The sequence below is a fragment of the Filicampus tigris genome, chromosome 20 (assembly GCF_054856515.1).
Source record: "Filicampus tigris isolate MCC_2025a chromosome 20, RoL_Ftig_1.0, whole genome shotgun sequence".
Lineage (NCBI taxonomy): Eukaryota > Metazoa > Chordata > Actinopteri > Syngnathiformes > Syngnathidae > Filicampus > Filicampus tigris.
In genome coordinates, this window is record NC_141236.1 from 4136879 (window position 1) to 4208967 (window position 72089).

At 39.3% G+C, this 72089-nt stretch overlaps 1 protein-coding gene and 1 long non-coding RNA gene across 3 annotated transcripts; one reads left to right on the forward strand and one right to left on the reverse strand.

Moving 5' to 3' along the window:
• Positions 1 to 3063: 3063 nt before the first annotated feature.
• Positions 3064 to 6377, reverse strand: LOC147127920 (serine/threonine-protein kinase Nek2-like). Its single transcript, XM_086019735.1, has 6 exons — positions 6282 to 6377; positions 5206 to 5423; positions 4738 to 4918; positions 4555 to 4637; positions 4348 to 4471; positions 3064 to 4026 (listed from the first exon to the last, which is right to left on the reverse strand). The coding sequence occupies exons 1-6, from the start codon at positions 6375 to 6377 to the stop codon at positions 3748 to 3750; spliced, it is 981 nt and encodes a 326-aa protein (XP_085875861.1). The 3' UTR covers positions 3064 to 3747.
• A 35944-nt stretch (positions 6378 to 42321) lies between these two features.
• Positions 42322 to 50437, forward strand: LOC147127921 (uncharacterized). Of its 2 annotated transcripts, none has more exons than XR_015083769.1 (3): positions 42322 to 42412; positions 50028 to 50176; positions 50256 to 50437. It is a non-coding gene; the product is annotated as an uncharacterized LOC147127921 (long non-coding RNA). The 2 variants fall into 2 exon arrangements; XR_015083768.1 differs by lacking the exon at positions 42322 to 42412 and adding an exon at positions 43465 to 43536 and having other exon boundaries at positions 50001 to 50176.
• Positions 50438 to 72089: the final 21652 nt, after the last annotated feature.

Here is a 72089-nt window from a genome sequence, read left to right on the forward strand (position 1 = left end):
CTCTCTCACACACCCTTTCCAGCTTCATCCTCTCTTCCTATCCACGCTTCCTCCCGAGGACTCATTCTTCCCACTTTATTTCCCGTGAGCCTCGGCTAATTGTGTGATTGCAATCGCTCTACAATGCTGCCATGGTGACAGGTCAAGTGCACTTTTGCTCTGGATGCAAGTTTTAACAACATGCTGGATGTCATATACAGAGGAGGGAATAGTCCCCATGTGTTGTCCTTGTTCTGTTTTGAAAGTGTGTTCTATACAACAGCACATTGTATAAAATCAAATAGCACACTGTTGTAAAGGTTGGACTCTATGCACGCAAGTCTTCCACATTCAGTGTTAGGTGGAACTTCTGGTTGGCTTGTAAACGCATCGTGACAGGATCAACTTTGAATATATCTATTACATAAATCCCAGGTGTCAAACTCAAGGCCCGGGGGCCAGAGCTGGCCCGCCACATCATTTTATGTGGCCCGCGAAAGCAAATCAAGCATGTCATAATGTTTGCTAAAATCTGTACCTAAATTTAAAATTGTCATATGTAATAAATAATTACACTGAGATATTGCTAGCACATTATTGTTACCAAACTCCATATTGCAGCAACTTAAACAAGAGTGATTCTGATATCAAAAATAGTTATCCACCAATTTTTTGTGCACTGCTTATGTAATAATATGAGGCGCTGATTAAACATTTATACGTATATTTTCACGGTCATGGCGGCCCTCCAAGGGAAACTGTAACCACAGTTTGGCCCGTGACAAAAATTGTTTGACACCCATGACATAAATCCTGGTTATTGTACATTTAACTCATTCACTGCCATTGACGAATTTACTTGTCTTTTCACAGTCCAGCCATTCAAACCCAGGAATGCATGTATATTTTTTTCAATTTTTTTCAAATGTTTTGGTAAAAGATGGTCTGAAAATGTCTGGCGGTGAATGAGTTAGTGAAAGAGGTTATTTTTCAGTCAGATGGCGTCTGAGTGGCTTGTAACATATTGGCAGTGGAAACTGTTCTGCCCTTTGACCTTTCCACCTGAAAGGCCTAATGTGTTGCCATCCATAAGGCCCATTAGCAAGTGTGTGAATGAGAGAGGGGAGGGGCCGTGGTGACAGAAGGGAAATGAGTCCAACCAAGTTCTGCCAAGTTTTTTTCTTGGAGTTTTCTCTGTGTCTCCATGGGATGCGCAATGAGTGAAAATGCAGTCAGACATATTGTGTAAATTATAAAAAGTTGTTGGCTGATCTGCTACTAAGGTTTTTTTCAGCAGGAGCCACTGACTGCTAGGATTGCCGTTCTTAGTTGATTATATTCCTGGTGTCTAGGTGAGCTAGCTAGCATTATTTCAGAAAATTTGATTAAAAAAAAATAGCATTTGACATTGCTGTACAAAATATGCACAAATATACTCCCCAAGCTCCCAGATTCAGAATGGCACTGCCCTGTTTGTCAGCCTCCGTGAACCAGGAAGTAGCCTGTTCACCAATGGGCAGATGGACAAAAAACCCTACAAATGTCACTCTAAGATTTATTTATTTTTGTTCACAAAGATGTCTGCACTCAGTACTGTATTTCAATTTGTCAACACACTCCATAAAAGATGTCTGTTTTTGTCCAAAATCAATTTTGTTTTGTTTGTTTTAGGTTTTATGAATGTTGTCTGGCTTTGTGTAGTTTATTGCACCTCTGTTAGCAATAGAAGATGCCCTTGTTTGTGTTAAACCAGGAAGTCAGTACAACCTGTTTTGTAAGTCATGGAAGAAAAAAATATGTGTTGATAATGATGCAACATCTCTATTTAAAGAAGGTCAATTCTGCAGCATTTTGCATTTTAATCCATTTTATGCTACCTTCTGCTCAATTTTCCCATTCTGGCAGCTTGAGTGAATTAAGGTGAATGAAAGAAGGCAAACAACCTGAAAAAGCCAATGTCATTTCACATAATAGTAACAGTGGCTAATTACAATTCAGAATGGCTTTTCAGACATTTGCCATCAGAAGGCAAATCAAGGCAATGTCACAAACATATTTCCAAAAGCTAGTACCGGTAGTCTGTGGTGACCCTGCCATAAATGTCACTAAATTCCAGCCAACTGAATTAAAAAGCCAGAAAAATACTTTTATTGACCGTAACTCGAGTAGCATCTCTCGTCCTCTCCCTTTCAGTCTTCGACTTTCAATATTTTCCTCAATCATATACACGCACCGTCTCTGCTTTCCGATTCTTTTCATTTCCTTCCTTGTCATTTAGCTTGCCTCCCCTTTGCTGCCCGACGAGGCTCTATGTCACACTTTGCTTGCCTTTTCTTTTACTACATTCAACTTTCATTTCCTTTCAGTGGTTCCTTTCTTGTTTGATGTTTATCACAGAAATATTTACGATAGCGACATTTGTCCTTTAGTAAAATCTAAAGCAGTTTGACTTCTGCTGGATGAGAGAAGCAAAGTGTTTTTTTGTAAATTAGATTTTTATTTATTTTTATTATTGCTCTCAATGATATACTTGGCAGTTTTTTATAAAGCCACTTCAATGTTGGGTTTGCAACTCTATGTCTAAATTCGTGGAGCTTTCAATACAAGGTCAACATTGGTACCATGGTTTGTTGTGAATAGTGATTGCCCACTTTTCGCTGAGGCTTTACTTTGTAACTTTTACATTAAATTACTTTTAAGAAGACTTTATAATTATTCTGTATTTCTCTTTTCCCTTTTGCACTTATCTACTGTCTAATTGAAACTACTGCAAGTTGTCCTTGTGTGATTCTGCTCTGTCTTGATTGGCTCGCTTGGATGGATTAAGGGAATAAAACAAATTTCACAAATGCACACATGCAGGGACAACATTAGGGATGTAGTGATTGGCATTCTTTTAATGTCATTGCTTCAAATATATACAGCATAAGTACATAATATGTATGTGTCAGAAGAGACAAAATGTTAAGATTATCAATTTACTATAGTTCCCTTCTATACCTCAACAGTCAGGTTGTTCTTCATGCTTAAGTGTGAACAAAATACACTGATGAAAACATATCATTCTTATTTTTTAAGGGAAGATTGAAATGGTCCCTGTTACAACCTTGACCAAAAAAAATCTAACTCATTATTTCAACAAATGAAACTAACACCAAGAAATAACAAAAGAACAAATGGCAACATTTACTACTTTCTCCCTTTTTAAACCCAATTTCAATATCCATCCAGAGATTTTCAATACCAGGTCGCATGTGAGCTGCCGCCTGTAGTAGTTGACTTAAGAGGTGCAGTACACCCTGGACTGGTCGGCTGTTATTCGCAGGGCGCATAGAGACAAACGGCAAATGAACCTAACATGCGTGTTTGTAGAATGTGCACATGGGAGAACATGCAAATTTCACACATGAAGGTCAGAGCAGAGATTTATGCACATTGTATCTCTTGTGACATTTTTTTTTTTTTTTACTATTTTGCGCCCACATACACTCTTCACACAAAAATTTAGGGATGCTGGGCTTTTAAGGTGAAAATTCATCATAACCTTAAAATGCACTATAACCTTTACAGGTCAACCTAATTTGATCATATCTCAACTTTTGATTGCATTTGTCCGACTGTTAAATACTTATTCCACAATGCACTGTCCTCTAAAAAGGACCTGTACGGCAGAGAAAATGGTTCTTAAAAGAGCAGCATAAAAAATATCATCTGTATGTAAATATAACATTTAAACGCTATATAAACACTTTAATTCAGTTCCAGCTGTCAAAACCGGAGGCCACAGGCACACCAGTCTTTGTCCACTTGGCTCGCATGCCGACTGTCTGCCGGGAGCCTCCGAGCAATGTTGCCAAGCATCACGAGCTGTGGATGACCGGGTGCGAGGTTTTCCTTATTTTTGCAAGAAGAGCGCACCTTCTTATTCCTCTCAGCTTGCTCTAAACGCCTCTGGAGCCACAGCTGCCCCTTCGTCACTTCCTCCCCGACTGCTACAGCCAGCAGGTTGCTTTGGAGGATGGATTCCATAGATGGTCTCAGGTAGTCCTGGTCACAGGTCAAGGAGTTTTACTACTTTTAATGTCAACCTGTTTAGTTCACATTCTATCTATCTATCTATCTATCTATCTATCTATCTATCTATCTATCTATCTATCTATCTATCTATCTATCTATCTATCTATCTATCTATCTATCTATCTATCTATCTATCTAGATAACTAGATAGCTAGCTAGCTAGCCAGCTATTGCTCACAGAGGTGCAATAAAGCTAGTTAGCTAGCTAGTTATAACATGGGGACCTCTCTTTTTCTCTTTGAATATTACATCTGATGTAGTACAGTAATAAAAGAAAAATACATGACTAACCGTCAAGTTGAGCATGTTGTTGAGCAGCATCCTCAGTTCCTTAGAGTACTGTTCAGGGATTCTAATCAAAGTCCCTGCTGGCATCTTATCTGCAAGCACTTTTTGTGGGGTAGGAAAGTAACGGCTGTAAAGGGGAAATCAGGCCAACATTAGACACTTTTTACTAAACAAACTATGGAGTAGGTAATTAGAGTTGGAAAAATTTACCATAGTGTACAGAGCTCGTACAGTAAACAGCCCAGTGACCAGATATCACATTTGTTATTGTAGGACATTTGGTTCCTCTGTTCCTGAAAAACAAATGTGACGGAGAAAACCAATTCTTCGTCGAAACGCTTTAGAAGTTGCTCTATCCACGCAGCCACTCACAAAAATATTCAATCTACTCACTGTGGGCGTGTAAGAGGGCTTTCCAAGTTTTACATTCTGTTTGCTGTCCAGGAAGACGTTGTCTGATTTCAAGTTGTCATGAAGGAAGGTGGGCCTGCCATTACGCTTCCTGTGAAACTTCTTTAGTGCTGATGTGAGCTGGGCAATGACTCGCAGGATGAATTGTTCATCCAAATGACGCCTCGCATGCAAAAACACATGAGAAAATCTATCGAATACAATATTCAAATGTTCCTAATAGGGCCCGATCGACATGGATTTTGAGGCAATTGCCTAATCTGGCAGAAAATTTGGCAGAAAAAAAAAAAATCAGATAACCGATTACTCGGCAAATTATTTTTAGAACTATGTAATGAATAATAATGGTGCCTTCTAGTGCCACGTGACAACGTATTCTTAACTCTGAATCATCAAAAAACGTGGATTGTAAATAAAGCCTAAAGCAAGTCTAAATGAATTGAAAATCACCTTTCCCTTAAGGCAGTGGCAACGAGGCTGGCCAGGTTGCCACCGGTGCAGTCCTCCATCACAATGTACAGCTTGGTGTTGGCGCTGTCAACGATGCAGTCGTAACATCTCACAATGTTAGGGTGCTTCAGCTTCTTTAGGAAGTTCACTTTTGAGATCAGTGTTTGAATCTCGCTCTCGGGCAAAGTGTCATAACACATCTCTTTCCATACCAGAACCTTTACACAAAAGGTTTGGTTAAGGCACAGAAACACATTTGTAATCTACATAATAAAAGCAAAGAACAATTCTATTTGGTGACTTTTAATGTATTTTTAATCTAGCAAAAAGACACTTTTTTTTTGTTGCTCGGGTTTTTATGCATAGTACACAGTGGTGTGAAAGAAAGTACAAATAATTTATTACTGTTCTTAAGAGTTTTTTTTAGGTTTACTGGAGTATTTATTTCTCTGTTGACTTTTTTCTTTCACTCCTTACATTTTTTTGCCTTTATTTGAGCATCATGTTTAAAACAAAATTCACATGTTTCAAAATAAAATTTCAATTGAAACTCAAAGGAGTAGGTTGAAGTTAAAAGAACTTATAAATATCCTACCCCTCATTCACCAAATAAAATACAATGCTGTGTTGCATATACCAACAAAGGTTTACAATAATAATTAAAAAAATAATACAATTTATTAATTAATGATGTAACAGAAGGCAACTGCAAAAACAGGTTGTATAATTATTGATATAACAAAATACAATTGAAAAACTGATTGCGACATTTTTTTTTTTTTTCATTCATGGTCATATAAATGATATTGATGATGGAGTAAGGTAAAGTGTAAAAACAGGTTGAAAACATGTATCAGTATTTTCTTTGTCAAAATGGGCTTGTTATTTTTTTGGGCTTGTTATTTTTTGTACATTTTATTGTACACTTCTTTCATTCTTTCTTTCTGTCTTTCTACATAACGATGAAAATATTTGTATAGGCGACGACTGTTTACTTTTATTTGAACCGGATTGATCGATTAAACTCCAACTTTGCTCAGTGCACTTATGAAATAAAACACAACATAGTGACTCACTTTTCCATCAGATTTCCGTTGTACCTTCTGGTATCTTCCATGGGAACCCATTCCAATTGTGTAAAGCACATCGTATCCGGCACGTCTGGAGACCATATTGATGCTATTTGCTAAGATTAGCAACTCCGCTAGTCAAGATTTTCATTACAACGTAGATTCTTCTTCAAAGTTTGTTGGCTCTTTCAATTAATAAAGAATTTAATTTATAATGAAAATTTTCTGCACCAGCGTAACTCTGCTTTTCTTTGCCAGTGTTACTATTTGTACTGATGGCAACTGATAGACAGCCATGTTTTATATGATGCACCAACTCTCGATTGTGATTGCTTGGATGTTTCCATAACACTACTCTTGAATAGTCCTAATTAGACGGCGGGATTTAGAGGGCGGGGCATCAGTAAAAATGACAATGATCAAATGGACCAAGATAATCATATCATTTCTACCATCTGATCATGACTATATGAATTTTGAAAAAATGTGCTGGTGCTTCCACCAGATTCAGATTTTGAAAAATTAATGAAACTCACTACACACCCCTTTAAACATCGATAACTTCTACTTTTCTTTATCTTATTTGCTACTTGGCAAGTTCTGCTGGTCATGTATTAACACAACAATCGTTATGATTAGATTAAGCACCATTTAAGTAACTTGAATTAATGGCCAATTCACATACACGCCCATCACACCTTTTAAAGTTGGGCCCTTTGTTATAAAGTAATTGAATTAAGATTTGCCAGTATTCCAAAACAATTACACATCCGTTGAGTCGTTTTCAACTTGATTCAAAATATAAGATGCTACTTTTCAAACATTATAGTTTGCCATCATATAGAACCTTCCTTTGCCATAATGAGAGGTTTTGCAAGATTTGTATTGGGAAATCAACCCAAACATTTTTTTCAAGAATATTTTCCCAGCAGGCCCACTAGTTGAAACACGGCATTCTGATTAATATTGCGTTTGTGGAATATTTGTTAAGCAGCAAAATCCACCCCTTTTTAGCCATCTCAGGGGGCAGCGGCATATACCACTACACCTTCAGAATCCTCTGAGTGTATCACTGAAATAAAAAATCAATTTTACTCCATAATAAGGATTTTGCGGTAAAATGCTTAGAATTTATTAATTTTGTATGTTTTCATCCCCATTCAGTCCCTAAAGAATACAGAATATCTTCTTTGCGAAGTAAAAGTGCACAATCCCCCCCAAAATAATCCATACAACCCTGGCAAGACAAATGGCTCTTTGTAACATTTAATTACTGGAATTTGCTGAGTAGAAAAGTTTAGTAATAGCAGCCCGTCAGAGAAATACATAAGCATTTATCCCGAAAGGGAAAAAGGCCCGCGGTTGTTTGCTCTGTAATTAAGGACACCACATCTCCTGGAGCAACGCTGCTCTCTCTCTCTCTCTCCCCTCTTCCACTCCTCTTGTCGGCAGCACTGCTTGCTCTAATCTGTGGCCTTAATGAACACATGCACATACATGAGTACACACACTCACGCACATATACACATACACACGCACTGTATTTTCTCTGTGAAATCCCTTTAGCTGGAAAGCATGACGTCTTAGTAATTCAGGCCTTCACCACGCACTGCGGTGGCTAAATATAGAAGTCATCATAGTTGGCTTTCAGGCCTCCTCATCTATTTCCCCCTTCTTCCTTTTCTTCTCCTTCTTCTGTATTAACCGCATCAGTGGTTTTCTTTTCCTAAAGTGCTTTCAATGCCGGACAGCCCGTTCTGCCCTTGAAAAGGTTATACGCACGTTTCATTGTTCCCCATTTTGTCTCTCGCCTCCCGAGAGGATAGCCGGGAGAGAAACTGAACAAGATTTGGTTCCTCCTGATTGAGAATGATTAAAAGCAGCGGGTTGTCACGCCCCGCTGGTGCTGATGACACCACAAAATCGCGCCATCTTAAAGGCAGGCGGAAGAGGAAGAAAACAGTAGGAGATACGACTCCAAAAGGACCTAATTGATAGCGAGATGGGCCTGAAATCCCCTCGCGTCTTGCTGTCTGCCCTCGCCACATCATGCGCCTCGTTATACATTGAGTGACCTCATTATTTTTACGAGAAACAAGCCTTTCCCTGTATGACCCTCAGTCTTGATATGTAAGCCCCCCCCCGAATCCCATTAAAATGATGCTGTGCTTGAAGACCACTAAGAGACTGACAGCGCACCACTTGATTCACGGTTGTTAAAGCACCAACTGTTGTAGTGTACTGACTCTCAGCTGCTTGGAGTGATGTTGTTGGAGTTAATGTCATATTATGAGGTCTCTCTTTTGCCATCTGGGGAACACAGGTTTTGGAAGGTTTAAGATGCACCACTGCCTAGGCACATACAGTGTAGCACTCTTTGTAGCAGAGGAGTCAGGAGTAATGTAGGAACCTTGACCCTGACTAATGTCCCAAAACTGTGATTAATTGTCACCAAAATTTATGTAGATAACACTATTCATGCTCACTTCAACCTGTGAAAATATCAGAACGATCGCCCCAATATTTTCGATTTTATGGACAATAAGCTTTTTCACCCCAGAGAGGCACTCACTACAGGAGCTTATGTTACGTAAAGGGGAAATCAACTCAAACATTATTTTATCAAGAATATGTTCTATGCAAGCCCACCAGTTGAAACAAGGCGTTCAGATAAATATTGCCTTTGTGGAATACGAGTTAATCCACCCGTTTTTAGCCATCTCCGGGAGCATCCATTTTGTTACTTCTGTCGACTGAAAATGACATCACAGCTGCTCAGGGCTCAGGTAACGACCAATCACGGCTCGGCTTCAGAAACCAGGCCAGCTGTGATTTGTCGTTACCTGAGCAGTTGTGATGTCATTTTCAGTAGACAGAAGTGACAAAATATCCTTGAGAAAAATATGCTTGGGTTGACTTCCTCTTTAAAGACGCAAATGCTTCAATCGATGATGAAAATGAAAAATATTGGGGTGAACGTTGTGATACAAATGGGATAAGTTAATGTGGGCATAAGTAGAGATGTCCAAATACATTTTAGTGACGACTAATTGCAGTTTTGTGACATTAAGCGACATCAGACTTTTTATATGGTCATGTTGACATTTAATGATAATATTTATCTTATTACTTTCTGTCAAGAAGTTGACGTGTAGCTACCGTGCTGTACTGTACTATGCATTCTGCAAGTGTTAGCTATCTGCTCCATCTGTTAACATTTAAAATGCTACCTTGCTGCAGGCACCGAGATGCACAGAAATGTCACTGACAAGCCGGGGATCTTGCATATATTTCACTAAATTGTTCAGAACCACGTTTTCTACATATCATTTACTATATTAGACAGAAAAGTACGAAAAAAAAAGCAAGCATTTGCATTTTGGACATACACGGGCTAACCTCAGGCACATACAAAGAACTGCCACGGTGACGCTCGCAAATGTGACATCGTACCACGAATAAAAGTCAGCCGCTCAAAGGCTGCATGCTTAGGGTTTTGGTGACCACACACACGCACGCACGCGCATGTGTGCGCCTATGGGCCATTTGTTGTTTGAACAGCATGTACACATCAAATCCTACCTTCCTTCCTCCTAGCAGCCTCTCTGCAAGCATATATCACAGGGCTGACTGACAAAGCAGGGGGACGAGTTGCTCCCTCAGCTGTGGAGGTCCGGTCTGATGACTAATGTTTATGTGCCACCGGTGCCTTAATTTACACTCCGCCTTGGAGCATCTGTGCTGGGAAACTAAATGATGAATAGCACAAATATTTGGTGGAAAATCAAGTCGAGTATATCAAATAGGTCAAGTAGATAAATATTGTATTACCTGTATTAAGTGGAGACTTGCCATTTCCCAACTGTCGTTCTATGAGGGATTTACTTCCATTATTTTCTGTCATGTGAACACCTGATGCCTGTATGCGTTGCAAAAGATGCTTTTTAACCCTGCACAACAACACAATAAAATCTCCAACATCCCTATGGAAGAAATTTCACTTCTGGAGGATACCAACAGCACTTCATTATCACGTCAAAAATGACAGTAATTGGTTTCAAAAAGCTTATTATTTGCTTGTCATAATGTAATACTGTAATATTTATGCATTAAGGGTTAGATTCAGCAACAGGAGGATTTTCTTTCTGAAACATCATACTGTTGCTGTAAATTACGACACATTGGAAAATCCATATTGTGCAAGTTTTTTATAAGTCAAACTTAAAAATGAAAATATCTTAAAAGCCTGATGTGCTACAAAAAAGACATTTATTTAAATGAGAGTCAAAAATACATCTAAGGACACATAAAGCCATCTCTGATTACAATTTACTGTTAACCAGTGTAATTATTGCTTTCTATAGATTTTTTAGTTCTTATTCAGCATGTTTAGGTGTACAGTGGAAGCGATACAATCAAACCGCCCCAAACGTGGCAGATTTTGGATGTCTGTATTCGTGACATCAATCAAGACTTCAGCAAATCTAGTCAGTAAGCTTATCCAGCATCAAAGGATTATCTACTCAAACGCGTTTTGCTTTTCCTTTTGTTTTTTTGTGATGCCATCACAAGGAGGTGTTGAATGTGATGATAACCAAAGAATCAGAAATGGAACTTATTGTAACATTAAAGGGGCTGTCTGCACAGTGCATTACGGACGTCAACCGGCATCAAAGTTCAACTTTGTTGTTTTCATTGTAACTGCATGGTACATTGTTTTGGTTAATAAAGGGACCTCCTTGTCAACCCAAACATTTTTTTTCTTCAAGAAAAAACTTCCACTTAATGACGACATTGGAATAAAAGTATATTGAACAGAAATGTTGAACACAGGAGTAACACGGTCACATTGTTTTTGCTGGTGGCCAATGTTTATGCCTCTGTGTTTTTACTATGTAAGAGAAGGTGTTATCTATCTTTCCTATCGATGGTTAGTCCCAGTTTGATCTGTTTTGCTATTCCTAGACTTGAGCCAACTTGCCCCAGTGCCCCCTAGGGGCGTGATTTACATGCACAAATCGTGGCCATGGTCCTGCTCAGATCTGGTATGATGAATGCGCGTACGTGTGTGTGCATGCCAATGCGCCGTGTACTTGACCCTCTAGCTTAGTGTGCAAATAGTGTGGAGCCGTGTATGTTTTCTGCACAAATCCTTAGCACCAGTGTCTCTGCTGACATGCACGTCTAGCCTCTCTCTCAACTGTTGTCACGATATATCGCAATAGAAGGTTTAGAACATAAGACAAAGTCAAAACATATTTTATGTGATGATAAAGCAAAATAAAATTGATGCATCTGAGCCAGCTATTGCCTATCACCATCTTGCACAAAGGGACTGGCCAGAAAGACGGCTTAAGCTTTTTGGCATCGCATTAGCTTCAACTATTCAGAGTGATTTTTTTTTTTGTGTCAAATTTGGGAAAGAGCACAGTCAGCCAGGAGTATTGCTCTTCCTAGCAGAAGAATGATGTAATGATTTGCATACTACTTGGAAATGTTCCCACTGGTGCATGATGGAAGATGTCATGAGAAAGTTTCCAGGATCTCTTGCATGGAAGGCTCGTGGGACCCCCGACTGCTTAATGAGACCACATGTATGCCACGCTGGCTTTTATTGGTGAACATCTCTATTTGTTAATTCATTTGTTTGAATTAAATTGATTACCTCATTTCTTCAGGTATTCCCGCTTCCTCCCACATTGCAATAACATTCATGTTTGGTTCATTGAAGAATCTAAAATTGGGATCTGTCCACCTCCCACTTAATCTTCATTGCCAAACAATTGTCAGAATAAATTAACCACTGGTAATTTAATCGTTCCTTTTTCTTTTTTACCGTGCACATTCCCAAACAATGAAAATGCATTTTTACTTACATTTGCTGATTACTAACTTAGGATAAATAAATCTCCTGATTAATTTAGTTGAAAAATAAGTATGACACACTGATGGCAACTGACACCCCACCTTACATCGGCAAAATAACTTTGCACAGCGCAGTTGATGTATAGTGAAAGTAGCACAATTCCAGAAACTGAAAAGTCTAGTTTTTGCCGACATACAATAGAACCCAATTGCTATCAATCTCATTGAATCAGCATTCTTTTAATTTGCTACAAAACTCACCGTTCAAATCAGGAAAGACCAACTAATGAAAAGCAGACTGCGATGGTGCACTGGTGAATACACTCACAGTCAATTCAGTCTAATGACTAACAGGAATCGAGTTCAATTACCCAAATATTGCATTCCTTTCATCACTAATGGGAGTAAAAAATAAGCACATGCCCTCATTACACCTATCGAGTAATCTCTTTACATTACAACCTGACACAAACACCTATGCATCTTGTTGGTTCAGATATCCAGCCCTGAAATCAACCACTCATCATGGAGTGCTTCCTGTTCAGGGAACGAGGGATACATTGATCGTCATCTGCCGACATAAAAGTGTTTATTGAACACATCAACCCCACATTGTCACACACGTTGACAGAGAGGACTGACACACCAATGGAATTGAATCCGCCACATACCTTTTCCCAAGATTTACCTCGAGTCGGATTTGATGAAGTGTCCATAGGATGCTGTTACTCACTTTCCTTGAAGTTCCCAGACAAAAACAGGAAGCTGTGACTAGAATGTGCACTCGACAAGGTTCAAAAGACAGCGATTTTTGCATTCATGTCTCCTCTAGAAGCATGTTTATGTGCAATCCAGGTGCGTGGCTTCTTTTTCTCAGATGTGGGACTATTTTCTTGCGCAATCTTCCCTTAAAAATGAAGTAAACTCTAACATATTTTTTTAGAGAATATGTTCTATCCAAACATTGTTGAAACAAGGCCTTTTAATGAATATTGCCTTTGTGGAATAAGAGTTAATCCACCCGTTTTTAGCCATCGCTGAGGGCGGCCATTTTGTCACTTTTGTCGACTGAAAATGACATCACAACTGCCTAGGGCTCATGCTGACCTGTTTTCTGAAGCGGAGCCGTGATTGGTCTTTACCTGAGCCCTGAGCAGTTGCGATGTCATTTTCAGTCGAAAGAAGTGACAAAATGGCCGCCCCCTGCTATGACTAAAAAGGGGTGGATTTTGCTACTTAACTCATATTCCACAAACACAATATTAATCACAATGCCACATTAACTAGAGGGCCTGCTGGGAACATATTCTTGAAAACAATATGTTTGGGTTGATTTCCACTTTAAAAGTGAAATTGCTTCTCTGGCTTCACCACACATTACACAAACATGCACATTAGTTTAATTGAAGAGACTAAATTACCCATTAACATGAATCTGAGTGCGTATGCTTGTTTGTCTATATGCACCCTTTTAATTGGCAAACTAGTCCAGAGTGTACCCAGCCACTCGCCTTAAATCAGCTGGGACCTCAGCTCAACCTTGACCCGAATGAGGATAATATGTATCCTAAATGGATGGATGGAACAAGAGCTGATAGTCTAAATGACACTATGAAAGACAATTTTCAGTATCTCTCCAAGCATTTTTTCCCTTTTCCAGTGTGGTGTGAGAATTCATCAAGTGTGCTATGGGAAATATGTAATTTCACTCAATTGGTCTGGAAATGACTATTTATACACTTCTAATATGGGTATGTTTGCTCATCTATCTTTGCCGGCGACCTAAAGTGACAGGCGGAACCGCTTTTGCGCTAGATGGCAGAAGGTACAATTAACCTGTGGATCCACCTGTTGCTATTGATAAAACGGAATCATAGCTTTGAGTTCAACTCCCAGATTTCACACTGTCAGAAGATTTTGGAGTAAATTGAGACGAATTATTTCAGTTTATATCTACTTTTTGTGATTCATTTCCTATTAAACTTGTGTTATGAATTTGCATTAGAATAATCGTTACGGTTTACAGCCAAAACCGACAACCGACCAGTCCGGGAACATTTTTGACACACCCTGCACACAAGCAATGCAAACTGTACTTCCTATAAATTGAAGTTATTAGCGTGGCATCATATAAAACAACATGTTGGTGGTGTGCCCGCAAGCAAATATGTGACTTATGTTTTCATGTTACCCGTCCCCAGTGGAGCACTGACTTATAAGTGCTCTCAATAAAAGGGCTGATGTGAAGCCATTTTGGTAGCCGCGAGGCAAACACGGAAGGGGTAAATTCATATAACACAGAGATTAATTTGTCCCCCTGTTGGATGGAAATACAGACCTGTCTGAATGAGGCTTATACAGACTGGGCCGCAAATCATCAAATCCTCATTACAATTTAATTTCCATATTAGCTTTGCATAAAATATATTCGCTCTGAGAGTGCGGTCGGCTTTCAATTACCACCGCAAAGAACTGTTTAAAATGTTCTGACAGCTTGAAGCGGACAACCTGTGATGACAAGAGAGCCGCCATCAATTTTCAAATGCTATATTCCTTGGAAGTTGTGCGGTGCTTTGTGACAATGTGCAGCGCCCAGGCCTCACAAGTGAAAGACTGTTGTTCCTTCCTGTGGAGTGGGTACTTGAAAGCTGTCAGTCAAGCCTGCCTTGTGAGAACGCACATCACAGCCTCCTGTCACAAAACCTCTCACGCGCTTGGAGCTGTGACATTTTCTACAGCTATAATCATTCACAATGCGACGGGGAAATTACCATCTTTTCACGCCAGAGCAATCAGTTACTTCACCTGTGCTCACCAAAAGTGACAAAAAACAAAACACATTTTCGTGGCTCGAGAAAAACTGCAGAAAACCCGACGGTGACAGCATAAGACAACGGAGATGTCTGCAATAAAGTGTCTAATTCATTGCTAAAATTATAGCACTCACTTCTAAGTTGCATTATTGCGGTTATTATTGGGTTTAGTGGGTTTAGTTTTTGTCCTTCTAAGGGGCGTGGCCATTTTGACACTTGCTTAATGACCAATCATGGCTCAGCTTCGTTACCTGAGCCCCGAGCAACTGTGATGTCATTTTCAGCCGACAGAAAGTGACAAAATGGCCGCCTCCAGAGATGGACAAAAACGGGTGGATTTTACTACTTAACTGAGCCGTGATTGGTCGTTGTGAGCAGTTGTGATGTCATTTTCAGTCGACAGAAGACAAAATGGCCGCCCCCAGAGATGGCTAAAAACGAGTGGATTAACTCATATTCCACAAATGGCCTATTTATACTCACGGGGCTGCATAGAACATATTATTGTAAAGATTTTTTTCGGGTCGATTTCAATTTTTTTAAAGTTTGTTTTGCTGAATCCAGCATGCAGATGCACCCCTAGTCAGACTTAAACAATCATATTCCATTGTGATGGTCAGACCAAGCAAGTTATGAAGCTCCATGTTTGCAGCAATATAAGGCAACCTCCTACTGGTTTATTATAGTATAGAAGTGCATCATGGGGGATTGTGGGTGTAGGTGTCGAGATGGATCGCAATGAGAGTATGGAGGGACGGTGGGAGGAGGGATGTTTTCTGTCATTTCCTTTGTAATGTGACCACAGCCAGGAGACTGAGTGTAGGGCGAGGCGAGACCAGGCGAACGAACACTTGTAAAGTGAAAGTGGCACACTGCTGGGCCCCTGGGATGACCCTGTAAACACTGCTCACTCAGTGCTTTGATTACAGAGGCAGCCAGCTATACAGAGCGGGAGGAGAGAGGAAGGAGAAGGGTAAATGAAAACAAGCAAACATGGAAAGGGAAAGAGAGAGGAGGTCGGGGTCATAAGCGGGATAAATCATCGCCACAGACGGCAGATGAGAGAGTAAATGTGGTGAGAACATAAACATCGTGAGAGAATGAAAATGTGAACAGAAATCAAACTGCGATAAGTTACATTTTTTATTTTTGACAGATTTGGGGTCCCCCCCCCACACACACATTGAAAGTCCCTTACAGAAAATATCCAAGCTGTCAAGCGCCACACAGCAGTTCAGTGGAGGCATGGATTTGTCCTCTAGTCAATAGAGTGCCTCCACTTAAAAGGGTAAGTCAATGCAAACATTTTTTTTTCAAGAATATGTTCTATGCAAGCCCACTATTTGAAACACGGCCTTCTGATAAATATTGTGTTTGTGGAATATGTGTTAATCCACTCGTTTTTAGCCATCTCTGGGGGCGGTTATTTTGTCTTCTGTCGACTGAAAATGACATCACAACTGCTCACAACGACCAATCACGGCTCAGATTCAGAAAACTGGTCAGTCGCGATTGGTTGTTGTGAGCAGTTGTGATGTCATTTTCAGTCAACAGAAGACAAAATGGCCGCCCCCAGAGATGGCTAAAAATGAGTGCATTTTGCTGCTTATCTTATCTTAACTTAACTTAACTTCCACAAACACAAAATTAATTAGAATGCTGTGTTTTAACTAGTGGGCCTGCTGTGAACATATTCTTGAAAAAAACATGTTTGGGTTGACTTCCGCTTTAAGTGAATTTTCCAATTTGGCATTTCACTTTATCACTTTGTATTACTAACCTTTGAAACATGATTTATTTTTTCTTATGACAACTACTTATTTATGTATTTATTTAGTTATTTATTAATTCATCCATTCATTTATTGATTTACTTTTAAACAAATGAGTGCTTTTTTGGATTGGCTCAAATTAAAATTTTGCATTCTAGTGGCAGGACTTGGGCCAAAAATGATCTTTAAATTATGACATTTCACTTTTCACATTATGACATTTATCATCATACTATAGATTATTGTCATTCAAAAGGCAGTTTTAGGAGAACTTCAGGCGACAGTACACCTCATTGCATTATTATATGATAACTGTAAATACTTATCCATCCATCCATTAGTGCTGAACAATCACTTAAATTCATATTGATGTTCTATTGGTTTGTTAAACTTTGAAAGCAGGGTTATTTGTACTGTATTTACAATTGTAAAGTGTATTTCACAGGAGGGAACGCGTGGTAGCAAAACACTCAAATTGACCTTATTTCCACATTAAAAAGCTGCATCTGATAGCGTGCCAGGAACAGTTACATGCATTCTCTGTGCATTAACATACATTATTGTGATCATATCAACAATGGAATTGAAGTGAATCTCTGGAACAAGCGTCAGCGATTCGAAGGCCAAACACATTCACAGCTTGTCAGAATAAAAACAGACAGTGAGATGAATTAATGAGAATCATTTTTCTCCCCCTCTTTCTTTGCTCTCATGGGACTATCTTCCTGATAGCCACCTGTGATCACAAGTGCAAGCCAGATCACTTTAATATTGAATTACTTTTCAGAATGTCTCATGTCATTCCTCTGGAGTGGCATCTTGTGTGTTTCCTTTGCTAAAACATCCCCATATAAATAGGGAGCAGCTAAGATTTTTTTTAACATTCCGTACATATTTTTTCTTGTTGAGACAACAGAATTAATGATGAATTATTACTGCTTTTTTTTTTTTTTTTTAATTCACCAGAGCAACATGTACTGCATCTGATGTAAGGTTACAGTTAGGGTTATGCAGCAAATGCAAATGCAAAAGCAGCAGCTTCACTGGTTTAAATCACTGAGGACATTGTATGATTTCCTGATCTAAAAACAGCACCCAGTTATTGATAAACGGAAAGGTTCTACAGATTGTAAAAGTAGGATTTTTCATACGGTGTGACAATATACATTAGTGAGAAAGTGATAATTGGCAGTTGCATCAAGCTATGGTTAGCAGACACTCAGCAATCCTAATACTGTTTGTCACTTCCTGTTTGGATGTAGACAGCGGATATTTTAAATGCATCATAAGAAGTAAAAAAAAAATCATCATCGAGTTCAACACTCTGCAACCTCAACCCCACGCAGACACGCACACCTTTTCCCATTGCCTTCCTCGGCTCATACACCATGAGATGATTCTACTGGACTGACAGTGTGGATGATTGGTCCTGTCAGCTCGCCTTTAAGTGGGCACTGTCACGCTGTAGCTGCTGCTGCTGCTGCCGTCGTCCACTCTTCACTGCAGCACTCCTACTGTCAGCACCTGCCCACTTCTATGCACACTCTGGCTTTTTAAACTTTCCTCTCCTACTCCCTTGGATGTCTTCATTAGGCCATACTGCAGACTTTCTAATAGCACTGCAAGATTTTGGTTTTCAGATTGTTTTGATGTAGCCAAGAAAATACAAAAGACTAGATGCGCAGATACTAATCGTATCATGCAATAAGAGACAGTAATGGTCATATCTACACCAGGAAGGCAGAGAGACAGAGAATGGGACAAACTGGTTCAGCAGGAGACATGTCTGCAATTATAACAGGAAAGATAGATGCATGCAGGGGAAAAAAAAGCCCACAGTGAGCACTCTTACTGGAAATTTTTCTAAGTGATTGTGGTTGGCCTTGATCGTCATTGTAGACGAATAGTCACATGGCGACTCAATTTGGTCCATACAAAATATTCACATTATAACAAGAAAAATGGAGTCACGTCCGAAACATAGACCCCCCCCTCCCCAACAAACTGCTTAGCAACGGTGATGGCAGTTTGTCAAAGCACTCCTTAAAGCCTTGATAAGCACATTTTTAAAGTGGACAGAGGAGGGATCCATGGCTACTCATCCTTATCATGGCCAGTTTTGTCAATTTGTCAGTTTATTGATTGGACAGGGCAGGAGAAGCTCTAGGAGAATAGAGATCAAACTGTCACATCGCATAACGGGCGTATGAGTGTGGATGAGCACTTTGTTCGTTAACCCTCTCATTCATCCATATGGAACTGAATATTAATTAAAAACAGAAGCTACCTTCCACAGTAGCAATAATTTTACATTCAAGCTTCACTATTATAATGTGTTGTTGTGCTTGTACCAACTTTACTGCACAGACTCGACAATGTTTAACACAATGGGTATTTTTGTATAGGCGCATGTTCACTCGGCGTAGAAAAAACAGCATATCTTCATTTTCCTGCTGGGGAAAGTGTCGTTTACCATGTTTGGGAGACCACGCTTGCACATCACTGGGCATTACACACCAACAGCGCACCTGACAATTTGGTGACAGAAAGACTTTAGACCAGGTGAAACCAGGTCTAGGTTGTAGCTAAGGTGGCGCATGATCAGGGGTGGAAGGTAGTCTCCAAGAGGCCACGTTACAGCGGCAACTTTACATCATCCGCAAGTGGAGATCTTGCAGTTCCTTTTAAGCACACTTTGCGCGTGCCGATGTCTGCCATGTAGATCGCACACCTCCCCTATGCTGAATATAAAGGGAATCAGCCTCGATTGTCAGGAAATCAAGTCGTCTGTGTTCACTCCCACAATGGCGCAAATGGCCATTTCTACCTGCGGCCATTTACGAAAATACCAAAATAAGACTCCACCTATGCGTACGGTTACACTGTACTTTGTGCTGGACAAGCTGGTACAAGTGGCTTGAAGGCAAATTCCACCTACAGACTCTGAGCAAAATCAATGAGTAAAAAAATATAACATATTCTCACATTCACCTTTAGAACATGTTTACAGTATTTAACATATGTACATTATACACAGTCGTTGGGAATGTCCCACTGATCTCCAAATTAGGGGCAAAACAAAAAGCTGTTTTTCATGAATAAATAAATAAATAAATAAATAAACAAATAAAGTCATTCCTAATGCTTCTTTCACAGAAAAAGATATTTGTCTTTCATGCATACAGCATTATTTACTTGGCCTAGTCAGTGTTGTAAACTAACAATGCATAATTAAACTATAAATCTATATTAAATCACAGTGGCTTAACATTTCTTATGTAGTACAATTAATGAATACATTTTCACTGCTTTACAGTGGTTCATATAGTGAATTCCACCAAAACACTGTACGGGGAGACCTGCAGCAAAAAACAAAACAGGACAATAAACAAATCTTTTCCCCCATTTTCCTCCGTATTAATCATATATACTAGTGTATGTGTTTGCGGTGGAAAGGTCTTAGTGTGTGTATTTGTATTGCTGATTGAAACGGTCATGCACGGCACCTTCGAACCCGTTACACACAACAGTTGTTGACTGCATGTATTGCATAATTGTGTGTGTGTGTGTGTGTGTGTATTTACAGGCACTTGAAGCAGAGATGCTTTCCATTATTAATTATTTAAAATGGGATTGTTTGCGCTGCGTGATAGACCACCTATTGCCATCATGTCTGAAGCTGCTTCTTCGATTGTTGATGGGGAGAAACCACTGTACTCTCAGCATTTCAGTCATGTTGGCTTCTCTTGGAATTATCTTGTTTGGTTTGTCGAATGTCTCAGCTCCTCCGCCAGCTGTCTCCTTGTGTAGCTTCCACCCCCCCACACACACACACATTTTTCACTGCTTGCACTGAAGCATCACTTGTAATGTGTACTGAATAATTCCCTGAGGTTTGGCGAGGTATGACTGAATATGAAATCCGGGGTTGTACAAAGGTATCCATATGCCCGACGGCTGCTGAAAAGTCAACTGTGATATCAAGTTTGGTTACAGTATGTAGATGTTGGAATCTTCTGGAACATCGCACTGGATGCCCCAATACTGTACAGTGGAAACCCTGGGGTCGAATAGAATTTTGTTCAAATTTCAAAACTATTTTTCAAATGGGAAACAAACTGCCACCTTAAAGCTTTTACTGTACAAGCCATGATTTAAATGACCCTTTATCTTCAGTATTTAGTATTACAAATGTTAAGATTCTCAAAATATCTGAAATAACAAAGATCCAAAATAATGTTCAAGAAAAACTTTGATTGACTTGACTAGTCAACAAACAAACAGCAGCTGGGTATGACAGGGACAAAAGGACAATAAAAGAAAGCAGGGAACTAAATGCAGACAAATTGATGAGACAACGAGGAGCACCTGGACAAGACGCAAAGGGTTGGAGGGAGCTGATTGGTTAACACCACGGCTGGACAAACACAGGTGGACCCAATAACCTAATGAGACAGACAATAGACAAAGGAACACAAGGAAAAATGAAACAAAATTCTGTACCGAAACCAAAATGAGAACAATATAAGTCCTCATACTAACTTGAACGATGCAGTGGTAACTCAAGCAAGTTGGCTTTTGGGATTTCCTGAAAAATTGTGATTATCTGCCTTACAACAATTATATTAACAATCATTCACATTCACGCCTTTGTGAAATGTTAGAGGCTTCAATTAACCTAACAGGCATAATTTTGGAATGTATAAGGAGGAAGCTGGTGTACCTGGAGAAACTCATATAAGCACGGGGCGATCCGAACCAGAACCTCTACTCTGGTAAGCAGATGGGTAAATCGCTGTTTCACCGTGCTGCCCAAAACATCCATCCATCGCCACAAGGGTCGTGGCCGTGCTGGAGTCTATCCCAGTACACCCTGAACTGGTTACTGGCCAATCGCAGGGCAAACAGAAACAAACAAACATTCACACTCACAATCACACCTAAGGGCAATTTAGAGTATCCAACCAACCTACCATGCATGTTTTTGGAATGTGGGAGGAAACCGGAGTACCCGGAGAAAACCCACACAGACACGGGGACAACATGCAAACTCCACACAGGATTCGAACCCACGACCTCAGCCCTGTAAGGCGGACATGCTAACCAATTGACTGCCCAAAACAATAAAAGTTAATAAAACTTATTTTTAAAAAAAACTCACTAGATTCAGCATTGTATTCTGGTTTCTAGGGATTTTTGGAAAGAAGAAATATTTTGTACTTGTCATCAAGCAGTTTTCTGAAGTACGACTTCCACAAAATTTCTCCTACCACTTTGTGGCCATAAAACGATTTTAGAGCCTATTGATGTGCCTTTGGTCCATTTTCAGATTTCATTTTCAATCATCGTCCCACTCCTTTTGTATCCACAAGTGCCTTTCACTCTTTAACCTTGGCTAAGTCATTATGGATTTAAATATGAACTACTGCCCACCTACAGTATGGGAGAGATATGGCTGCTTAACGTGTGGCTCTAATAACAATAACTACAAATGTCAATCCCATCAGAATTGTGTAAAACGTGTATGAATCATGAGGCTGTCACTGCAAGCTTATATGAATTAAAGTGTCAAGTTGGATAACACATCACAAAATATCTTGGCAAGCCCCATATACCCTGTCAATATCCCACCCTAGATGCTTTGAGTAACATAGCAAGGCTATTTAAAGCAGACTCAAGACTTGTCACCTTAATCAAGCTAAGAAGACGAATGTGAAAACTGTGAAGGGATGTGACGCTTCAAGTTTCCAAGTTGCAGCCACAAACTTGAAGAATTTAGAGCATTTCTGTAAATAGGAGTAGGTCTCAATCTTACTGAGCTGTGTGCGAACCTAGTGACCAACTACAAAAAAAAAAATCATATTGCTATTGTATTGTACATTATTTGCACAATACCTTGATGATTTGTCTTGAGTTGCATGGGCTAATAAAACTAGCATCATGTTTACAGTAGTTATTACCCTTCAAGCATTAGTTATTTCAACACAAAAATTGGAGCAACACATGATACACAATGTAACATTATTCACAGGCATGTATGTATTACATCTGTGTTACAGATATTTATAATAACACTGTATCCATAACATTGGGATACATCCAATATATTTAAGGTCTTCTCATCAGATCCCGCTATACACTGATGCCATGATGTAAACCATCATATTGTCATCTGCAGTGCCGTGTTGTCTGAACTCAGCACGTGGAGTGAGACGATCAGTGCTAAACAAAGAAACGCAAGCGGCGACAATCCAGTGCTGACATTTTAGCTGTGGAGTGGTGCCCTTTAAAGAAAGTCAATTTAACATGAAGACACACAGGTCAGTGTGTTTAGGAGAGCTTTCATCACCACTCGTTTGCTTTCACATATATCACATCACTGGCTCATCATATCCTGAGAGGGAAATTCACCAGCAGAAAATGTCAGAATGCCTACAACAGGCAACCCTATAAAGCAAACCTGTCCGACAATTATCTGGTCATAGGTATAGTTAGGTTACTAGGAAAAAGAACCTCCTTAAATTGCTGTCCATCTCAGACGTCAACCACCCACTAAATGACACAGTAATTAGCAAACAGTGGCAGGCTGCTGACTCTAATTTTGCTCTAATGACTGTGCTTACTATCTGGTTGCTTTCTGTGAACTATCACCAAGTAAAGTACTAACCTATCTAGGAGTAAATAAGTACACAATACCAACTCCTGGTGATCTTTCATGTGCCGCAACGCAGTGGCTGGGACTCAGTGGTCTAGTGTAGTGGTTCTCAAAATATTTACACCAAGTACCCCCCCCCCCAAAACAACAAAACTAGGTTTGAGGTTGCCACGCATAAAATGTTCATAACATATTCTGAGTTGCACACAGCATTCACCCCAGCATTGCTGACATTGTTTGCTCTTTGATGAGAAATGTTGAAGCCAGGCTGGCTTTTGTGATGCACCGCACAGAATCACTATAGAGTTTTGTATTTGCCTGCAAAATGCTTTTTGATCTGTTTCTTTACTTTTTGGTTTCGCAGACGTCAGAGTTGTCTATAAATGTACAAATAGTGGTGAGCAGTATTTAATTTTAGCTACTCTTGTTCTTAGCATCACCTAAATAGGCTACTGTACAGTGCTGTATTTGTAAAAGACAAATAATACTGTATCAGTCTCAAACGCATTGTTTTTTCTATAAGAAAAGTATAAACTTATCACACTCGATTGGCCAAAAGTTGTTCTTACGAAAAGCACATTTAAATTAAGACAAAGGTTGTTTTGCATAATGAAATTAATCCAACGCCCCAGAGAATGGTAGCCTTAGCTAGTGAATGGATTCCATGTCTACAATAGCATCATAACGGGCAAAACACTCCAGCCTCGGGTTTGTATACTATACATGGAAATAAATAGTGCCCAATGGAATTCCAAGCCACACACACACACCCTTGTGCTCTGCTCAGTTCTGTCAAAGTGATCAGTCCCTTTTGGATACCTCAAAGGGCTTTTACACTGACTCACTTTATCACCTGTCTTTGCATCTCTTCCCCCGTTTTTGGGCTCCCCTTCTATTTCTGCTTTTCCACCCCCCGGAGATAGCAGCTTGGCTTTTGACAGTCATTGATAGTGCTTTCAATGCTCCGACAAGCCATAATGTTAATTTAGGAGTAAGGAGATGGATGGCATCTTCTGGTAAATGCCCTTATTTCCCCAACCACTGTTCTGTCGATGAATCATTTTTAACTTTTTCAATTTCAAACAATATAATCCAACAAAATTGAGTGATTTTTTTCGAGAGGCCCCAACGAAGATCAACAAAACAATGACACAATGAAACTACCCTTGAATGGAAAAAAAAAGGAAAAACCATTGTTGAAAATTCATTGTTTACATTTTAAATTAGTAATAAAAAAAACACCATTTGTCAATTAAAAAAAAAATATCTGAGCCCAAAAAGGAAATGTGGAAAATGATTTCTTTGTGTTTTTTTTTTTTTTTCTGAACTCATTGCAATCTAGAAAAGGGGTCCATACGTCTTTGGCATGGCTGCTCAGTACAATGTGGCTAAGTGGAGAATCATAAGAATAATATAATAAATAGAGTGAAGTAAAATTATTATTAATTTTTGGTTCCCACGATACATTGATGGACATTAAAGGGTGCATTTCCATCCTGTCGAGCGTCAAATTACTGACAATAATTGTGGTGATGGTGGCAAAAGGCAAGCTCAAATGCCAGAAAGCGGTTGAAGTGAAGCAGGGGAGCAGGCGTAACCTTAAAAAATATATATTAATGAAAAAAGGCAAACAATGTTCATGGAAAATATCAAAATCCCACCTAATACTTTTTTGTACCACCACAAACACAATAATTTCAAAAATCTAAAGTCAAAGTAACAAAAAAATGGGAAAAACACGTGCACACGCTCATCATTACAGAAAACATGACATGTCAAAAGCTATATAACATAAAATAGCAACAAAGTGACACACTGAAAGAAACCCAGGAACTAAATACTAACAAACTGAGGAGACAACGAGACACAGCTGGACAAGACGTGAGTGGCTGAAGGGAGCTGATTGGTTGACACAAGGAACAGGTGCAGATGAGAATCATATGAGCAGACAAGACATGGACATGGGACACATGAAAACAAGACATAACATGAAACAAAGTGAAACACACAGGCCACAACGAGTCAATAAATGGCAATGTTACCATAGGCTTGTACAACATCGACAGCCTTTGAAAAAAACTAGCATGGATGCTTCTATAGCATCAGAACAGTCCGACCTTTCTTCAAAAATAATGACCAATAAAAATGGCTTTGCTTTTCTTGACTGATAGGACGCTTTTACCCTTCCGCTGCCTGTTCCCCCAAATCTGTAAAAATATCTCCGATGTGGATTTGTAAACAGATATTTTTTTTATAAAAAAAAAAAAAAAAAACTGTTGTGTGGGAATCATCTTAAATACCGATAACAGCTCCATGTTCCAAGTCCAGTTCATCTTCCTTCAGTGAGAGAGAAAAAAAAAAAAAATGCTGAACGTACACACTGTAAAGTCTTCTGGATGCTTTATTGGTTAAGGTCATTTTAATGCCACTTTCCACTAAGTTGCACCATATCTCTCCACATACTCTGCTTGTGCCTTCATGCAGGATGACAATCTGTCTGAGTAAATGAAAGAAATGCTTGCACATAATGAGGATTTCCGTGCACGTAAATGAGACACGGATATGAGTGATGGAGCGTTACAATGATAGTCTCTGTCGTTCTTGGACGTGCTACAACGTCATATCAATGTGGTGCTGAATGGTACATTACTCATCCTTGGGGACCAGTCCCATTTGTGTATGCAAGTCCAGTATGAATGTATGCGCAGACAGAGATAAAAAAAATGATTGTCTTTTGTGGCTCAGAGCTTTTTACTGAGTCAGGTTATACCTCAAAGGATCTCATCACACCCACCACTTTGGTGATTGATATTCTCATTATTTCTTTTACCTGTTAAAGTGTGTATTCTTAGATGGGGGGGGGGGGTAAAAAAGAATAAAAGTGTGATGGCAGACACTCATTTTTTTAGGGATTAAAATTGTAATAGCAGTGATGACTTGATTAAAAAAACTTTCGTTGGTTTTGGAAAGTACAGTTTGCTTTTGTCCTCCCCATTTGTAGAACCCCTACTGAAGTTATTACAGGTAATTCAGTCACAGTTACTGAACAATATGACTGAGATGTGCTTGAAAATGGCAATTAACCCCGAACTGCTTCAGTAAAGCCACTCAGTGGTCACAGTGGGTTCAAACTGCTACTGTATTCTCCTGCGTTGAACCCATGCTGTGAGTGGGAATTGTTGAGATTTTTGTAGTTGCTGTTGGATCTCGCTGTTAGAGAATTGGCCTTTGATTAAATGGTTTCCAGTTGTGAAATAAGTGGCGAGGACCAACCGTTCCCTCAACAACTGCTCTTGAGTTGTCCTTCCCAGCTTGTAAACAGTGTTTGTTCTATCAAGCATTGCAAGAAGACCATGGCAATTTTGAAATACATCATACTTGAGAAGTTCTTTTATATCATAATAATGCTCGAAATTTCCCCCCAAAATTGCTAATGGTTTCAACATGATTGTGATTTGCTGTTGACTTGTAATCCTTCTCTCCAGCTCACAATCCACTTTTCGGCATCCTTCCATTGTGGGACCAACTGCAGTGGAACGTGACACAAACATGCATATAACACACTGCCGTCCCTTAATGGGTCGTGATGGGTTGACAAAGAATTGTGAATTCCATGTGACTATGGCAATGAAATTTGAATCATTAAAGAAAAAGTCAACCCAAACATATGTTTTCAAGAATATGTTCCATGCAAGCCCACTAGTTGAGGCATTCTGATAAATATTGCGTTTGTGGAATAAGAGTTAATCCACTCGTTTTTAGCCATCTCTGGGGGTGGCCATTTTGTCACTTATGTCAACTGAAAATGACATCACAACTGCTCACAGCTCAGGTAACGACCAATCACAGCGGACCTGTTTTCTGAAGCCGAGTTGTGATTGGTGGTTACCTGAGCCATGAGTAGTTGTGATGTCATTTTCAGTCGACAGAAATGACAAAATGGCCACCTTCTGAGATGGCTAAAAGCGGGTGGATTTTGCTGCTTAACTCATATTCCAGAAACGCAATCAGAATCCTTAATCAGAATGCCATGTATCAACTAGTGGGCCTGCTGGGAACATATTCTTGAAAAAAATATGTTTCGGGTTAATAAGGGAAGTGTTTAGCTTGGAGGATATGAAGCTCGAAGCTCTCATATCTCTCTTGAGATTCGCAATCCTTAAAAAATATCATGTGTACTGTCAGTCAATAAACTATACATTGATTAAAACACTGCAATGTAAATATAAAAAACAAACAAACACAAGTTGACATAAACAATAAGCTAGCATCCACATGATGGCGTCAAGCATCTGAGTTCCAGTGGACAAAAAATACAAAGCCAACAGGAAGTGGACAGAGAAAGGAAACATATTGGTTCAGTCAACCAGATCAACTGTTTTACATTTAGAGAGAACCCCATGAAAGTCCCATTTCACATTCATGGAGGTGGATCCTTTTGCAGGGAGTGGAAATTGTCCCAAAAAAACCCAGCGCATTTAGCATACTGATATAGTCCGTGTTACGGATTTGCAAGCATACCGTGCAGATTGCATATTGGAATGCCAATTGAATGGTTTATTAAAAAAAAAAAAAGAAGTATTCACCAAGGTAGCAAGTGAGGATTTTATTTCAATTAAAATTTACATTTGTTTTCGTGTCAAAATGTGCATTTTTTTGGGCGGGAGAAACATTGCAAAATTCACATTTATTTGGATCATTTGTTTTACTGCAGAACACTACCACTGACGACATGCCCATCTGGCAATAGGAAAAATGATTATTTTCAGTCATACAAATTTAGCAAGAAATACAATTATCAGACTAATGGCACAGATGTTGCAAGGAATAATTCAACCGAAGGGAATGACGTCAAGCCTCTTACTGAAATAAAAGCGAGGGTCTGGCTATCTTCTGATCACTTCCCCCCTCTTATAACTGGCACATTTGTTCCCTTTAACACCGAGGTGGCAAACATCTGCTTGAAAGCTAAATTGTCACGATGAGCAATAAGAGGGGCCTGACACTCTTTTTTTTCCAGTTTCATTTGGTGACATCTGTGCCTTTGCTGTGCCTCTTAATGGGCTCCATTTGTGCATTTCCAGGTGAACACGATGAGAGTGTGTGATTGCACAAAAATGAGCCAGAAGAGAAAACTCCGGTGAGTGTTAGAACAAGGGAAGGAGATGAAGAGGAGAAATCAGAGGGGTGCGACATCTTATTTAAGCTGTAGTAAAATCTTTCAGCCTCACTAGTTGGTGGTGATAGGCGGGCTCCCCCACAGAGAAGGGAAGCAGCGCAGCGAGATCAAATGGCTCTTTCCTAACCTCCTGATCACATTACTGCTAATTACTTCCCATCATGTACAATAAAATAAAGAAATAAATAAAAGAAATCAGCGTGTATTTCCACTCAACCGTGATACTGCAGAGTGCAGTGTGGATGCCGGCATTAGCCAATCTGTACCATACAAATGAGATCCTGCAAATTATGCTGGAAAAAGAAATATGTATACGCTACTTGCAGAATGGGCTTGAGACGCCATTCAACTATGCTTTTTACATTTTTGAAATCCACTTGATGTATTTATTAGGCCTGATCCATACTGCTAATTAAACCCCCCCGTGTGCGGCTGAGTATTAAATTGCCCAGATGTTCGCGACATGTTTTCCGAAACAAGTCGTAAGCAAGTCTCTTTTAAAACGTCCCTGCCTCTGGGAGCCCTTTCACTATCATGTGATGACTTACGCAAATGGATCAAAGCAATCATGAGCTCTAGTTTTGAGTGGAATTTATGCATATGTTGGTGCAGACGTAAGTGGAAATTAAGGAGGCCCAAATTGGAGTATGCATGTCCTTATTACGCTTCTCAGAAAACTCGCTCTTATTTTGCCATTTGCAGCTGCAGCAAAGGTTTTATGCTATACAGGAGAGAGAAAATGCAAAGTTGAGTACTTTTTGAAAGCATCTTCATCAAAAAAAAAAAAAAAAAAAAAAAACACGCAAAAAAGTCAAGCTAATGAGCACATGCGGGCTCCTGCCTGTTTCAAGGAATTAAAATGATTAAAGGAAAAAACACAGCTGTATATGTAACCAAAATTGTCTGTTTGGCATTTTTGTTTCTTTTTTTTTTCCAATTTGACATTCATGGTTACCCATTACCACTACAGATCTCAAAGAGCCTAAAAACAGCCCACAAAGAGCCACACAACAAATAATCACAGTATAATCGATCCACCCATCCATTTTCTGAACCACTTATTGCGGGCATGCTGGAGCCTATCCTAGCGGGTGGTAGGCGGTGCACACCCCGAACTCACCGGCAAATCACAACACACTACCATAGCAACGGTAATTTACACTGCCATGCCAAAATTGTGGGTTCCATCTGTACAATCTACCCATTTCTAATGCATACTCTAATGTATATATTATATATATATATATTATATATATATATATTATATATATATATTATATATATATATATATTATATATATATATATATATATATATATATATATATATATATATATATATATACAGTATATATTTATATATATACTCCTGGGATTGAATGGCTGGGCTGTGAAAAGACAAGTAAATATGTCAATGGCAGTGAATGAGTTAAATACCACTGCAAAATATTCATCCATCCATTTATTTTTGCTTACAATAGAATAACAGAAACTATAACACTATAACATAGACAGATTTTGGTTATTTTAATTGTTGCTCACCTCCTGGGCTAATGTAAAGGTGGTGGCTTGACTATCCCCTTTAAAATGATCACATATGGAGAAGAACAAAAGTACCATCATAAAGGTAATGTTTTAAACATTTCTTTTCTTCAATAGGCAAAATAGCTTATGTGTGAAATCTGCTGCGTAAGAGTGAAATGAAGCCAAGTAATGGGCAACACAGCCAAAAACATCATTCATTCAGATTCATACAAACCTATGAATGAAATAGCAGAAATGAGTATTTATTTATTAACCGAATCTAAATTATGAAATGTCCTCCAGCTATTATTAATTTAATGTTTTTCCCCTCTGATTTTCATGCACCTTTTATGTCTCCAAAATAATGGACTGTATGTACACTCACGCAGTTTGGGAATAAGATAGGAACGTTGCGACCATTCCGACCACTGACTTGTGCATAATGGGAGCTGGGACATGCCCCGGTCCTGCAAGGAATCCATCTCGAAATAAAGCTCATGGATAGATGGAGCCAGATTGTTATGGTCCCGTTGGCATAGATGGAAATGCATTCTGGCAAATCCAATATGTATTGCACAAAAGCAATGGGCTAGCGTTCACACAGCAATGGGATTAAAAGATGGATGGCCTGTCACTGGAAACAAAATAATGCACGCTAAGAATTATTCCTCGCTGATTAAGTGTTTATGGTATTTCTATTCTACAGTTTTCAAGTTAGAAAACAGCAAGCATATATACAGTATATCACATTATACATATTTGTAATACTGTAGTGCTAAACTGGTTAGCTGCACTAAATTGGGATTAGGTAATTGTGATAACAAACACAAATAGTATATCGTCGGTGTCCTGTGAAAAACACTTGTGTCCAAATTTGGAATCGTTTTAAATGTTCACGTTAATGCGATGTCTGTAACGCGGAAACGCCATTCACGTAAAAATAAGAAAACTGAAAAAAAAAAATGGACATGCGGGTTTTTCACAGGACAGCGACGATATGTTTAGGTGTATACACACTTCAGTTATATGTTTGTATAATAAAATGGTCTCCATTGGTTTAATTGTCACACTGGTTGACTTCCAAGTTGTTCCAATCAGAAATGTAATGTGAATCTGTTTGTTCCAAAGTCATACTTGTTGCCATCATAAAACCTGGAACTCTACAGGTAGTGTTTTGAGAAACCGTTCTAACTATACTGATTATATTCTTTGGTAAAACTGATAATATCATGACATCTTACAAAGCTTGCACACTGAAAAATAAATAAATAAAATAAACCAATCAACCAATCGGCCTCCTTTGAGGTGAGAACTGTGACAGAGAACTAGATCTGTATGGTTTATCTAAGAGGTCAGTGCCATATTGTTGATCTGATTTTCCACTAATGGGTGTGACAATCAGAGCATCTTCCCATCACCTTCCATGTTATGTGCTGTCTGACCTTTTCTCAAGCAATTTCCGTCAGCTCGATATGTGAAACAATCCGCACGTAAAAATGACCCTTTTGCCAATTAGATTACTTTTGGTGCTTTTCCACTTGTGATGCAGTCCAATACCGCTACACTACAGATAGCACCATTGATTTGTATACCCCTTATCCTGTTTGCGGTCACAGGTGAGCCGAATTTGGGACCCTGGACTGCTCGCCGCTCATACAATCTTAACAACACCTTAAATCACAAATAAAATAAACTAATAATAAATAATAAAATAAAAAAGAATAATACAATGGGAGATTACAGTCCAGAGGTCAACGCAATAATTGATCGGATGCTTACATTATTCTTGAGAAGTGCACTGAAGACAGCTACTGCATTCTGATCTTCTTTTAGTTTCATCTCCTCCACATGTACCACCTTTCAAAAGGTTGTGCTATGCCTTGTAATTATATGGTCTGCAAGCCAATTTTTCACTTGTACATATTTAAAAATTCAGTTCCCTTCATTTCACATTTTACTTTGACTGAATATTTGATGACATTTTTCAAATTCAATCTAATTGAACATATATATATATGTATATATATATGAATTATTTTATCTTCTCCTCAATGACCTAAGAAGTTCCTCTTACATAATATTTTACATAAGCTCGGCTGAAAAATGACATTGTCCTTACTTTCTGTCCCTCTTTGTCTACTATGGATCTTATTCGAACCTGCACGGGAAAAGAAACAATTGCATGTACAACACAGTGCACTGTGTTTTCAATACTTGACAAGCAATAGCTGCCAAGCCAAGGTTGTACGTGAATGGATCATGATAGCTCGAGGAAAGGAAGCAAAGGAAAGGCAGGTGAAGCGTCCCTAGTGATTGATCTGCTGATGTTTGCCTAGCATGGCTGCTGCGGGGACATGAAGACCGTGAAGGAGTACAGAAACAGACAACAGTACCTATAACAGTTGACGCTCCCTCAGATCTGCTGCTTCAGAGCCCGTCACCATGACCTGATGGTATCGCAGGCCCGGCTCTCTTCTCCCTTCCTCGCAATGATCCATCACGAGAACATCCAGCCTGTGGCTCCAAACTGGCTCTATTATTATTGGGTTTGTGACCTCATTCAGACAGCAAGGGTGAAGGCATTTCTAAACTTCATTTGTTCCAAAGATTTATTTTCAACTGGATACACTTTCAAGTTAGCCTAAAGGAGGCTGCCATTTTTTTTTAATGGCTTTGACTTCTTGACATGGAGATTTATGAGAAAGCTCTTGACTCTTGAACTAGTTTACACATACGTTCCAACACATTCAAAAGTTGATGGCCATTGCATCATTTAATATGGTAGTACATATGTGTACTGTATATGTCTCTTTTTTTTATTTTTATTTTTTTAATTGAACCGATGTAAAGAAGAGCATCTTAATAGATTTGAATGCTTAAACCCATATATAAACAATCCACTTCTCAACTGCAAAGGCTTTGAAGCAAACACAATATAATCATATACTGATATTCTTCCCTGTGCAAAGGGCTCTCTTTGGCACAAAACTATTGAACAGCAAACGTCAAGTGCAAGAACTTATTTTGTGTACGTTTTCGCAAATATCAACTCACTCAAAGACTTTAATATCATGCTGCTGTATGTTTGTCCAGCATGTCATTCAAAATGCCCAACTTAGTCGGCTGATTCATCAGCTGTGTGAACAAAGTGACTTGCATCATAGCTGATGCGGCACCTGTCACAACAGCTGCTTGTCCAATTGAGCCACCAATACAAATTTGCAATACTATTAAGTGTTGAGTATACACGTTTTTGGAGGACACATATTTAGTACCTCCTACTGCACTTCAAATGAACTGTCAACGGTTCTTCTGTAAAAACAAACAAACACTGTTTACTTTTGAGGTTGATGTTGGTTGAAATCTTTCCTGGCTGATAGAGCAAAATAGGCAGCTAGGTTTGTGTTTAAATTTGGTAACGTATCTTCTTCCTATTTTGAGTGGAAGACATCATTTTCTTGACCTTTGTCACTAGTTCGTTTGCGAAACGTTAACGAAAATGATGGCACAGTCGAAAAAAATGAAGTTGAGTGTTTTTAATTACCCCCAAATTGCCCCAACACGTAAAAAAAGATATTTACAGTGATAACCCAAGTGACAAAATAACAAAAATAAAGCAAACCAAAACAAAGTAAAATATTTACAATTGAATTCCAATGAAAACAATTTCAAAAGTGTGACAAGTTCAATTTTAACTTTGCTTAGCTCACGCTCTGCACGCTCACCCCCAATGTCACTTGGCTCAGCCGCCCAACAAATGGATTTGAAACACCTTAAATATGCTTAGCCCCTCCCTCCGAGCAAACCATTTGGGTGTGGCTTCTGGCCACATTCTCTAGTGATAGTTACTTCTGTATGTTACCAACAATATTTATTGAGACTATTTCAAGCACCGTGATACCGAATCATCTTCACATCAGGCGAGAGACCTATTGTGCTACTTAAGAGTCCATTTTACCTAAGCCGAGACAATGATCCCATCTTACAAGGCGTTACTGGCTGCACGTTTGGACTCGCGTGAATGCCAACATTTCCGCAGAAAAAGTCGGAACAACCTGTTACAGGTGTTCTCATCCGATTAAGATGAATTGGGAACAAGTGCGCAAGGAGCCGACATGGAGGGTAATAATTGGGAATATATTTTCCCTGAATTTATTGGTGGAAATTCGCGACAGTTTCTTCTTGGTGAGTTTTGACAGAAATATCAAGTTGTGATTGAGTGGCAATCAATGATTTAAAAAAAATTAAATATCTCCCTCTACCTTAAATCTCTTAAACATTCTCCCTTCAAAACCCTTCCAATTTAAATGTCGAATAATTGGGTGCACTTTGTGGCTACGCGACTAAATTTGCTGCATTGAGTTCCACAGGAGTTCAAGAACTCAATGTTCTACTTGACTGAGGACAATCACACACTAAATCCAGCGCCATGCAAATAAGTCCAAATAGCTGCAGTAACTCCGTGAAGGGTCTGCCTCTCAAGCAATCAAGTAAGCAGAGTGTTTAATGGATTTTGCGGAAAATGAAATGTGCTCGTGTGAATGTGGACGTCCAGGGACAGCAGTTTGGAAATACTTGAGCTATATACATTCTTCTTGAAAGCTACAATACCATCTATTTCTGCCATATACTTCATATTTAGAGTAATTGATGAAAAGGTGAATATTATTATTTTTTCATGTTCACAAATGCGCTTCGGCTTTGATTTGAATACTTGTGCAAACTTGTGCTTTGTAGGCTGACATTTGCACATACTTTCATCACAGCGTTGTCTTAAAACTGAAGACACGTCCTAATATTTGTGGCGGATGGATGAACATGAATATCCCTGGCGGGTTAATATTACTTGGATATGTCAGCACTATATTTTTTATTTATATTAAAATGAGCAATAACACTGATAAATTGTTCGACAATTGCATAGTACTTGAACTAAATTGTATATCCCTGGCGGGTTAATATTACTTGGATGTGTCAGCACTATATTTTTTATTTATATTAAAATGAGCAATAACACTGATAAATTGTTCGACAATTGCATAGCACTTGCGCTAAATTGTATATACAGTACTAAAGATCAATGGCGGGGTGTATGTTTTGTATCTGGATCTTCATTCCAATATCATGTAACAATTATAGAAACAATCAATATTGTACAAAAACACAATTGAATACACTCCTATTTCATGTACTGTACATCATTTTGAGCTGTTCAAAACCAATATTTAGCTAACAAAACCCAAAACCAATTACATGAAAACCATCATTCCCACCAGAGATGCTGATTATTAAAAATATTAATACGTGCAGATTGCTGCAGACAGGTTTTTCTTGTAACCGATCAGAGGGTGATAAAGTGCTGAAACATTGTTGCGGGCTAGCTCTCTGACACTCTGAGGTGAATTTAAAATCTGATTGATTAAAAAAAAAAAAAAGCGTCATTGCTAATATAATTTTGAGTTACATCGGCCAGCACTAGTGATTTTGAAGGCCCTGGGAAAATTAAATTGACATGGCAGCACATAGAAACTTGAACTCTGATTGGACAATAAAAATCTATAATTATATAACTAGGACTTAATTCTTGGAGAGATATAACTTTTACCTCATAATGTTCGTTTAATTCTTTTTCTTCACATGGTGGCCGTAATACTTGTAAAAATACAACAACAACAAATCACCACATGTTGTTGCAAAGGCCCCCTTCTTACACCCTTAAAAAATGCTGCAGTCTACTTGTCTTGTCTACTAATTGTCACATTGGAAAAAGTTTGTTTGTGTTTGATTGCCTGATAAAATCCTAACGGATCAAAGATCCAAGCTTTTAAATAACACCGAATCTGACAAATGTTTTCCATGACAAATATTTGCTCGGTAAGGTTTGAGTGTCTTATCAATCATTTCCCTCCTCCATCTCAACCCTGATTTCATTAAAATGGTCTTGTCCCTATCATCTATCTGTGCGTGTTTATTTTGGTCATTTCCCCACATTTCGTCATTCTGTCTTTTTCTTGCTAAAAGCGGAGAGATAAAGAGCCTCTTGTTGAGCTTGTTCTACGCTAATTGCTTTTGGTGCAGCATCCTGTTTTCCATGGTTTATAAACCGTTGCTCGGATTTCATTTTTGTCCCCTTTAACTGCCCTCTTGAGTAGAGTCGTATTCCTAAAATTTTAATGCCTTATATTCGTACAAAATTTTGACCGGTAATGTACAATTATATGACTTATAATTGCAACAGAAAAGCTATTACAGTTCATCATCTTCCCTCATGAGGAAATTGAATTACATATCTACATTCGAAAACGCAAGGTCCAATTTCTTTGAAGAAACAATGCTAAATATCAAACACAAGACCACCAATGATAGCCTTTCATTTAATATCATGAAGAGGAATGCAATTCCCTAGAATTCTAGTAACATGAACATGCAACATTTACATGAATAATACATAGTACAAGCATGAACATAGAAATACTTTACAGAAGGTAACTAGTTATGGCTCATCCCCCTAATGCTCATCTAATCTTATGCAACATGTAAGCATATTACAATGCAAACAGGAATATGCAAGGATTTGTACATATTGAATGTCTTTCCAAAGAAAATGTTTCATTTGACAGTGTAAAGTCATAAATGATTAGTGTGCTCAAACTTTAAAGCAACAATGTGCAATAATCAGATCTCAATTTGACAACTTTAATGGCTCTTAATGAGGAGCATTGCTGCCCAATTGTGGCAACGATTATTGACAATTAGAAGAAATAAACTCCTCAACTTTTTACTATACATTCAAATTGAACACAAAAATACCAAATTGACATTGTGATGGGTTTTTAAATGTGATTCATTTAGTATAACTCTTGCTATTATTTTGACTCTCAACCATGCTTTGGCTTGTGATCTGTATGACAGACTTAGCCAAAGTAACTACATAGAAATGCAGTTTTTAAAGACAGGTCAATTGAAATGCAGGTTTTTCGTTCTGCTGAACAGCAGAAATTCAATGAAACTAGTGTGCTCTCTTCATATGGTAAATAAGGGCAGGCTTACTTGAATACAATCTTTTTAATATGTAATTTATGTTATTCATGAAAAATGCAATGCTTGCAAAGGACTTCAGTGTAGATGATGGTGAAGGTCAATTGAAGTTGGCTGCACACGGTACTTTATTCTGAACGCGTCTGCGCGTGGGTAGTGTGATTTTGCGAATCACAATGTGAATGCTTTTGCGACCGTTTGCGACCTTGAACGAACCCGGATGAAAAGTCAACATTCATTATGTTTATGTATACCTACCCAGCCCTCAGAGAAACAAAAGACCGATAAAGAAAACACTACAGTGAATTGGAATTGTGGTGCTGGATTGAAAAGAGAGTGTATATTCATTGTTTCTTGGTCTCATAGTTGCCATGAAATGAGAAGTCATCTCCCCTAACACTCGATTGGTGGCGAATCGAGTTGGCTGCGAAAATACCAACGCAATGTTGAACCCGCCTCCGCGCAGATTTTTTTCAATCTTCTCATTAACTCATTCACTGTCATTGACACATTTATTTATCTTTTCACAGTACAGTCATTCGATCCCGGGAACTTATTTATATTTTTTCAATTTTTTTCAAACCTTAGGCTAAAAGACTGAAAATGTCTGGCAGTGAATGAGTTAAGTATGTTTCATTTAATGCCTGTTTTACGCGTAACCAGACTCTCTCTCACTCTCTCTCTCTTTTTTTGAAGGTATCTGTATTTCTACTTAAGTACAAAATATGAGTACTTTTTCCACCTCTGCCTGAGTGTGTGCACAGGCATATTCTGTTTTGTTTGTTCGTACTTATCAGTGTGAGGGCAGCTCAACATCCCCACACCATCTACCACCATGGCAACAGAGCTAAATACTTACCTCCCTCCATCATGTTGTCACAACACCCCCTTCCTGTCTTCATGGCACACGTTCACCTCCTCTCTCACCCAGCAAAATACCCCAAATTAGATTTGACCTTCTCCATTTAAAAAGAGGAAACAGCACAGTGCCTTATTACTGTGTGTGGGTGTGCGGGTAAAATGGCATGCCGTCACTCACCAGCCGGGAGGCTTTGCCAGCATTTATAAGGCTAGCAGGTGGCCCTTTTTAGATACAGCAGACACAAGTGACAATGAAGTTAACAGTCTCCTTTCAGGTGCTTTTGTGTGGATGCAAATTGCACAGAAAGAGTGTCGTGTGATAAAGCACACATAGGGAGGTGATAAAATGGTAAGATTTTCGTTAAGGGCCTTTGTTGTCACAATGGTCCATTTTTCACTAACAAACTCACATTATGTATATTTTATCATGAAAATGAAATTGGCATTCGTTTCCCATAATCATTCAGTTATTCATATGAATCATTAGGGAGACAACCACTTACTGTAAGTGAACACATGATGTTCTTTTACTCATATAGGGATACAACTTTACTTTAATTCACAGTTTAATATATTTTTGGTGTTTGAGAAAACAGATGATTTAGCTAAGTGGCTTTAGATAATCACATTAACTGGTCATTTTTTTTGACACGAAAAACTCGGGCAAACTCATGAGGATGGTTTGTGAGTGTGAACAATGTACAGTATACTCTTTTGGGGTGCAGCATTGAGAAATGGAGGTTGTAGGCTCTAAAATGAATCCTTACAATAACACAGCAGGAGTGATGGCAATAAGATGCAAAGGAACAGGTGGGGGGGCTGCCTTTGACTGCTAGCAGCACTTGTAGTGTCAGCATAGATTTCAGGTGAGCAGCTACGTCAGGGAGAGTGCAGAATGTTTTCAGTTCAGCAACACTGCCTGTTTCAGCTAAGGGAAGCATCCTTTAACAGTGTAGCAGCAGATGGAACTTATTTGCACCTTTGAAAAAATGTCTATTTATTTGAGACAAGTTGGCATTCAAATTCAGCAAATGACAACAATGCTCGTTTGAATTGACAAACTGCCATTAATGTCACTTCTGCTGAATGCCTGCAGTTGGGATCATCGAAGGTAGCATCTCTTAAAAGTGTCTCATGATTGACTCAAGTGAACTATGATGAATGTTTACTCTGTGGGATGAGTCGTGCTGGTTTTCAGTATGATAGACTTTTATAAACTGCCCTCCCAAGCCTCTGTCAGCCCACTTGTTTTCTGTCTTGTGCTATGTTCACTTTGTATGCATTACCTAGTATTCAAGAAGTCAAAGTGGTCGATGAAAATGCAAATATATCTTTTTAATCATTTAGATGACCACAACATATGGAATATGAATCGTTTTTCCTGGTGTTCCAAATAAATAGCTTCCTATTATGTGACAATTTGAGAAAGTTTTCATTGAATTTATATACGTATTGCATGATTAATTTTTATGGACTAAATGTGACATTACTGTTCTCACTGATACGTAGTTAGACAGTTAAAATATGCATCTTTGTCATGTGGTTGAATTAATGCGCTGCATCTTGGTGAAATAAGCCATTAAAAAAAACTGTTTTTGAGTAATTATAGTGACAGGAGAGTAAAGACCTTCGCCAACACAAATTTATTACAGTGCATGCTGCTTCGCTGCTGTTTATTTGAAAAAAAAAACCCCAAAAAAACTGTTACAATCTAAAAAACAACAACATAATTGTCAACACTAACAGATGGCACTTATCACTGAGTGTCCTTAAAACAAAGCAATAAAATTAGGCAAAATGTTGACATTATACAACAGATTTTATATAATGCGTGCGCAAGTAAAAATGGGGTAAGTCAACACCCCATGGCATTATGGAAAAGAATGCTGAATGAAAATCATGCATTGCAGACAAAATAAACACATGAAAATATGAATAAACAATGTTTACTTACTTAAGTTTCAAAGTTAGCGGTATAATGTTAGCAAAATGCTAAAGAAATAGAGTGTGTTTTTTTTTTACTTGCGAATGCACGTGCAAGTCAATGCAAGTCTGTACCCCGTGGCATTATGGGAAAAAAATGTTTTTATCCTTTAGCCTACTAGTACGTTCGAACGATCTTGCAAATACGGTTGAACGCAGGGGCGGAGCCATGGGTGGGCCTGGGTGTGCACAGGCCCACCCAGATGAACAGACTGCCCACCCAGTGAGATTTATGAAAAAATATATACTTTTACATTTTTAGTAAATTATTACTAAATTGATTTGAATTTGTGTTTCATTGTGTTTTTTTTATTTTATTGAATATTAAAAATGGCATAATTGTGGTTATCTCAGGAAGATCTGAACTTCATATTATTCAGTTTGTCATTTTATTTGAATATACTATGTATCGGGAGAGGGGGATTGTGCTGAGTGAGAAAAATATTCAGGCCCATCCTGATTTTTCCCGGTCCACCCATTAGCCACGTTCAGACTCCGCCCCTGGTTGAACGTATTTCCCAGTCAAAAACTGTTTACTCCCCATTGGCAGCTCCATGCTTCCGTAGTTATTCGTATACTCCGTTGACTCAAAGCAAAATCGTCATTCACGAGGCCCTCACCTTCAAGTTTCACCACAGGTGTCGGTAACCTTCAACTTGGACAATTAGATCACAGTTGGCCAGGAACATGGTTATAGCGTGCAACTTAACCTCTGAGTTAGGTTACACACAGGTTCACTCTGCAAATGGGTAGTGGAAGGACAGGAAAGTAAGTTGGGTGTTCTTAAATTGCCTTCCCCTAATCATGTAAACGTCATGTAATCATGACATGTAAATTAAATCTATGAGTCAATTTCACATCCCTTGTAGTGGTTTATAGAAGAAGAAAATCTCTGTCATTATCCACAGTTCTCTTCCATGGTTCAACGTTTAAAATTCGGACTGAATTGTTCCATCTACTTGTTCAGTCTTGTTCTCTTTGGGGACACAGAGATCCGTACATCCATAGGTGGATTCACATAAGGGGCAATTATTAAGGTGTGCTTAAGGTTTCACACATGCTGGTGGTTGTATAGTTTGAAGAGAAAAGCAGTGATGCACCATTAATAGCAGGGAAGAATGAGCTACTAAAAATTGATGTAAACAATGCATTATTTAAGGTGATTTAAAAATCTGCCTTGCAAATATTTTATGACCAAGCAAATGCACTCAAAAGTTTTTATTTTTTTTGTTAGACCTCAAGGACACACATTATATTTGGGCAAAACAAAACACTGGATTGTTTGCTCTATGTGACAGTTTTAACGTAGACGGAATTATTTAACACTCTAAATGAAACAATCATGTCTTAAGGCAACAGCTATTTTCCTGTTTCAAACCGCTTCAATCTCATCATACTAAGTGGACACAGTTGGGTGTCTATTTTTCAGCTCTTATTAGTTTTTCCAAGCTAAACTAATGACTTACTAGCAATCAAGCCACACATGGAAAGCCTTAAGAACAAAGAAAAGAGGCTATAGGTGAAGTACACCCATTGTATTTATTCTAAAATGTAAATACAAGACAATAATTTTCATTTCAGCATTTTCGGTGGAGAAAGGTTGCTGTTGATTTATTTATTTATTTTCAGCAATAACGAGCAGACAGTCTATGAGTGGAAGAGTGCAGAGTGGAGACAGTTCAGTTGGCAAAGAGTGAAATGTTCAAGTCAAGAGAGAGTTTTGCATTGCAAATGGACACTGGCAATTTTCCCAGTGGTCATATGTGTTTTCAATAAATGCAATCGTATTCATGTCAAGTGCTGCCCAAACAATTACGGATATGAGGAGGGCTCATCATCTCTGCTCAGCTTTTTGGGTGGGCCATGCACTTGCGTCTTCAGGGACTTACCCTCATAATACCAGCACTTGCATGGCATCAGACAACTCTGCCATGTACATCATCTGGAACAGTCCAGAATCAATATTTATATGATCAAACATGAAAAAATAAAGCATTTAAATAAAATACATCACCTTAGATGCTGGTTATAAAATGCATTAATTAACCTGGCTTGCTCTGACCAACGAGACAGAATGTTGACGTCATCGAGGGCCAGTGCTCTGGCCCTGTGACTATGTGAAAATACATTTTATTATATTCCAGCAACCCTCCGAGGACTTCAAAGGAGAAAGAAAGGCTACTGGGAGCTACTGTTTTGTTCAGAGATACAAACAACAGTCATGACCCTTCCGTCCCCCCACCCGAAGGCGGCGTGTGGCTAACCTCTCGTCCACCGTGATGAACCCCAACGTACAGGTGGCGAGCCAGGGGTAATAATTATGCCCACATCTGCTCGGCACCTTTAACCTTGGGCAACTCTACAGTGAGAGAGTCCATCCCCTCTCAAGTGGACTGGTACCATAACCCAAGCTGTCAAGGCGAGCTCATTCATCGACATCTCCACCACGGTAAGGTGACAGCTGGTTGGAGGCTGTATAAATTCATCCACTGTTATGAAACAAATATAATTTAGGTTTAGGTCAGTGCTTCTGATTGTGTGTGGCTCAGCAGAGAAGGCCTTGCTAGTCCTGACCATCCACAACTTCTTTATGGGAGGCTTAAGTGGCATCTCAGTGGATGATGTGTCACATCCACATTATAATCTCTCTCTTTGTTTTAGTATTTCTTTTTTATCACATACTGTATGTCTAACTCAAGTCCATTCGTTCTGCTCTACCGACGCAAACAATGCTGACTTTGCTGTTTGTGTAACTGCTGGCAATACAAGCATATTAAATGAATACAACGCAACTTATCTTAGTTGTAAAATACTGAAAGCCTACAAAATGAAATGAAATAGATCTCTATAGATGGATGTGATATTCAAGAGAGGTGTGACTTTACAATGTGTAGAGTAGCTGTAATATAAGAACTATGATGAGATGTGACCTTCATTGCTGGAAAGATTATGCGTGACTGACTTTAGACTTAGAGTTATTTATTTATTTGTGTAATTTATTTAAAGACTCTAAATTGTACATACTGTATATGCAAATGTGAGTTTGAGTAGTTGTTCGTTTATGCAGTATGTGCTGTCACAGTCTGTCTTTTGAGTTTGGTTTTTGACTTAGTTTCATGTTTTTCCTCGTGTTTCTTTTGTCTGTCTCTCGTTAAGTTATTGAGTCCACCTGTACTTGTCATCCCGGTTCCTTATGATAGCCAACCAGCTCCCTCCCGCCCTCTGTGTCTTGTCCAGGTGTTCCTCGTTGTATCGTCAACTCGCTTTCTTTCAGTCCTTGTTCGTTTGTTGGGATTTGTCATTGTTCTGTTGGCCAAGTCAAGTCCTAGTGTTTGTTTTGTTTCGTTTGAGCATTGTTTGTGCACTATAGAATTTTTGAAAGTCCCGGAACCTTGTTTGCCTTTACTTTTAATGAAATACCTTATGTAGTACTTAATTTTTGCCTCCTGCATTTGGGTCCTCTATCTCGCACACGTGACAATGAACTACAATTTGATGTCGACCAGTCCAGTCTTAAGGACAAGTGGAACAGAAGTTTGAGAGATGGATATTAATTTTTAATTTAATAATAACGTATGTTTATTCATTACCTCTTTTTAATGATTAATTCATTTACCAACACCAAAAACAACTTTTGGTCAAACATAATTATTCAAAGTTTACTTATGCTTTCCAATGATTTCTTGCTTTTTGTTATCTGAAAACAATTTGTTATTAGAAATTAATTGATGTTTGGGGAGCAACAACAGAATCATCAATAACTGGATTATGCAAGAAGTAACAGTGAATCAACAATAATAATGCTGAAATGTGAAGTGACTTTATATGAATAATTTTGCCTTGGTGTATGATGAGCGCACAGTAATTTATCAAACAGGTCTAGTGAAACACTTACTGGAAGGCCGGCGGTGACATCCATCTGCCTGTCTGCTTGCTTTAATGTGTTCAGGCAGTGAGCGACAGGCATGGAACGTGACAGCTCTCGCAGCATGCTGCTTCAGACTCATGCAACAGGAGAGCTTCTCAGATCATTGAATCAGCTGTTATGACATTTACATCGCATAGCAGGTTGACTTTCAAACTTGCAGTATGCAAAAGAATAAATAACTTCTGGTTCAAGACATATCGAGATGAATTTACAGACCAGGGGTGTAGTTGGTCGTCATTTCAGAAGGGGGGGACTAATTGTTCATGAGTCAACCAACTATTTATGAGCAAATGGGCATCCTCTCACCTTCAGCTTTTCTCCTCCGGAGCGGCCAAAGAACTAAAGCAAATGGTCAAACTCTAGTTCAACATCTATATTCAGAAAAACGTTGCTCTTGCCGCTTTTTAAATTACTTTTCCGAACAGTCCAAATCCTTTGATTTCTGCCTTTCAAATAATAATTTCAGATTTCCTTTGTCCTCTACATAAAAGCAAACAAATTACAGTATTTCTGTGTTTTCAGCAAAAGAAAACATTCATGGACATCATTGAATTTAGGAAAACCAATCAACATTTGTGTCTATTTTCGGTCATGTTTGGAATCAGTCAGTCCCAAACTACCACAGGGACCCAATTCAAAATCTGACAATCCTCAGAGTTCGCCCAAACAGTCTTCTTGTGCTTTGTAGGGGGCCGAGTGCCCTCCACGGGTCAGGAATGAGATCCTGCCTCAAATGGACTCATTCAAGTACCTCGTGGTCTGTTCATGGGTGTGGGAAGAAAGGAGCAATGTATCTCCTGCAGTGATACAGACTCTGCATCAGTCTGTGGCGTGAAGAAGGAGCTGTAAGGTGAATCTCTTGATTTACCGGTTGATCCACTTCTTCTGCAGGGTGTCTGGTCTCTCCCTTAGAGGTAGAGTGAAAAGATCAGTCATCCGTGAGGGGCTTAGAGTAGCTCCTCTGCATCAAGAGGGACCACATGAGGTGGCTGTGGCATCTGGTCAGGATGTCAAGGAGGCAGACCCAGGACATACCGGAGAGAACCTGAGTGCATGGATGTCCTAACTCTTGTAACCTCCATTATCAATAAGTAACTGTTTCACTCAATACACATTGCTTTTGTGGGCAAATTTGTGGAGTGTTGCCTCTTGCAGGATGGTTTGCTGAATATTTATCAGCTCTGCCATGACCTACGTAAAACATTTTATAGCGATGCGGTGCAGCGGAAAAATGGTGACCCAGTATCTGGTTTTGAGGCTCCACATACACATATATTAAATTATATTTGGTGCAATTTGTCAAGGAAGAAGCGGGAAGAGTTTTTTTGTGGGGGGCTTCAGTGCTTGTACACATACTGAAAGTGACCATGACGCATGTAAGATGGTCACCCCTCCTCTTCACACAAAAAGGGCAGTCTCTCACCCCCAGCTCCCATTTGCTGCTTCAAACAGAGACCAGAAACCCTGTTGATCACATCCAGATGGTGCATGTGTATGCCATCAGCCTGTGGATTGTGTTTGCTAACTTACTAATGTACTTTTCTCCTTGATGCGTTTCGTAGTCGTGTCTCAACTGTTGATTCGGAATGTGAAGTGTTGGTATTCTATGTATACCGAGCATTTGTGCTGTAGTAAAACTAGCTAATCAAAGGGGAACAATATTCCGGCTGGACTAGTTAAAATTCTTGACCAGCAGTTATTCAATAACATTGCCATTAATCCCTCACAGCTGGGTGTATTGATGTGAAGTATCTCCGAACATAAAAAAATGCAGCCTTGACAACTTGAGATTTATCGTTAAAGAAGACATATATTCATATTTCAAACAGTACCCAGGTGTCTTAACACCTACTTACCAACTGAACTTCAGCTGCTGAGGGACTGGAATTCCCAGGAACTTGAAGGTCTCGATGGTTGACGCAGGGCAGTTGGACGGTGTGATAGGCAGCTGCCGCGAAACATGTTTCCTCAAGTTCATGATCGTGTCTACAGTTTTAAGTGTGTGGACACGCCATCGTTTATGAGGCCGATGACTGTGGAGTTGTCTACAAACTTGAAGAGTTTGACAGCAAGTTCGGTTGAGGTGCAGTCGTTTGTGTAGATGGAGAAGAGCAGTGGAGAGAGGACGCTTCCCTGGGGAGCCCCAATGCTAATGATGATGTGCATGGTGATGTAGGTCTAAATTCCCCCTATTTAAATTGGCTGTTATATCAACTTGATAAAGTAATTAAATAACTCTGACTCACACTTTATTCCAGGTTTAAGTTCACTCTGACCACAACAAAGAACATTTTCCCATAGCTACTTCTCTCATAGAACAGAAACTTGGTTTGTTTTTTTGTTGTTGTTTTTTTTGCTTTTGAAGTAGCTTTTGCTGTATTAAATTAACGTTTTGTTTCCACAAGTGGGCATTTATTAAAAACATGCACTTTCATAGTAAAAAAAAAACATTTGCTTTTAATATGAGCAAATGGGAATTAGTCATTATTTCCTTACATTAAATTACGCCACATGTCATTCTAGTAGTCTGGGTAGTCATCACTCTCATCACTCTATTATTACTGGTTTCTTTGGGCTGTTTACGTCTGATGATTCTGGACTGTGTATGCTGCATGAGTGCTTTCATAGTGTATTCCCCCTGGGTCTAATTTACACCTAAAAAGCTCAAGATATTTTGGTACTCACTTGTTTTTTTTCCCCCCATACTTTTGTATTCAAACTTTTGACCTGTAAGGTCTACCGATTTTATCAAGTGTAAGAAATATAGCGTACGGAGGAAACAGTAGTAATAGTAAACAAAAGTCATGTAAAAGTAAAGACTTATGAATCGACTGTCGTTCACTGCTTTAGTGTTAATTGCAAGGAAACAATTGGTTCGTCTATCATCTGTGCTGCTTGACACGAAGAAAATAATCCGTTTAATTTCCCCTGTGAGCGCAAGTGTTTTATTTATTATTGTTTATCTTATCCAGGGAGACTTCTAAAGTAGATACATTCTCTTCTTAGAATGAAATAAATCTATTTCAACATACACTATGTGCCTCACTGAGCTGCCTTGAGAGGAACTTTGCTTGGACACATTTCATTTATCATTTTACAGACAGACTCCAGTCTCACCAAAGAAGCTGATTATGAAATGTATTTATTATGTGCAGATCACGACAGATATGGTTTATATCAGTTTTTTTTTTTTTGACCAGCCAATCAGACGATGGCAAAATGCTGATGTGATCAAGAGGCAACGAGCTGGACTTTTGAGGACAAATTTGAAACCTGAATTGGTTAAAGCAGCAGTCAGATTGCTTTTATATCTTAAGTAACATTATTGATTCTGACGGGAGAATGGCAGGCCATCACAAAGAGTCTAAAATTTGATATGACAAAAACAAAAAAATCTTATATCGACATATACATACTGGACACATTTCAGCCAAGAGAAATGCAACGCAATGAAGAGAATAGACTGTTGGGAATAAATGAATGCCCTTTTATGGAACAAAAATAAATACGTTGTAAATCTAGGTAATTGTTTCTGGTAGTGTTTGGGTACGTAGAAAAAGTCTTGCTGGCCCAGACCTATCACCAATAATATTTAGGCACCAATACACAGTGAAGACTTGTGACTAAAAGGCATCACACCATATTAATGTTTCACAGCTATATTTTCTCCCAATGGCTGGTAAACATACAGTACACAGTCTGCATAATTCAAATGAAGCACAGTGCAGTTAACCTAACTTGACAACGTCCCTGCATGTGTGCTCCTGCTTATATGTTTCATCTGCATGTGTGTGCTTTGGCAGCGCAAGAGGCCCTAATTCCACCCCGTTCTCTCACCCCCTGGTGTTTTTTCTCACGCATAGTTGACTATACTGTGACTGTACTTTTCGTGTACTTTCGCGTACTTACCTTTCGTGCCTCCCTGATCATTTACTGAAATTATCTTTCAAGTGTGCCCACTTTGGGAACATTAATCACAATCCCAATATTGGAAGTACAGTAACTTTGGGGAAGCATGCTGGTTTTCATCGTCATCCTCTTTTATGTCTTGCTTGAATTAAATTACTAAATTAGATCCATACAAAAAAAGAAAAAAACATGATTACCAGAATAAGACAGTGACATTTTCTATTTGCCAGTCGGTTAACCTTATTTCTCTAACCTCATTGTGTGGTGAACTAACGTTTAATATTATATGTTGGGACTTTCCCAAGGTTGGTTAGTATGAAACTCAGTTTAACTCAATTCACAATTTTAACTATTCAAATTCCCATTTTCAAACTTGACTTTGCCAGGAAGTTAAAAAACAAGTCATAATTAGCTAGCTGGATTGATTCTTCTTCAATGAGCGGTTTCATCTAAAAACTCCAAGGGCTTGTACAGTATTTTAATGCCGGCTGGGAAAATGTTTGAAGCATAATTGCTCCTCGCACTTGTACGTGAACATCATAAACAAATGGCTAAATCAAGTCTGCTTACACAGATAGTCTCCTCCAATAAAAATCACAACTAAAAGTTCTAATAACTTACTCACAGTACCTCTTTGGGCAACTCAATAAAATATTTCTTTCGTCTCGCTGTGCAGCCATGAACGGTGATTATGGACCCTGCTCTATGGTAAAATATTGAAATCATGAGCAAGGTTCAGAGGGTAATTGGTCAGGTTGGAGAGGTGAGCCTTCATGTTAACGTGCAGTTATTGTTGCATAAAGGTTAGGGTTAGCATCGTAGCTAGTTAGATATGATGTGCTTTTACTAGGAAGTCAGATTTATGTGATGATACATCACGATCATATCAGAGCTTTGACCCAAACCTAAGGTATAGGCAGGAGTAATTGCTTTGTTTGTTTTAACTCATTCACTGCCATTGACGAATTTACTTGTCTTTTCACAGTCCAGCCATTTAATCCCACACAGCAAAAAAGTTGAGTGTTAAAATGACTCCCACAGTCAATTTCAACTTTTTTTCAGGGTTTATATAGCTCCACACTCTGCAGATTTTGTAAACAGAACATTTTAAACTGTGATAGAGTTACTTAACAACATTATAGGAGTAGAGTGGTAACAATTCTGAGATATATTTAACAACCTGGTTAGTGTTAGTTTCACACCCACAAGTGTTAAAATATTTCAATTGATTATATCTCTTTTCTTTTTTTTTTTTCATTGCAAGAACACCCATTACACAAATTAGCTTTAGCTGAATTGATTATCCTCACTTCACCCTAAGTGTGAAACCACTACATGACAGGGACAGGTACATGGTTCTCTCGCTGTTTTGTGGCAGGAACTGATCTGACACACTGCCACTTTCAGCCACAGTGCCCCGTTGCTAAAAAAAACAACAAAAAACACTACAACCCTGATGTAAGAGTGAACTTATTAAACATGAACATAACATTATTAACAAAAAAGAACAGGTACATTTAACTGTAACACTTGCATGCCCAGAAGTCTTTGCGGCAGAGCAGTTCTAATCGAGTGGGCGAAGATTATAATTAGCTCTATGCAGAGATGGTTAACACTAAATAAATCAACTCTGTCAAATAACTGCAACACCATCTAACCCGAGACAGTGTTAAAAAATACACTTTTGGGATTGAAATAAACGCTGAAACATTTGACCCCAATATTTTAACATTCCAACGTTTGCTGTGCCGGAACCATTTGTTTTCAATTGTGAAAATTTCTGGCAATGATTAATGGTGAGCCGTCCGCATATCGTTGTCAGAGGTCTGTGTTCTACCGCATGCCATTCATGTTTACTGTAATATACAAAAAAACACACATTACACACACTCCAACGCTCAACCCCTTCCTGTAAATTCACGAAAGCATGAGTAAATTAACAGTAATCGACTTGACCGGAAACAATGGGGAATTAGCACGGGCGCCATGTTTTTGTTCATCATCCAAGATATTGGGCAGAGGGAGTCCACTGAGAAAATATTAAAATGTGCCACAGCCGCAAAGTGCTCTTGGAGTAATTAAGTTGACAGCAGTTTGGCTCCATCAGCACCACGTTGAGTGTGTAATGTATTTCAATAATGACAGTGCGCGGCGGTAAATTGGCTTGTCATCGCACACGCTCTCTCTCTTGCTCCCTCAGCTAATCATTTTACTGCTGACCATTCAGATGGGGCACAGGTCCAGAGCTGCCGCCTGACTGCCACTTTTCTCAAGACGGAACACAAAGTGAGGGAAAGTGTTGAAATGCGGAGTGTGTATTCCCATGCGAATCCCCGCGTCCTTCCATGTTCCCACCTTGTTGACCGTGACATGATTGTGAGTTAAACGCTGATTCAGTCTGCAGTGTGTACGGTTTCGGCTCCTCCTCGGTTCTTACAGACTTTATTTTTTTCAGCATCAACTCGGCTCTGCTCCAGTCACAATGGCTGATCTTGACACAGGCAGTAATCAGCACGCACAGTGCAGAACAGAATAGAAACTTGCCTGCCTGCCTGTGATGAGTGACCAGCTGCTCATCTGGATTCTTGCCTTTTTTTTTTTTTTGCCTCAGTGTTTGTTTTGATGGCTTAGTGGACAGCGTTGGGCCACTGGTTGTATAAAGTATATAAATTCAGTCCATAAAGTAGTGGAAAAAGACACTAAAACTGTTGATGCGGACCCTACATAGTAGTAATAAACGAAGAGATAGGAAATGCCAGCCTGTTTGTTTTAATGTGGCAAACAATAGAAATTGAAGCAAAGTCTTGTAAAGTATTGTAAAAAACATATAACTTCAGGGCTTCCAGCACAAAAAATGTCAGCACAGGCTGTAATAGGAAATCTTACCTCAATCTAAGCACTCTATTGTCTTTGAAGTGGACTATTTGCAATACAAGGGAAACTCTTCAGAGAAAAATAAATATTAAAAGAAATCTGTTTGAGTTTCATTTCACATGAAACAACAAGTTGAAACCATCCATCCATCTTCTTCATTTTTAATGTTACAAAAGCGGACATAACCACTCCAAGGAGGACATCTTATCACCATACATAAACGTCAGTAGGCCTATAAAGCCCCTTTGAAAATAAGAGTCACTCTTAAAGTGTCTGACGCGTTCACAGTGTAAAATTACTGAAAAGTACAATTTACAGGAAAGCTGAGTGACATTCCAGATGATGTGTTTTTCCAGCAGTACCTTTCAAACACTGCAACACAGCAAATAGTCTTTAATGGGAGGAAATAGGCCTCTCCCTGGGGCTTCCTGTACAGAGGCAGACCCAGCGCCTTTCGTTCTTATTTGCCTCCCTCTTGGCTCGATTACGGTTCTTATACTCAGCTAGTGAGCATACACCACTTTGCATGTGATAGTTTTCAATAAAGAGTTTTCCAGGTGCGGGACAACAGAAAGATAGCAGATATTTGGAAAGAGGTGACTCTATTGTGGGAAAAATAAAGACTTTTGTTTACACAATACAACAGATTAAGGCACTTGCTATAGCAGGCGTTTTCAATCCTGTTCCTCGAGGTCCGCTGTCCTGTCTGTTTTCCACCGCTCCCTGCTGCAACACATCTGATTTAAATGCTCAGATTATCAGCAGGGTCTGCAGAAGCTGGATTTTGATCCTGATCATTTGAATCAGGTGTGTTGCGGCAGGGAGAGATGGTAACCAGACCGGACAGCGGACCTCGAGGAACAGGATTGAAGACTCCTGTACTATATTATTTTTGCAAATACAGCTCAGGTTACATCATACAATTTAGTTGAACAATGTAGTTAAGAGTTTTTAAAAAAAAATTATTTGTAGCATCACCTTTCAAAGGCTTAATGTTAAAAAACAACACAGATTATATTGCCCTTAGCACTTCTCTATTACTGTCCTCCTTTGCTCAGAGAACTGTGAAAAGCTATTTAGCATAATCCAGTCACATTTAAATGTGGTGGTGGTCTTTGAGGAGATAAAACAGCAGCCTGTTGTGTACCCTCAGGCTGTTGCGTTCACCGGCTGCAGTTGCATCACAACAATCAAAACCATGACCACATCTTCTGAAGCAAAAATCTTTCATAGCCGCATAATACATATGAATTTAAGTCTCACAAAGAATTGGACATGATGAAGACCATATACTGTATACTTATCATATATATATATATATGATAAGTATACAGTACATGATAAGTATACAGTACATGGTGGTATATATATATATATATATATATATATATATATATATATATATATTTCATTGGCTATTAGAGTTGTGATGTAATGTTACATTATGTAACAGCATGTTATTTGTTATGTTACGTTAATTATGATTTATTTTCCCACCACTATTGTAATAATTCATGTTAGTAACATCTTCAAGTTTTCTGATTTATTCTTCCATGCCCTTTTCAATACATAAGAAATAATTCAAGAGCAGAATTTGTTTGTTATAAAATAAAAATACCCTCCAGCCCTATAACCTGGTTTCTTGAAGGCCTGAAGCGAAACATATAAGAGACCAAAAATAAAAACAAAAAAGACGAAACTGGATAAAAAAATAATAACAATAATTGAAATTACTTCTTTTTTTAAGTTTTTAAGATAAATACATCTTAAATGTGTCTCATAACTTGAAGCCACAAAGTGAGTGTGATGATCCCTTTTTAATTCCACCTTATTAGTGTGCTGTTGAAATAATAATGTCGTGAGGTCAGAAGCATTGATTTCCCCGGTCAACGGATTCAGTTTTATTTAATTATATTCATTCATTCTCATTAGTCGTACCTTGAGGAGATAACCTTGCTCAGTTGGTGTCATCCATCAATAGTTATTGCGAATCCAGGAAAAGCAGACAAGATATTCCTCCTGTCAATCATGCTAAACAATTGCAAACACTTTCCAACAATATTTTTCAAATGCTCTGTGTGAAAGACGGATTAAGGCCTAAGAGATAGACCTCCATGATGGAAATTTCAACCTGAATGTGCAGTGTTATGATTGTGTAAACAGGCAATCACACAAATCCACTTTATATATATATATATATAGCATTTCTGAAATTTCCACATACAAAATTGAACAGTTGAAACAGCATAAAATAAAAAATAAACATAAGTATAAGAAGCCTATGCTGTGTGAACAACAACATTAGGAGTTGTGAAGTGAGCAAGAAAGGAGACAATTCCGGAAACTGATGACGAGGTAGAACTTCTACTTCGGAACGTACACCCAGATCACCACAAAGGTAAAGAACAAAGACTTCTACATTTCCATAAGATAATGACAATTTTAGGGGAAGTAAAAGAATGACAGCAGAGGAGCAGCAATGAGTTAACAGATTCGTGCCAATGGGGATTGGTTTAAAAACACTTTTGTTTTTTCTCATGGGAGCCATAATATTCTTTTGTAATGTTTGTACACAGTTGAAAATAAGACCTTTCTACTTTCACATCAGCATTACTTCCCTACTCTTTATATTGTCATTCCATACCTTCCTCTACACCTCAGGATAAAGTCAATACATGTATCTCTTCCCTCACTCTGTCCTGAGCTGGGGGATGGGGCTGGCTGATGTCTTCTCTTCATCACCCCACTATCATCCATCACAGAAGCAGGATAAGCGCTGCATGGGACATTAGGTCCATTAGCTAATCATTACCAGCTTAACCACAAACTCTCGAATTTATATTGGTAGTCTTATCATGCCAGACAGAAGTAGTGTGAATTTTAATTGTAAGCCTGTTGCTTATCTTATTTAGAACCATAGAACTTTAGGACTTATTACATGTGGCTTGTCTTCAACTTTGTCACTGTTCTACCCCCCCCCCCCCCCCAATTTAACAGCTGGGATACGATGTAAGTAATGGCTCTTGGAATTGTGAAGATTACACCAATTATAAATGCGAGTAACACTGACGTATGGGCTAATGCCAGGGTCACTATGCTACAGTGCTAATTGGCTGTTAACACAGAGTAACAGTGTGGAGCTAATGTGTTGGCCAAAAAATGAACCATAAAAACCAAAAAGTCAAATCCTGAATTAATAAGCAGTCAAAGATGAGCACATTATATATCAAGGTTATATAAGATAAGATAAGATAAGATAAGAATGCCTTTATTGATCCCACAGTGGGGAAATTTTCGTTGTTACAGTAGCAAAGATATAGGTCACACAGGGGCGGCGGCATATTTTATCACAGTTATGGACCTGGCCTTAGTCCTTGCTTCATTTTCTTGATTCAGTCTGAATTGGCAGTCCTCTTCATCGTGCAGTTTACATTTTGATATCCTGAGACCAAGACGACGCCTAACAATAGATTGATAGAACGATACCTGACCATCGTGAGGTTTCAAACAAGATGCTCTCAGAGAGATGTGGTTCAGAGGTTCAGAAAGAGAGTCACAGAAATGCATCGAAGTGGGTGTCCTTGGAAATTAATTTCTCCATTAATGGATCAAACACCTTTTCATCTTTTTGTTAGAGAACTGCAAGTAAATTAACAATTGGACATGTGCATTGAACAGTTTAGAGAAAGTCAAATTAAGTTAATCTGTAAAGGTTAACGGGTCGACTGGTTAGCACGTCCGCCTCACTGTTCAGAGGTCGTGGGTTCGATCCCGGCCCCGGCGTCCCTGTGCGGAGTTTGCATGTTCTCCCCGTGCCTGCGTGGGTTTTCTCCGGGTACTCCGGTTTCCTCCCACATTCCAAAAACATGCATGGTTAGTTGATTGGACACTCTAAATTGCCCCTAGGTGTGATTGTGAGTGCGGATGTTTGTCTTTGTGTGCCCTGGGATTGACTGGCAACCAATTCAGGATGTCCCCCGCCTACTGCCCAAAGACAGCTGGGATAGGCTCCGGCACGCCCCGCGACCCTTGTGAGGATAAGCGGTATAGATAATGGATGGATGGATGTAAAGGTTAACGCTAAATCTAAAGATGTTATTCTCACGTTATATACACACTTGATGTGTTTCCAGATGTTCTGTGTGTCAGGCTGACAGTGTAACTTGTGAGGATTATGTGGTTGTGATCAACAGTGTGAGTGCCAGGACACAGGGTGGAACTGGTACCAACCCCCTCTGTAATCTACTCATGGAGAGATCTGCTGCTAAAGAAGCTTACAGTCATTGTCTACCCCATGGGGTACCCCAGATGTACAGCATACTAAATATACATGACTTGATAGAAGACACCCCAAACAGAGCAGTGGAAAAAAATAAGCACATATGAGGGGGAAAAAAATGTATTGGGCATTTCGTTTATCTTCATCCTGTTGTCTTCTGGCACTTTCATATGAGTCTGTTCATATGAGTAAGTTATTCTTCTCCAAACTGCTCTGCCAGTGCTCTTGGTCTTCCATGAGGTATTTTTCTTGCATATCCATGAAGCATGATTCAAGATAGTCTTGTGAGGTCCATCCGTACGACATGTCGTGTCCAGTGAAGGCGGTGTTGCAAAATTGTGGCTTTATTTATTTAGTTTTCCAATAAAGATCTGTTAAACCATTAAAGCCTGAAGCCCCTCGTGAGACATCTATGGAAAACATATGGTAGTCTTCGGAGTCACCTTTGAAAACCGGACAGTTTCCCTGAAATTCAATATCTACTAAATAATTAATATCTCAGCCCCTGTAGCAGATACAAAAATAATTCCAAAAGAATTTGAGATCTTAGACATGTGGCTTTCACACAGGCCTGGGTTTATTCATTTTTACTGTTTCAATCAAAAATGCAAGTGAAGTACTATTTATGATTTAAAAACAAAAAAGAGTGGTAATTACCATGCTGTATTCTCTTACAAAGACATTGAAATCGTCATTGTCCACGAACAGATATCTTAACCATATAAACACGTTTGGCTGGTTTCACGGCTTTAAAGTCCGCAAGCGCAATCGATATCACTGCCATGAGTTATATCAGAGCTCCCGTGATTGACTGTGCCGCTATTACTCCTCAAAAAGATTCCGGATATCCTCCGACGATTCACGACACCGTCACATGTATATTCTGATGCATTTCATTGGCTAAGGGACTGAGAATTGGATTAAAAAAAAAAATCACATATACGCTCTCCCGGCTTTGAAGGGAGAAACACGCAACAGTGCTCCCGGCTTTAGGGGTAATAACGCGCTTGTGCGTTCAAGGCTTTAATGGGTTAAAAGTACCACGGCAAAGGCTTGGCTGAGGTTGTGGGTTTGATCCCTGGCCCTTGTGTCCATGTTGACTTGTCCTTGAGCAAGATACTGAACCCCTGGTTGCTTCTGACGCTCCGCCAGCAGTAGAATAAGGAGAGTTAAAGTTCTTTGAGTACCTTGTAGATGGAAAAGTGAAGTGGAAAAGTGAAAGCCCATTTAAGAGGAAATCAACCCAAACATATTTTTTTCAAGAATATGTTCCCAGCAAGCCCACTAGTTGAAACACGGCATTCTGGTTGTTGTGTTTGTGCAACATGCGTTAAGCAGCAAAATCCACCCCTTTTTAGCCATCTCAGGGGGCGGCCATTTTGTGATTTCTGTCGACTGAAAATGACATCACAACTACCAAGGGCTCAGGGAACGACCAATCACAGTTCGCCTGTTTTCTAAAGCTGAGCCGTGATTGGTCGTTACCTGAGCCCTGGTTAGTTGTGATGTCATTTTCAGTCGACAGAAGTGACAAAATGGCCGCCCCCTAAAATGGCTAAGAACGAGTGGATTAACTCTTATTCCACAAACGCAATATTTATCAGAATGCCTTGTTTTAACTAGTGGGCTTACATAGAACATATTCCTGAAAAAAATATGTTTGGGTTGATTTCCCCCCTTTAACAATTACCACTTCACTTGGTAACAGATCTGCCAACTCCCATGATGTGTCTGGAATATACGCTAAAATCTGCGCACCATCCTGCTTCCCCCTCCCCTACAACAATATGAGAGTTTTGCTGCTGTATCACTTCTTGGCCAGCGACTTTTGGGACCCTGTTGAGTTTTTTTTGGCCAGTTTCCATTTGTGATGATCTTGGATAGTCAATGATTTTTGGGTCTAATTTATACACTCATCCATCTAAATTATAGCTCTTTCAATAAATATTAGGCAATGAATAAATTGGATATGCAATACAGTCATGGTAAATCTTCACAGGCTTTTTTTTTTCACACCGTGGTATTTTCATGGAGTGGGCTGAGATGTTGCTGTAGCTAGCATATGATAGCATGTGGTGAGAAGAGCACGTGGGTGGCTGTTCAGCGATGTGTTTTGGCTCTTTTGCTGAGTCCTCACACTCAACTGAAGAAAGAGAGCAAGGCGTGCAGGGATGACTCTTACATAATGAGTGCTACCGCCGCATGTCACGTCCAGTCACGCTTCCAGTCACCACTCGGCGCTCAAGCACCTCTCAATGTGTTTGTGTGAAAGACAGAGTGAGTGCGCAAGAGAGAGGGTGGTCTGCACTCCTGCCTGTGGCTCACTGTGGGGATTGTTATTGATTGCCTCGCTGCCACTTTTAATTATGTCTCCATCCAATCAATGCAAAAGGCAGCGGGATCTAAAGTGACATTTCTCCACTTGGATTACTCATCTCTCCTTTGTGGCTACACTGTCCTTTTTCTTTGACATGGCGCCATGCTGCATCCATCTGCAGTCATTTGCACTTGGACCTTTGCTAGCATAAGCAATGCAATCATTTTGGGATGCGAAACAGCACAAATTAGAGCATGTAGAGCCTTTGCAATTATGCCATGCATGTCTTTGGGATGCACATTTAATCCTTGTATGGCGTTCGTATTTTTTGTTATAGCCAGTCTTGATGGGTCTGGTGGACCCGTTGAGTTTGGGGTTTTCAAAACAATACAATCAAATCAATTTCTGTTAAAATACTCAACAGATGTTTCCTACATCACTAGTCATATAAATAGCAAACATAGTTAATATTTGCCGTTTATCAATCAATCAATCACATTTTATTTATAGAGCACTTTTCATACATAAAAATGCAACTCAAAGTGCAAAGTGTTTATGGGAATCCGTCCAACTCACATCACGTGGCTTCACACCTCATGGAAGATACATTTTTGAGGTTGTCGTTCGATAGCTAACTGCACACTGTAGTGGTAGAAATGGGCCAAGATTTTATTACTACTTAACTAACAACGAAATGGCAGTGCTCAATACATATATAGCTGTGGAGGGCCGACTCGTACCATTGGACCCATGTCTGTAACTGGGCCCAGTTTTAGTCACGTCCAACAAATATGGACAACTGAGAATGTGACAAAGAGCTAACACGATATCTCAACAATTCAGTCATAAATTGTTCTCAGTTTTTGCACATTTTCAACACTTCTCTTCAAACATATTTAATGTATTTACAAACAAATCACCAACATGACTTTTCAGGGTCTTTAACTTGATACCTCCAGAAGATATCACACGCATGCACACACACACACAACAGCTCTGCTGGAGGAACATTTAATATAAATAAGTGACACTGTGATGAGAGGTACATAAAGTTTACCAGAGCAGGCTGCACCATCAGATAGTATCTTTGTCTTTGGTCTAGGTGAAACAATAGGTGAGTCGTTGCCTAAGGTTACTTTTGTACACTGTTCCCTAATTGCTCTAATTGTCAACAATTAGATGTTTATGGGCACTAGACAGCTCATGTTTACTGTGCGACAGCAGTTAATGCGGTACCTAGAAGACCCTCTAAACGGCACTCTGTGTTTGTTTTGTACAACCTCCTTTTCTAGCACAAATAAAATGACAACTTTGTGTCTCAATTTTAGTACTGAATAATAATATATAGAAAATGTTCACTGGCCATGTAAATTGTGATTTAAAAGAAGTGTTAGGGGTAAGAAACAGCCAAGTCAAATATTATTTATTGAATTTTTGCATATATGTAATGAATCTGAGCCAGTTCAGGATTCAACTACCATGTAGCAATTTGCTCCTAACGAGTCCTAATCAACATTGACATTCAATAAAAGTTCTGAGAAATCATGTATAAAACCATTTTTAAACCTCCGGGTACTATAAATAATAAGTATAAGGCAGGCTTGTCTCATAAGCTAAGACAGTTTTAATGGAGCAGAAATCCCAACGGCAGTGTGTTTTATTATTGTGAGTTCAACTTATCGTATTAGAAGGAGTTGACATGTTAAGTCAAATGTCCCTGCTAATAATAAAACAGCTGGATTAAACAAGACTAGTTGAGTGAGTGCTCTGCCCAAATGAACAGGGAAAACTGTACAGATCACCACAGTCAATTGAGATGAAAGATATTTTATAATTCCAGGTCAAAGTATGAAATGAATATTTTTTGCGCTTACCTATAAAGCTTGAGACTTTTGTTGTTTTTGCTTTGATTAACTGAGGTGATGAAGTAGAGACGTCTGCAGGACTTAATTGGAGCAATAGTCTGCTCTAAGTCCGTTGCATCCCATAGTACCTCACCAGGACTTTAAAAACACTGAATCGCTTTAATTCCCATCGCGACAGCTGACAACCAGAGCACTTTCATTATATTTTATGGCAAGTCCAATTTAGAAAACAATGTTTGCAATTAGCTGTGTGAACATGGATACATGGCACTCAAACACACACGATTTCTGCTGCAACCCTTCTGCGCTATTGTAACACACTCATATGCAGTTTGAAGGTGCCTGGGGATAATTGTTATTCAGCATCTCCATTTTGTTTCCTGCGATCCCACCCAGACAACCATGGCTCACTGACCCTCGTCTGTTTACATGGGAACCGTAAAGCAATTTGCGTTGTTATTGAGATGAGAGTCTTACCTGGTTAGGGTCTACTTCACAATAGCTCATGCAATCTCTCTACAGACGTGACTCTCATAATAACTATCATTTCAGCTACCATGGGGCAAAATGAAGTATTGCCCACATAAATGACAAAAGATCAAATTAAATCCATCCATCCATCCATCCATCCATCCACGACAGACCGATACAGGGTCCGCATCACAGCAGACGCTGCACCGATCTGCCTGTCGATCTCCCGTTCCTGGAGTCCATATTTTTTTCCACATTTTTTTCATCATAAGGGGTCCTTTGAGCCGTGCTCAGTCTGGTCCCTCACCTAGGACCTGTTTGCCATGGGTGACCCTGCCAGGGGCATAAAGCCCTGGACAACTTAGCTCCTAGGATCATTGGGACGCGCAAATCTCTCCACCACGGTAAGATGAAGGCTCATGGAGGGGTCAAATAAAATCATTATGAAGAACCCCTGTGTTATATTTCCAAGTGTACAGGCCTCATGGCCCACAATTGCTCTCCTTCATTTTTGTCTGTGGGGAGTTGATGTATTTAACTGATTTTGCCTGCTTTGGATTTAAAATCACTAATCTCTACCATTCCCTCAACCTCTAAATAAGCACAAACACCCAACATCTCTGACCCGAATCTTTTGAATGATTGAATGTATAAACAGTTCAATGCCCAGGAAACTCTGGTTGATGTACAAAGAAGATTTAGTATTTGAATTTTACCAAGACAGCAATATTGATAGCATTAGCATAGTGTGCAAAAAAGTTGACTTGTTTTATATGCGCCGAATGGAGCGATTGGGTGGATTGTTGTTGCTGCAAGTCTGCTTGAGGCTGGCAATCAGCAGCTACTGTCTGGACTATGCGTCCCTGGCTGATTCCATTCGGTGCAAGTCATCAGAGTAGGGTAATTACAAAACATTTTTTGTTGTTGTATTCTACTATAGAGGTTGATGCAGTCATGCAAGGTACACCAGCATATACGGCACATGAAAAAATAATTCTCAATATATTTATAAATAATGTGTTTTGCATTTTTAGTAGGTGGTAGATCATTTTGACTCGGTCATGTCATAAGTAGTTCTCAGGCTGAAAAAGTGTGGGCACCCCTGCCCTTGCTGATCTCTAACCTCTCCCGTCTCTGCCTTTCGCATTTGCTGTCAACCAAACTGCAACATTTCCATGGGGGACCCAGGTGAGAATCTGCATGCTCCGTGTAATGATCAGTGACTGTTAGACGGCCAATTGTCTGGGCTCTTGTGGCACACTGATAGGCTTCCATTAGCAGGATTGTGTTTGTCTGCTGCTTGAAGAGCTGTTTCATGTTTGGATACGACTGGTGCTTTTTCTTCAGCCCCGACACGCGACAGTGACTTTGATAGAGCTGCACCGTGTTTATTGGGGGGAAATCTGCTGAGCTTTGTTTCCAGCCATCTTTGGATGTTCAAGGTCAAGAAATAATCTTCTTGCTACTGAAATTAGTATGGATTAGTCACAGAAGAGGAATTTTCGGTCACAGCCTGGCCATGACTCCTGTTTTTTTCTTGCCTCCCAGTTTTTCTCTTCTCCATTGTATTCTTCCTCTTTGCCTTGCTCTTTCTGGATGCATTCGAGATTCATTAACATACAGATCACTAATTTTACTTTATGTTCTAGAATGGCTCAAAGCACTGGTGTCAAACTCAAGGCCCGGGGGCCAATTTGTTTGTTTGAAACAAGATCTTAATGTGAGTCTGCCCATTCACATATGCGAACAATGTAAGAGCCCACCAATGTAAACATGTATATAGTATAACCTTTCACATACACACCTCATATACTGTATCTATCCATCAGTCAATTCCTACACACAATATAAACATCTGCCTTTCCAGTCACGTATAGCCACATGGCTTCGGTCGCCGCAGGGTGATGACGACGAGTCGCCGGTGATGGCAACTTGGAAAGACGGCCAAGTGATTTCTGCTTATTTGCATATTTTTCCCATTTGAGCTCTTATCCGTCAAGTTAACACTTCCTTATAGAGCTGCAAGTATACAAGTGTAGTCTTGCACCAGCTATGTGTTTTGCTCACTGTAGTTCATTCCTAAATTTCGGAATGTTTTCATGTGCGCCAAACGGATGATCAATTGACATAAACCACCCCTCCCGTTCGGAATAAAATCTTCATCGGAATGGTTTTGATCGGGTCAGAATGGGGTGTTTACATGAAGCATTTTTATTCCGATCAGGCTTTTACTCAGAATAAATGTGTCCATGTAAATATCGTCATTGTAACTAAAGCCATTGCCTGCATGAGACAGATCCACCCCTTAAACGAGCTGATTTCACTCCTGAAAGAAATACGCTGTAAAAATACCGTAACATTTAGAATTCTTGCTCCTCGGGGTATTTTGACAAAAGCATGAATGGGACACGTTTAAGACAACTGTTTTAAATTGATTATTGATTAATTAAAGAAATGCGTAATGTCCGCTTTGAGTACCCGGGCCTTTCAACTGAGGTTCCCGTTTGTTTACTTGTCCGTCCATGCCACTCTGTCACTTTGAAACTGTCATGTCTGCTTGTGTGCCACATAGCACTGCACCTTCTCACTTCGCATCTCCCAGTCATCCAAGCGTCTGCAGTTAGCTTGAGAAATTAGTACCAGAGCATTTTCTACTTTTCTCTCCACTGACTTCACTGCTAAGTTTCTCATTAAAAACATTCCCAGACGAGCTGTGTTGGTGTAGAGAAAATACATTAGGGGAGTTAATGTGATTTTGGTTGAGCAGATTAGAAATGTCTTTCATGGTCACAGTCTAATATTAGTCTACAGCAAAGCCTCAATATGCTCTTCTTTTGCATTTAACCTCATAACGTCAAGAGAGCCATAGAGTCACTTCTGGCACGGATATTCTGTTTCATTTGTACAGAGCTGCTAAGCTCAGCTATTTCTGAATAGAGAAGTGAAGAGGTTGGAGGGGTAATGATGTGAAAATGTTCGTTTGATGGACCACTACCACAACCGATCCTGCTCTTACATCTCCAACCACAAACCTGTTGACAGTAGTCAGTAACCTCACTGATGATCTGTCCAAACAGATTGATTTCTGACTGTCAACGGGAAGAAAATCCTCAAAGTAAACATGAGCAGTGACTGATCCACATTCATTTAAATGACCTCTGTGGCGCCGCAGTGTCGCACCAAAGGAATTTAAATGCCCCAATGACACAGAGTTCTCTCTTTGTGTCTGTCTCTCATTCTCAATCTGAGGGGGATTAAGCAACCAAATCAATTAGAAGACGGAGCTAAGAAGGAAAAGTATCCTGCTAACTTGTCCTCCCTCTCACTCTGTCCTCTAAGAACAAAAGTTGCTTATACACATAGCAACAGCCACCACAAAACGAAACTGATTTTTGCCTCCATTTTCACCTACTTTTCAACTTTGTGCCCTTCTTTTTCCTTTCAAATCTCATTGTGGAGAGTCTCACCCTTACTCCTTTTGTACACCGGAGCTCTCCAAGAAAAGGAAAGGTATTGAAGTTCAAAGAGAGCCATCATCATTCGTAGAACCATCTCGGTCTCCAAAGACCAAATGAATCACACATCACAATCCTTACAGCCCAGGCTTAGGTAGCCTTGGCTGTATCAGAAGTGAGGGGAATATTCTTAAAATAGTCGTTACTCCTGTGCTGGCCGATTGACTGACAACCAAGGTTACTCAGACAACTGGAAATGAATATATTTGCCGCTATCAGGAGGGAAAAGCACTGCATGTGTTCACAACACAGGATGTTCAAAGCCAACCCAAAATGGCTGCCACTGTAATTTAATTTCTGGCTCTGTATCATACTTGACGGTGACTCATAGCAGCATGGGAAGCAGTAAAAGAAGTCGGTGGTAGTTTGCCAATTTAATGTCTGGATGTTAATCATGCACAGCTCACATTAACTAAAAATAGCATTGTTATGGACATGGGAATGAGGAGGTTGGTATCCATTAGATACAATGAAAGTCATCATTATGAATTACACATGGATGTGTATATTTTTCCCTGAAGAGTCCTTCACGCATGAGTGGGCGATTTTAATCCACAACAAACATCTGCCAGAGAGGCAATGACAATTACATCCATTCTTACTCATTCTCCCCACATTATCACTGTTGCTTTTCTCGGATGGGTGCCTACCTGTTTGCGTGAGTAATCAATGGTTCAGCCATTAGCCAAATGGAAGGAGATAGGAGGAAACACTCACGCACGAAAGTGGGTGGGTGTGGCTTTTCAGTTTCAAATCAGCTGTTATGAATCACACGTCTGATTCATAGGGCACGGCTTGATTTAAGCCTCGATTGGTGTGATTCAACAATAAATTGGCTTGGCTAATTTCGACTCCACTTTCATGCTGCTTGGGCTTTTGACATTTTGTCATTGCTAAGGGTTGTATTATAGCCCCATGCTCATTTTGCATATGTGCCTAATACTCACAAAAGCTGGACAGTTTATTGACCTACCAAAAGGTATAAGCAATACCTTTTCTCTCTTTGCCTGCCTGTTTGAACTGCCTCGAGATGAACCATTTGACCTTTCGACAAGATGGTTGGTTTAGCATAGAGCGCACAAGAGCAGAGGGAAGAGATTATCTTGGAGATCGAGGGTGTGATGTACCACTTCCTAGAAAACTGAAGACTAACAATTTCTGCAATATTTAGTAAGTTATAGGTTAACTTCATAACAGCTCCGAGGCTGTTTTGATTCGCGCTTGCTTGCTACTATGCATTCTGATTAGAATACACACAGCAAAAACCTTAGTACATGCACAATTGAGGTGGTTATATTTTCCCTTCATAAACAAAGGTATCTACACAATATTCGATATGTATGTGGTCGTAAATCGGGAAACTTATAAAACACTGACATGAATTTGAAATCAAATGTGGGTCACGCTGTCGCAACCCACTGTCATTGCCATTGCCATTCCACACAGAGCCACCAACCTAGTGACGTCCTGTCACTGTCACAAGAAAAACAACAAAGAAAAAAACAAACCAAGAATGAAACTCCACCATCAATATCAACAACACTGAACTCAGAAAATCCGCTGCCCAAACAGGTCCAGGGGTGTCGAACTCCGGTCCTCGAGGGCCGCTGTCCTGGCCTGTTTTCCATCTCTTCTTGCTGCAACACACCTATTTCAAACGATCAGCTCATCAGCAAGTTCTGCAGCAGCCTGATCTTGATCCCGATCGTTTGAATCAGGTGTGTTGGACGAGGAAACCTCTAAGACATGCAGGAGGGCGGCCCCCGAGGACTGGAGTTTGACACCCCCGAGGTAGACCGTAATTAGCCCGCCCCTCAGGTGTGTGACACATGCACAGGTGGCACTCATTCTCTAAATGAGCAGCACCAGCTCCGGTGGATAACAAACCAAAAAATAAAGCAGTTTTAAATGTGACCTCAAGTAACCACAACAAGGTATTTATCATGTGTTTTGTGAGGTGTATAATTATGCTTTTGTATACTTGTTTTGTACAAAGCCACCCTACGAAGCTACTTAAACAGTTGTGAATTGGTGTGGCGTGGGCTATGGTAAAATATTGCATGTTGGTGGAGATATCAATTATGCACATTAGGGCTACCAACAGGATTGAAGTGAATATCATTGACACCTTTTAAGGGAGGCTCTCCTTTGAAAGCATTTATTTTTTTTCTCCTAGCAAATTGATTACAAAGCACCACTATTCTGCACACTGTACTGTTCTGTTATATACCGTAATTACACTGGCTGGGCAAAGGAGCAATGTTCCACTATACTGTATATTTTTTTCTGCCTTTGCAGAGGTCAAGACAGTGGTCAATACGTCACCTAACCTCTGCCAAGTTCCAAGTATTGTTTTGATCACAGTTGGTTTGATAGCAGCATTGCGTGGAAACTGCACATCCGTGAAACATTGTGAAAGAGAGGCACAAGCCAGGAAAGAAAAATAACAATTTGGAGCAATGAGTGTAAAAATAGAAATGGTAGAGTCCCCCATCATCACGCCACAATGTTTCCACTTTCATTAGAGGAATATATTTTCTGTTTTGTCATTTGTGTGATGTCACAGAATTAAAAAAAGAAAAAAAGTATAATCCCATTGATTCACATAATTTATAGGAGAGATTAGAGAACATAATGGAAAAACAAAACTCCACAGACAGGTTAATGAAACTAACACGGATATTGCTGTAGTTAATAATATAATAAATAGTAAAAATAATAAACCTTTAAACAGATAGCGGTATCAAGACATTTACATAGTATATCACAATACTCACAGCCATATAATCTTTCTGCTGGTTTAAAAAGGATGAATGTTAATGCATCTTCTTGATTGTGTTCCATCATCAAATCTGTGTATTATGTTTGCATGTATTATACTGTCCTTAGATAACCAAGAAGGAGCAGCACAATGCCCATTGAATGAAAGCAAAAATGTTGCATAAACTGTTATTCATTACATTCAAATTATTTTTTTTTTTTATACTGAAATTGAAATAAAAAACATTCTATTGAAATAAAGATCAAGTTTCTTTCATTTTTTTTTAAACACACTGCTATTATTTTGAACCCGACTGTATTAAATACAGTATATGAACATCCAAGTGTCTTAGGCGGCTGTACTTTTCCGGTCCAAACAAACCGACAAAAAAAAAAAAAATCATGTTTATTTAGGTTACTTCTAGGCTCTTATTGCAATTTAGCACATTGCATTTTAGCATACATTTTGTTTTGTAAGTACATTATAATTTTCCTGAAATGTCTAATACCATTATGTAAGCCTATCCTTTTGATGATGTCATTGAACACCTGCAGGCTGTCTCTTCGTTTGATTGCTGTGGAGTCAGTGAATGCTGGACGAAAGCTGAAGGTTTGCGGCATATTAAGCAGTGAATAGGAGCCCTTCCGGGTGATGGGGGCTGTGGGGTTATTTAGGGTGCAACGGGGGGGGGGGGGGGGGGGGGGGTTCGCGGGAGAAAATTTGTTCTCACTTCAGTCTCAGGAGGATTGGTGAAGCGTAGCATCCTTTAGCTGCTCTGTCTTCAAAGTCTGCCGTTCTTGTGCTTCCATATTTATGACCTCTTTGTATGGATGTCCAATGCCGTTTCAACCCAAAGACAAACCCTCTGATTAACCCGGTTCTCCTCACATTGAGTCATCTTTCTTCTATCCTGTCACACAGCAGCTTTACCTCTCCAAGAATGTTACCCTTCTCTCCTTGACTATCTGCTTCCCGCTTTTGCGGCCGGGAATCATTCATCAAGTCAATGAGGAAATAATTGGTACTCCCTCTCACAAGGCCGAAGTGGCTGCTGTTGCTTCCACTGAAACAGACATGAGTGATGGCCTTGGAGATGGAAGGCAGGCCATGTAATATATGGACAGACAGAGGGAGGTTCCAGCGGAATACGTTAAGCGAGCAAGGGGATTTAGTCCTCCCTGATCCGTTATCATTCCAGGGCTTTGGTTCCCTCTTTTCGACTTCACATAAGGTTTATCTTTCAAGGACTTTCCCCTTCTTCATGAATTGGAGAGGTCCCTTTAAAACAAATAGCCTGCCTATTGAAACACGACTTTGGTGGAAAAGCCCACGTGATTTATGTGCAATGTGCTTTCCAGTAGAATTGCTGAGCGGCGAAGAGTATTGTATTGCATGTTGCTTTATGAGCAGACATTCCCTCGGCAAACAAAAGAAAGGCGTCACGATTTTCAAGTCTTTTATCACTTTTTGTTCTCGTGGCAGCTTTTGTTTCAGCCACTGACAAAGTTTTGAGGGGAAGAAGTCTTTCTGCAGCTCTTTTTCTGTTTTCCAAATTCAATTGAGTATGGTGCTGGGTTTTTGTCTCGTCTGGATTACACATCACCTTTCTGTCTCCAAAAAATTCATGGAGGAAGATGGGTGAAACAAGAGTCACAACTGATGCTGCCAAGGAATTCTAATTGATATATGCACTGTGCACCTTACAGTATACAGCTGTTTGCGTCCTCCGACATAAAAAAATGGTTGTAAAGGATTAGGCATCAGGTGTACATAAAGCACATGTTTTGTCTCCATGTGTTTAAGACTGTTGATCTGCAATGCATCCGGCCCGCATGAATTATTTGTGAGCGGAAACTTTAAGCCAAACTCAATGTGTCTCAGACTATGCAGCCGTCTGTGTGTGTATGTGTGTGATCACGCAACCATCTGGCCAGAGTCTCAAACACTTAGCCGTCACACAGTTGGTCCAACCAGGTGGCTAAATATGCGCAAGACCAGGTGGCAACCATTGCATGCCAAGACCTTTGGCTGTCTGGATCTGTGCCATCTAATGCTACACTACTAATATTTCATTCATTGATATTTCTGGGTTTTATTTAATGACAAAGTCACCTTGACTACATCCAGCAGTCGGTCAATGGAAATTAAGTGCGGCCTTTTCTTTCTCAAAGATCATTAGTGTAGAGCGGCGGATCACTCTGGGCTGAGAAAAGAGTGCCTAGTTGCCTGTGATCTATTAATCTGTTTGCATTTACCGTGTGGGTTCTGATATATGGTAATATATTCCCTAATAAGTCGCGCTTTGGGAAAACGTACGCCAAATGAGCCAAAAGCAAAGAAGGAACACAGTTAGGAAAATCTGTTGGTCCTGAGAAGAAATTGCTAGTACAGATGAGGGAGGAAACCGGAGTACCCGGAGAAAACCCACGCAGGCACGGGCAGAACATGCAAACTCCACACAGGAAGGCCAGAGCCGGATTCAAACCCACAACCTCTGCACTGTGAGGCGGACGTGCTAACCAGTCGACCACCGTGCCACCCACACTGCAACATATTATTCCGATTTACATTGTTTCCTAAGGAACAAATAAGAACGATATCACATTGCATTCAACTCTTACAGCTCAATAATTATGGATGCATTATAAATATTTTTACGTGCTCAAGGGCAACTGAAGTGAGTGCAATAATAGAACAATATACAAAGACTTGTATTGTGATGGAGAGATGTTTAGTACAGAGCAGAATTCATGGTTCCATCAATCACAATAAGTCATCCAGGTCGTTTTCTCAAACGCTGTGTTACATTTATGCCAATATTCTCCTAAAAGTCATGGGAATCATTATGCTAAAGTAAAAGTAAGAGGAGCCTTTATTTTCTTTTTGGTCAGGAGATTTTGACCTTGCAACAATGTCATTTGTCAGTCTCTTCCTTATTGTTGAGTCACGAACACTGACCTCATGTGAGGCGAGGGAGGCCTGCAGTTCTTTGGATGTTGTTTTGAGTTCCTTTGTTATGACCAGGATGAGTCATTGCTGTGTTCTTCGGGTAAATTTTTGTAGGCCAGCAGTTCACCGCTATTGCATGTTTTCTCCTTTTGTGTATAAGGGTCATTGCCGTGGTTTTATGGAGTTCGAAAGGCAGCCTGATAGAAGTCAATTTATTTTTTATCTGTTCTTGAATTTCTTTGAATCTTGACATGTGGTTTCAGATTTTTTTAAGATCTTTTGGCGGTCTTCATTTTGTCAGAAAAATTCTATTAAAGTGTTTTTTTTTTCTATTGAGCAGGTCTGAAGGTAACCAGACGTGGTGGATGTGGTTTTTCCTTCCTTTTATCATACTTCTAGACAAAAAAAATAAGAATTTGAGGGAAGAAGGCAAATACTTTTTGATGGCATTGTGCCTCTGTCTTATGACACAATGTTACTCTGTAACGTAGAGGATTGGATTCCCTTAAAATTGCATAAGAATATTGTGGAACGGCATTGGAATTTCAATGCCATTGATCAATTAAGATTGTTATTACTGGTTTATAAATGAAAGCATATTATTTATATCAAGATATCATGAAATATGCCCACAAGGGGATGTTTGTAATACAGTGTAGGAATTACTGTACATCAGAGCGATTTGATTACATGCTTAGTAAATAACTTTGTGGCAACCAATCTTTGCTTTTCTGTCCATGACCCTTCTATTGATCTTCTTCGGATGAAAAAATCCATTATTTCATAAACAATCACTGTTTGGGTATGGAAAAATTAATATCTCACCTATTCTTAATTAAAAATAATTTTGAATGAGAAGAGGTTGGAGTGCAAGCAGAAGAAAGATGAGAGAAAAAAACCTTTTTTAAATGCACATAAAAGATTAGTGTCAATACTTGTCTAGTTTTTGCTCAGATGAAAAATGTGACAGTTGGATCACTGAGGGCGTTACTTCCAAAATCGAATATATTATACATTACTTGTAGCTGTCACAATATTACTAGTAGTACTTAATGTAAATTGTAATTACCAGAGGTGGGCATTTTACTAAAGTTTGCCGTCCGTCATGCGTCTTCCGTCAGCAGCCTGAGTAGCCGTCCATCATCCGTCAATCCATCATTTTTTCAAGCCGAAGCAAACTGTAAAGTCTGTTGGTCAGTCCGTCATGTTATTTTAACTGCTCATCCGTCAGTAAAAATCAAAAGTCCACCATTCTGTCAATCGTCAATCCGGAAATAAAAAGGTCCAATAGATGAAAAATCTATCTATCCTCTTTGGTGCATACCGTCTCCTGCGGTAAAAGATTGGGTCAAGTTTCTGCCTATCATCAGCAAAACGAGCGTCTGTCAATAATGGACTGTGAGGTCCGTTCAGTATTGACATCACTTGTCAACGGACACAGACGGACAAAAATCCACTTCTGTCTGGGCTTTGGCTTTTTAATTTTTTTTTTTTAAAGTTTCCTATATATTGTCTAATGTCAGCAAAACGGGTGTCCGTCAGTGACGGACAGACGGTCTGGTCCACCAGTGAGACGGAATGCCCACCTCTGGTAATCGTAAATTATGAGTTACTTTGACCAAAGCAAACAAACAAACAAACAAACAAACAAAACAAAACAAGAAATTGATACATTAAAGCCCTTTAAAAAGAAAACGGGCAATAACAGAATCCGAATAAGCCTACTTTCCATTGAATCTAAAATTAACTATTTGGTTGTTAGAGCATCAGAGATGAAATAAAAAGTCAGGTCATAATTAAACAACATCACTTTCTGAATTGATAAGCTCTGACATAGCTTTACTTTTTAAAGATGTATTTTGGGCAAATACTGTTACCTATTCAGTAAGAGAAAAAAAAAACTACAGCATTTACTGTAGCTACATTCATTACTAAATTTGTAACCGGTAAACTGTCCTATTATTAATGACTTGCTTTAAAGCAGTGATACCCCTGAAATTGTGGTACTTTGTAGCATGTTAATCCATATACTGTTATGCCAACAATATAACATCATGCCAAAATGTTTACATGTGTGTCAAGATAGAACAGTCCCCTGCAAGGCACCAGTTGGCCTCTTGCTGTATTTGTTCAGATTTCAAAACATGTTTTCCCATAAGAAACAATTGATCCCAGTGAATCTGTTCCATGGAATCTGTTCAATGTTGCCAGTGACTGGCATTCCCCTGTTCTGTGTAATGCTAATTTTAGATTATTTTTTTTTTCTTTTTTAGTCAACAGTGTTAGAATGCTATGGGAACATGTTGACAAATGTGTACAGTAATTATTTTTCCCCTCAGTTCGAAGCTCGAGCACTATGTAGGTTAATAAAAGAGGGAAACTATTTTGTATGCAGAGATTTTTGTTGTTGTTGTTGTGCTGGGTAAAATTATTGATTCAGTAACTCTATTTTTCCGGTACTTCTACTTAAGGACACAGTGTGAGTATACTTTTTCCCACTCATGTGTATGAGTGTATGCGTTTATTATTTTGTTGGACTTATCAGCATCAGAGCAGGTCCACAACTCCACGCCATCGACTACCACGGCAACAGAGCTAAATACTTACCCCCAGTCATGTTGTCGCAACGCACCTTTCCTGTCTCCACAGCACACACGTTCACCTCCTTGCTCATTCTAGCGAAATGGCCTAAATTAGCTTTGACCTTCTCCATTTAAAAAAGGGAAACAGCACAGTGCCTTATTACAGTGGCAGGGCTGTGCGCATGGGTGTGTGTGCGAAATGGCATGCTGTTACTCACCAGCCGGGAGGGCTCACCAGCATTTGTGAGGCTAGCAGGTGGCCCTTTTTAGATACAACAGACGCAAGTGACAGTGAAATAAACAATCACCTTTCAGATGCCTTTGTATTGAACAAAGCCGTTACTCAAGATAAATAGGCTCGTTACTTTTTCCAACCTGTGTGGATGATGACACGGCGTAAAAAAGATGTAGGGAGAGGATCTTGGGGACCTATAAGGTGGGAAAAACAGGGACTGCAGCGCTTACTGTCCCACTCATGTATTTAAACAGGAAATATGAAAATTCTGCATTTTTAAAGAACTCATGGACATTATCCGATTCAAAAGTCAATATGAAGAATGTGCCAGACAACTAAAATGGAAAATAATTTAATGTAATCGTTATACAATGATATAATTGTTATAGTCTGCAGTAATAGTCTGTCTGGAATGATATAATTGTTATAGTCTGCAGTAAT

Excerpts from the sequence above, each read along its gene's own strand:
- LOC147127920 (XM_086019735.1), bottom strand. The coding sequence starts at position 6,377 with ATGGTCTCCAGACGTGCCGGATACGATGTGCTTTACACAATTGGAATG. Across the intron at positions 5,424-6,281 it reads AACGGAAATCTGATGGAAAA|GTTCTGGTATGGAAAGAGAT; the intron begins GTGAGTCACTAT and ends TTTTGTGTAAAG. Across the intron at positions 4,027-4,347 it reads ACAACATGCTCAACTTGACG|GACTACCTGAGACCATCTAT; the intron begins GTTAGTCATGTA and ends ACCTGTGACCAG.